This window comes from Heterodontus francisci, chromosome 46 (genome assembly GCF_036365525.1).
Source record: "Heterodontus francisci isolate sHetFra1 chromosome 46, sHetFra1.hap1, whole genome shotgun sequence".
In the NCBI taxonomy this organism is placed as follows: Eukaryota; Metazoa; Chordata; class Chondrichthyes; order Heterodontiformes; family Heterodontidae; genus Heterodontus; species Heterodontus francisci.
The window spans coordinates 14,891,045-14,963,133 of record NC_090416.1 but is presented as its reverse complement, the minus strand read 5'-3'; the positions used below and the strand labels follow the sequence as shown (position 1 = coordinate 14,963,133).

Sequence of the window (72,089 nt, the reverse complement as noted above, 5' to 3'; positions counted from 1 at the left end):
AAGAACAGACTTTAGAATTGGAACTGACTGGACTTTGGAAAAGGAGGAGTCCTTACACGATTAAGAGCAAATGAATTATTTCACTCCATGAATTTCTCTTTTAATTATAATTGGTTTAGGTTTTTTGGCCTGCACAGACACGATGGGCCAAATGGCTTCTTTCTGCACCTTAAACCTGCTATGATTCTAACCACTTAACGTTATCCGAAATTTCAAGAGACTGGAGTAAACAAAGTTCAACGTAGTGCTGTATATAATCCCCATTTTTTAAAATATCCAGCACCATTCAGCTGTTCACACAAGTGAACCTGGATAAATAAAACTAACTAATCGAATACCTCACTGCCAAGCCACAGCTTGAGTACTGTGTACTGATCTGGTCACCACATTACAGGAAAAACGTGATTGCACTGGAAAAGGTGCAGAGGATATTTACGAGGTTGTTGCCAAGACTGGAGAATTTTAGCTATAAGAGAAGATTGGACCGGCTGGGGTTGCTTTCCTTGGAACACAGAAGGCTGTGTGGTGACTTCATTGAGGTGTATAAAATTATGATCTTAGACAGAGTAAATAGGGACAATGTCAGAGGGGTCAAAAGGGGGCATCGATTTAAAATAATTGGTCGAAGGATTAGAGGGGAGATGAGGAAAACTTTTTTCACCCAGAGGGTGGTTAGGGACCTGGAACTCACTACGTGAAAGGGTGGTGGAGGTGGAAACTGTTACCACATTTAAAAAGTACTTGAGTTGCCATTGGTTTGCCATTGTTATCAGATGTTTTGTGTTGGTAATTGTCAATAGAGGACCTGGCAGCATAGACAAGAATATGTGAATTTCTATGGAGAGTGCTGCTGTTTGGTGCCCTCTTGTTTTGAAGGTGAGGTAGTACAAGCCTAAAAGGTCAATTTACTCAGGACTCGATACCCTCCACTGAGCGGTTCCTCGGTGATTTGCAGATCGGATGGTTGCTAAAAGAGTCTGAGAGCAGTGTCCACGTCAGCCATCCCCACTAATACAGAAGGACTCGTGGGTTATTGCTCAGGTGAAATTTAATACCATTGATACAGGGAAGACAGGCAGTTCATTTCAGGGTTCCAGGATATTAACCAATTCATAGGAACAGGATGAAGCCATTCAGCCCCGACAGCCTGTTCCCGCATTCAATAAGATCATACCTGATCTGTGACTTAATCCTATCGACCTGCCTTTGTTCCATATCCCTTAATCCCCTTACCCAATAAAATTCTATCCAGACGAAGAAAAGCAAACTGCTGTGGATGCTGGAAATTTGAAATAAAAACAAGAAATGCTGGAAATACTCAGCAGGTCTGGCAGCATATGTGGCGAGAGAAGCAGAGTTAACGTTTCAGGTCAGTGACCTTTCATAAGAATCTATCCATTTCAGTTTTGACATTTTCAATTGTCATGCCAGTCAGATGATGGAAAAGTGCTGAGTAATATTGGACAATCGTGGATAGGATCCATTCAGACTTATCTATAATAGGGTAAGTAGATATTTGAGGGGTGGAGAATTCGGGGAAAATGGAAGTTTAAGAATGTCAAATACAAAATAAGGCTCAAGGACTGTGCAATAAACAGACCTGCGAACTAGAATTAATTAGATTTTAGAAAAGGAAGAGCTGAACATTAATGAGAGATAATCGATTATTTTACTGTAGGCATTTAACTGCATTAACTACATTAAAACAGCGAATATACCTTGAAAAAAGTACTTCATTGGCTGCAAAGCGCTTTGGGACGTCCTGACCTTATAACGCTAATGTATAAATACATGTCCCACTCTTTTTTCGGAACTAGCCGCGTTCATTCCATCGATTTCGTACTGTTGGTGTTATCAGTTACGGGACTATAGAACGCAACCTGATCGCAAAGTTTGAAAAAAATGAACTCCCCATTTACCCTGTCACGAGAATCTTTCTTGAGTATTTTCTGTATGAATCTTATAACTGTGCATTACTGAAAGCCTAAAGAACAATTTAATCCCTTGATGCCTCATGGATCATTGTTTGATGGTCTCTTGATGCTAATACCGACTCTAGGAGTGTCATCTCTGGGCCCTGATTAGACCAGTAATCTCGAGTTTCCCACATGGTTTCTTGGGGGAGGGGCAGAGAAGAATCAAGATCTTGCCCTTGTAGTTGCGTCCGATAGTCATGGAGTGGCGCTGCCTCTTGTTTCTGACGCTGCACCATCCAAGCCGATCAAAGAGATTTAGTTTTTACACTTTCGTGGGATCTGGGCATCGCTGGCTATGTCAACGTTTATTGCCCATCCCTAATTGCCTTGAGAAGTTGGTGGTGAGCGGCATTCTTGAACAGCTGCAGTCCTTGGGGTGTAGGTACACCCACAGCGCTTTTAGGAAGAGAGTTTCAGGACTTTGACCCAGCGACAGTGAAGGAACGGCCGGTATAGTTCCAAGTCAGGATAATGTGCGACTTCAGGGAAACATGCAGGTGGTGGTGTCCCCATGCGCCTGCTGCCCCTGTCCTTCTCGGTGGTAGCAGTCGCGAGTTTGGAAGGTGCTGTTGAAGGAGCTTTGGTGAGTTGCTGCAGTGCATACTGCTACCACTGTGCGTCAGTGGTGAAGGGAATCAATATTGAAGATGATGAATGGGTGACTATCAAGCAGGCTGCTTTGTACTGGATGGTGTCGAGCCTCCTGAGTGTTTTTGGAACCTCACTCATCCAGGCAAGCAAAGAGTATTCCATCACATTCCTGATTTGTACCTTGTAGATGGTGGACAAGCTTTGAGGAGTCAGAAGGTGGGTTACTCACCACAGAATTCTCAGTCCCTGACCTGCTCTTGTCGCCCTAGTATTTATGTGGCTGTTTTTGGTCAATGGTAAACCGCAGGAAGAAGATGGTGAGGGACTTAGAGATGGTATTGCCGTTGAATATCAAGGGAAGATGGTTAGATCATCTCTTGCTGGAGGTGGGCATTGCCTGGCACTCGTGTGGCACGAATGTTACTTGCCACTTATCGGCCCAAGCCTGAGTGCTGTCCATTTCCTGCTGCATATGGACACGGATTGGCTCAGTATCTGAGGAGTTGCGAATGATACTGAACATCGTACAATCATCAGCAAACATCGCCACTTCTGACCTTATGATGTAGGGAAGGTCATTGATAAAGCAGCTGAAGATGGTTGGGCCTAGGACAGTACCCTGAGGAACTCCTGCAGTGATGTACTGGAGGTGATATGATTGCCCTCCAACAACCACAAGCATCTTCCTTTGTGCTAGGTATGACTCCAACCAGCAGAGAATTTCCTCCTTGATTCCCATTGACTTCAGTTTTACTCAGGGCTCCTTGATGCCGCACTCGATCAAATGCTGCCTTGATATCCAAGGCAATCACTCTCACCTCATCATGTCAGTAAAGAGTGAAACAGAGTTAAAGTTTTATTTCGATGATCTTCCATCAGAGCTGCTCAAAGGTCAGCGCCATGAAAGTCTGGCCAACCTCTCATAAGTTTCAGCTCACCGAAAACTCTGCTGCCCCTTGTCCTAACTCACACCAAGTCCCATTCACCCATCCCCTGCGTGCACTCGATGTCCTTCATTGACTCCCAGTCCGGCAATGCCTCCATTTTAAAATTCTCATCCTAGTTTTCCACTCCCTCCATGGTACTCACCCTCTCCCTATATCTGTAACCTCCTACAGCCCCTGCAACCCTTTGGGATCACTGCTGTCCCCATTTCTGGCCTCTTCCACATCCACCGATTCCAATCGCTCCACCACTGACGTCCGTACTTTCTGCTGCCTGGGCCCTGTGCTCCAGAATTCCCTCCCAAACCCCTCCGCCTCTCTCTCTCTCTCCCCTCCTTTAAAACGCTCCTAAAATCCTACCATGATTTTGGTTGCCTCTCCTATTATATCTTATAACCAGTTCCGATGAAGGGTCACTGACCCGAAACGTTAACTCTGTTTCTCTTTCCACAGATGCTGCCAGACCTGCTGAGTGGTTCCAGCATTTCTTGTTTTATTTCAGATTTCCAGCATCCGCAGTATTTTGCTTCTATTATATCTTTATGTGGCTTTGCGTCGAATTTGGTCTGAATAACTCTCCGATGAAGTGCCTTGCAGCTTTACTAAATTAAAAACGCTACATAAATGCAAGTTGTTACTCTTTCCACTGATGCTGCCTGGCCTGATGGGAATTTCCAGCATTGATATCAGATTTCCAGCACCTGCAGTATTTTGTTTTCTGTTGAAGTGGCTGTGTGTAAACTTCTGAAATCACCGTAGGAATCTTTTTTCAATGTACTTGTATTATTTTGGGTGAACCTTCGGGCTAATCAAGTTGAGTAAGGGGGCGTGAACTCTGTGAAATGTGACACAGGGTGGAGCTCTTTTCGCTTTAAAAGAGAAGGGATGATCTGATAGAGGTCCTTAAAATTATGAAAGGTGTGATAGGGTAGACGTAGAGAAGATTTTCCCACTTGTCAGGGAGACCAGAACCAGAGACCATAAATAAAAAATGGCCACGTATAAATCCTATCAGGAATTCAGGACAAGCCTCTTTGCCCAGAGAGTGGTGAGAATGTGGAAATCGCTGGTGGTTGAAGGGAATAGCAGAGATGTATTTAAACGGAAGCTGGATAAACATATGAGGGAGAAAGGAATAGAAGGATATGCTGATAGGGTGAGTTGAAGAGCAATGGGAAGCGGCTCTGCTGGAGCCGGAGCACTCACACGAACCAGATAGGCCGAATGGCCTGATTCTGTGGTGTAAATTCGATGTAATTCTGTGCAATTTTAAGACTAGTGCCTCCCATTGTCCAGATACAACCCCCTTGAGCTCAGGTTAAATGCAGAGACTCTGCCCCCTGCTGTCTTTGGAGGCTGTTGAACTGGCATTGATTGCCTCTGAATCTATGCAGTTTGGGTTACATTAAAACACATTCACACGGGACCAAATAAGTGAGAGAGACTTTTAGCGTTGTTACATCGGCGAACCCTTCAACTCTCATTCAACACCTCACGATTGTGGATTCCCCAGTTCAAACATGGGCCTCACTGGCACTCTTGCGTAGTGACTTCGAATCAGAAAGCACCAGTGGTTCCGGATAACCCTTTGTTACTGGGTCCAGCTAGTTCCAAACACCAACTGCTGGCAGGTTCCTCTCTCGTTCTCTCTCTCGCTCAGCATCACCCCAGTTGCTTCCAAAACACCATCTCCGGTGGGGATTGGATGTAACTGTGGCTGCTAAGGTTTTTCTGTGCCATTCTCACCAGCTGGTGCCACCCGTTCTAAAGGTACATCAATGTTCACAGACATGAAAGTATTTTTGCTGGTGCAGGGTGCCCTGCACTGCTTCAACAGTCTATCCTCAAATGATGACTCCTCTCTGAGGTCTCAAGTGGCTCCGATGTGCACAGTGGCGCCTCATCCGCTACTGGTCCTGCAGGAGAGACGAAACGGTGTTAACAACCTCCATATTCACCCACATCATCCTGCCTGTCCAGCATCCAAAGCTTCATGTCATTATCAAGGGCCACCACAGAGACATCACTGCAAACACGAGTGAAAGGTTCGGCACCATGACCATCGCTGTTCTCACTCTGTCTGAGCTCCACACCCACCTCACCCTCTGCGACAGGCCGACCTGCTGCCACCCATCCAATCTGAATCGCTTCCTCCTCCATCTACATTTTAAAGTACTCTGAGGCTTATTGCACATAGTGGTCCTTGGTGACTCCCTGTGCATTGGGTTGGTCACCTTGCTTCACATCTCATGACCGCCATATGAGACATGCATGGCTGCCACCTTGCCATCGTTCATGCCACTTACCTTGCCAGGCCTTATTGGGTCATTGAAGCGCCCATATTTTCCTGACCACCCGCAGCTGCTGACTTCCTGGCCACTTCTAGCCAGACATTCTTTATGAGTCTTTCTCGCCTCCTCCTCCACTGGGAAGAGAACCTCTCTCCGTTCCCTCACCACCTGCAGGAACACCTCCCAGGAAGCGTCACTGAAATGTGGAGCAACACTTCCTCTCACTGCAGCCATTCCAGAACAAGTTCCCTTCTGGTAGACCCCTTCCTCTGCCTTCTCTGTGTGCATCCAATATGAAGGCTGCAGACTGACCTTTGCAAATGGCACCGTTAATCTCGCTGTTGGGACTAGCTCCCACAACCCATCAGTCATTGGTCGGCTCCCCAGCCCAGCGTGCGCGAATTGCTCATGTAGCGGAAGATCGCCACAAAAGGCCCACCACCCATCGCGCAGCCACATGACCCACAAATGACCCTGGTGTTGGGACTCCCTTTCATCTGTTAAAATCCAGATCATTGTGTTTCTGAATGACCGACAAAAATGTTTGATGAAGGCCGTGCTTTGGATGTTATCGGATCATAGAATTGTTACGGCACAGAAGGAGGTCATTCGGCCCATGTCCGTGTTCAGTTTGTGTCAGGGATACCCAGCTAGTCCCACTCCCCTTTCCTCAGAGACCTGTAAAATGTTCTCTTCATATAATTATCGAATTAATTAATTAAGTACGAAATTTATGCATATATCTTATATATTTGACAAAATAGCTCATAACAGATTTATTCAGCAAATAGAAAGACATGGTATTAAAGACACGCTGGTAACCTGGGCACAAAATTGGCTAAAGGATAGGAGGCAGAGAGCAGTGATGAACAGATGTTTTTCTTACTGGAGGGAAGTATGCAGTGGGGTCCTCCAGGACATCGAATTAGGAATATATATATGACTTTGCGAGATAGAGTACAATTTCGATGTTTACGAATAATACAAAACATGGTAATGTATTAAGTAGTCAGCATAATGGTAGCAGACACAGGATGAGATATATAGACTGGTGAAATAGGCAAATCAATGCAAATGCTATTTAATTCGGGTAAGTGTCTATGTACTACAACGTGTCAACACTGGGATTCATGTTATTCTGGGACAGAATAAGTGTGTGCAACTCTATTCCACAAGGTGTATGTTATGTTGAAACACTTATGTACAGATACCGTCTGTACAATTTTTCTGTGGATTCGATTTACTCACAAGAACAACGTTTGCTAAACTTCTCCCAGGTATCAACCAAGGTATTCACGGCTTCCCAGGAATGACCAGGTGTCGGTTGGTTCAGTAGAGGATGTTCTGTCTTTATTTGTCATGTTTGTTGACAATTCTGTTCGGAGAGTTTTCAGTTCAGCAGCTAACGAATATAACAACCTCTTCTGCTCACTTCTGATTCAGACAATTGTGGGTTCGAGACCCACTCCAGAGGCTTGAGCACAAAATACAGACATACACTCCCAGTTCAGCACTGAAGGAGTGCTGCACTATTAAATGTCTCGGCTTTCGGATGAGACGTTAACCTAAGCCCTCTCAGAAGCAAAATAACTCAGCCACTATTTTGAAGAAGAGCAGTGTTGCCCTGCTCAATATTAATTTCTCAACCAACATCACTAAAGCAGATTATCTGGTAATTAGCACACTGTTGTTTGTGGGAGCTTGCTGTGCGCAATCTGGCTGCAGGGTCTCCTACATTACAAGCGTGACTACACTTCGCAAGTAATTCATGGACTGTAAAGCATTTTGAGACATTCTGAGAGCTGGACTGGTACTGGAACCCACAACCTTCTAACTCAAGAGGCAACTGAGCCATTTCTGACACCTGGATGTGCAGTGTTTTTAAATCCTATTGCAGTCTATCTCACCACTGTAGTCGGGGAAAGAACTGGGTTCCCCATGCATTCATTTTAGAAATATAAAGGACCGCAACAAAATCTTTCAAGAATTAAGCACATTTAATGACCGGTTAATCAATCAGTCCGGTATAATTAATTAGTCCAAGGTCAAACTGAGTCGCTCTTAAGGGAATGCACGGTCAAGCGAATGGTGGCCCCGGGTTTCAGGAGACACCGAACGGAATCTAGAGATAGAGCTCCCCTAGCGGTCAACAGCAATATCTACTCAAATCTAGTTCTCTGAGTGAGTTGCAGGTCAACTCGCAGCTGAGATCTTTGGACATGTATTTATTATATGTCAGTATCGCCCCTCAGGGCAGTTCCAGTATTCAGTTTGATCTGTATCTTAACTCCATTTAAAATCAGTGATTCTGTAACCTTTAACCCCTTAGGCAACCATAATCTATCAATATCAATTTGCAAATTTCCAATTGAGCCCCGGCCTCAACAGCTTTTTGGTGGAGAGAGTTTCAGATTTACGCTCCCCTTTGCGTGAATAAGTGCTTCCTGACATCACCCCTGAACGGCCTGGCTGTAATTTTAAGGTTCTGCACCCTTGTTCTGGACTCCCCCCGACATATGGAAATACTTGCTCTCTCTCTGCCCTATTGAATCTTTTAATCGTGTTAACCACCTTAGTTTAAGATAGTATAGGTGTTTGTTGAGAGTCTCCGTTGCTTTACATTCCAAGTTAAATTACTGTTTCCGCCGGCAGTGGATCCTTTGTAAATCTAATTGAAAACATTTGAGTTCTCGTCTCTCACCCGCCTTCATATTGCTAACCGTTTCAATGCAGCAAAATCCAAGCCTGTGTCAAGAGTCTGGTCACGTGGGCTGTCCTGAGCCTGGATAGGATGTTAGGACAGGTAAATAGATAAATGTTTAAATCGTGTTTATATCAGTTTACTGGTTCACCATAAAGCACGATTTGTACTATTTATAGCCAACAGTCGACAAATATAAATCATAAAATACCTCAAGTCAAAATTCAATATAGCTTCCTTTTCAAATCAAAATATCGACTCAGGCAACAGGACTGTCTGATCGGTATATAGGTCCAACCAATCCAGACGTTTCATCCAATGTCATGTGCCAGTGTAAGTGATTCCAGGGTAAAGGGAAGAATTCCGGTTTATGGACCCAGGATATTGTTGACAGAGAATAGAAACCGGGTCTATGGCTCCCCCAGCGGCAGTGCAGGAGAGTTCGTGTGTCTGGAGCATTATTGGAAACCTTGTTCGGTGGTAAGAGGGGTCAAGCTCGCTGCTTCGTGCTGTAGACAGGTAGGGACAGAATCCCGTTATGGCACAAAGACACAGGTATAGAGACATACACAGACACACACATACACACACCACACACATAAACCAAAACACAAGTAAACCTGCATAGAAGGACAACAGCAGAAAGCACAGGGGAACACCATCACCTGCAAGTTCCCCTTCAAATCAAACACCATCCTGACTTGCAAATCTTGCAAAAATATAACGGCCGTTCCTTTACTGTTGCTCAGTCAAAATACTGGAACTGCCTTCCTAACTGCACTGTGGGTGTACCCGCACCGCAATTAGGAATGGGTAATAATAGCTGGTCTTATCAGGTACGCCCACATCACAAGAATAAGTAAAGGCTACTCACACAGAGACACACACACGCACACAGATAAGCACACAAAAGCACACACACACGCACACACAAATACAGATACACACCCAGACGTGCACATATATGAACACAAACATACGCACACATAAACATATGCATAAATTTTGAACAACGACTTATGATGGAAACCACTTAGAAACGAACTTGGAATTCTCTTCACATTTATCCAGGAATGTCGTCTCATTTCTGCATTTCCTTAATGATTCTTGAGGCTAAAGTATTAAAAGCAGGAACCCCACTGGGGGAATCGTGACTACCAGTAAACATTTTTTTTAAACAGCAAGATATGGCTATCTCTAATAAAATCACTAACAGCTGGGATTACTTTGTGGATCAGTGTCTGCTGAGGACATTACTTCCCAAACCTTAACTTGTCCTATTATTAGATACCAGTGCAGCTGATGGATTCGCCATGTTTTCCGTTGCAGAGATAATGAGGATTGGATACAAATTAAGATGATGATTATAGACTCCCACTGATCTCAACGGGACGAAACATTCTTTTCAAGCTGAAACTGCATGCTGACAAAAATATGAATCCTTTGTTGCTTACCATAAATATTGAGAAGGGAATTGTGGAGTGGTCTTACAATCAATCTTAAAACACTGTGCAAAATATTAAAACATCTATACCACTGGAATGTGTGTTGGTGTTTAACTGGGTTTGACACAGTGTTAAATACAGTGAGAATGGTAATGATTATTAAATTGTCCCAGATAACCAATAATTCTCACCTGACCTGCAGCTTTTCTGAATCCAAATGGAAATGAGGATCAAAAATAGAACCAGGATCACTGCGATGGTATTGGCGACAGAAAGGGTGAGAATGCACCATTCTACAAACACTTAGCAATTTCTGCTCGATCAAACCTCTCTTTTGGGGGGAAACTTGGCGGGAAACTTGATCCAGTTAGAAAATCGGAGCATTAAACTCGTGCTGTAAATTCATTGTAATTCTCTGGAAGATTCCTGTGAAACCCATGCCAACGCTTGACATCTTCAGATGAATGACGCCGATTGGAAACTGGGAGGAAAGTGCAAGTTACATTAATCCATATTTAAAGCGCCTGGCAGAATTAATTACTGGTAGAACTGGTTCTGAATTGAGCAGACAATGTTGTAACTTACTGACCGTTTGAAATGTTGATGCAGAAATGTTTGACCTTAAATGACAAAGAAACGAGTCAAGTATCTTGTAAGAGATGGTGCTGGCAGTAAAGAGGTGCATTGCCTGTGACCGCAGCGCTTGCTGTGAACTTCACAAAGACCCATTCTGCTTGGGCAGCGTTCGACGAGATGTGCAAAGTGCAGCGAGTGGTGGAAATCGCTGGCCCAATTTCTTACTAACTTGCACTTGAACTGGAAAATAATGTCCGAGGTGGAAGCTCTTTGTGGTTTTCCTGTTTTTACAGGTCTGGCGCTCCTGTACACAACTACCTTCAAAGGTCAAACAGCGAGACTCAATGTTAAACCGCACACAGAAGAGAGTTTACTACCCAGGTTCAGAGAGCAGACGGGTGTACAGTAACCTCATCCTGTTCCATGTGACACCGCGTCCTGTTTAGCTGCAATGCCCGGTGTTTGGATAGGAATAACTGATACTAAGTAGCATTCACTAAAGATCCATTCCATCCATCGCTGGCACTCTGGGGCTGCAGTGTGTACTGTCGATATACAGGCAACTCTGCAACAATTCGCCCAGGCTTCCACTACCTGGCAGGTGAAGGGCAGCGGTGCATAGCAATACTGCTACCTGCAAGTTCATCTCCAAGTGACATGCCATCCTGCTTTGGAAATCTTAGAAATATATCGACGGTTCGTTCACTGACGCTGGGTCAAAATCCTGGAACTCCCTCCTTAACAGCAATGTGGGTGTACCAGCACAACATGGACTACAACTGTTCAAGAAGGCAGCTCACCAGCACCTTCTCAAGGGCAATTAAGGATGGGCAATAAATGTTGGCCTCGTCAGCGACACCCTCATTTCAAGAATGAATAAAATAAACTACTACAGTCTTGCGTTCATTAAAGGATAATGAGAGGAACATGTTTATTTCAAATTCTTATTCCCTCTTGGAGAAACGCTTTCAAATTAAATCTTCAGGACGACACAATTCAAATAGAGGAATAAAATGGTCCCATTCCGGTTCAAAGGAAAACGGAGGAGTGACTAAGCATCACTTTGTGCAAAACTCCTTATGGAATAAGGATTTGGCAGCAGCTCGGGCATTCCCAGATTTATATGTGATACAGAAATGCCTACAGTAAAACAATTCATTATCTCTCATTAATGTTCAGCTCTTCCTTTCCTACAATCCAGTTAATTCTAGTTCTCGTGTCTGCTTCTTGCACAGTCCTTGAGCCTTATCTTGTGTTTGGCAGTGTTAAACTTTCATGAGTCCTGAATTCTCCAACTCTCAAATATCTACTCACCCATAGATATATAGATATAGATAAATCTTAATGGATCCTCTCCACTTTAGTCCAACATTACTCAATACTTTCCATCATGTGATCGTGTGAGACGAGTGCACATACTCTTTACAGAAATCCGCACATTGACTTAAACACATCTGGACCATGATTTCAAGCCACTACTGTTTGCTTGGCAACCTGCTACTTACTAACTTTCCTCACACACCAAACTCTCAAGCACCGATTCAGTATTTCTTTTATCCCTGTATTTCATTCTGAATTTTGATTTCGGCGATGTCTGTCATTACCCCACTCAGATTGCGATTCTAGAATCCCTGCTACTCTATTGCGCAGTTTGCAGGTGATTTACCCATTAGCTTCCTCTCGGTGTCAGAGTCTCTCTTGGCCCTCGGAAGGGGTCTACATGCCCTTCTATTTTCAATTCTGATTAGGATAAATTTTATAGCCGAAATATTACCCTTTCTTTACCTTGGCTGACCTGTTACGTATTTATTGTACTTCATCTATCTCCGTCTCAATCCCTCTGTATCACTATCTGACTTTTCAGCTATCTGGCTTTCTTGCTCACTGACATTAGACCTGTTTGCGCTCTCAGGTGAAGGTAAAAGACCCCAGAGCCACTATTGTATGAAGAGCCGGAGGAGTTCAATATTGATCATTCAAACAACATCACTAAAACAAGTTATCTGGGTCATTATCCTGGAACAAAATCCTGGGTTAATATTCTGGAACTCCCTCCCAACAGCACTGTGGGTGTCGCTACAATTTATGAACAGTAGTGATTGAAGAAGGCAGCTCACCACCACCTTCTCAAAGGCAATTAGGAATGGGAAATAAATGCTGATCTTGCCAGCTGGGTTCGCATTTTATGAAAGAATGAAAAAACAAAATGATCACATTGTTATCTATTGGATCTTGCTGTGCGCAAATTGGCAGCCGTATTGACTACATTACGACCGTGACTAAGCCTTTAAAAGTATGACTTCATTGGTTGCAAAGTGCTTTGGGAGGTCCTGAGGTTATAATGATGCTGTATAAATACATGTCCCCTTTTTTTTCGGAACAATCTGCGTTCATTCCATCGCCTTCATGCTGTTGGTGTTATCGAGTCTGGAGAACATAACCTGAAAACAAAGTTGGAAAAAACTGAACTCCCCATTTCTCCTATCGCGTTAACCTTTTTGAGTATTATCGGTATGAATCTTGTAACGGTGCATTACTGAAAGACTAGAGAACAATGTAATCCCTTGATGTCTAATGGATCGTTGTTTGACGGTCTCATGCTGGTAAAAGGCTTATATGGTCAGTGCTATTACCTACTCTAGGAGGGCCTTCTCTCGGCCCTAATAAAACCCAGCAATCTCTAGTTTCCCACATGGAGTCTTGGGGAGGGGCAGAGAACAGTCAATTTCTTGCTCTTACAGTTGCGTCCGATAGCCACGGGGTGGCGCTGCTTCTTGTTTCTGACGCTGCACATTCCAAGGCGATCAATGAGATTTAGTTATTTTTTTATTCTTTCATGGGATGTGGGTGTTGCTGGCAAGGTCAGCATTTCTTGCCCATCCCTGGTTGCCCTTGAGAAGCAGGTGGTGAGCTGGCTTCTTAAACCGCTGCGGTCCATCTGGTGCGCCCACAGTGCTGTGAGATGGAGTTTTAGGATTTTGATCCAGCCACAGTGAAGAAATTGCCAATATATTTCTAAGTCAGGATGGTACGTGACTTTGACTGGAACGTGCAGGTGTTCCCATATGTCTGTTTCCCTTGTCCTTCTAGGTGGTTGAAGTTGTGGGTTTTTAAGGTTCTGTTGAAGGAGTCTTGGTGACTTGCAGCAGTGTATCTTGTAGATGGCACACACTGCTACCACTGTGCGTCAGTGGTGAAGGGAATGAATATTGAAAGTGGTGGATGGGATGTCCATTAAGCAGGCTGCTTTGTCCTTGATGGTGTCAAGCTGCTTGAGTGTTGTTGGGACTGCACTCATCCAGGTAAGTAGAGAGTATTCCATCACACTCATGACTTGTGCCTTGTAGATGGTGGGCAGGCTTTTGGGAGTCAGGAGGTGGGTTACCTGCCACAGAATCCCCAGTCTCTAATCTGTACTTGTACCCCAGTATTTATGTGGCTGGTTCAGTTTCTGGTAAATGGTAAGCCCCAGGATGTTGATTGTGGGGGATCCAGCAATGGTAATGCAGTTGAATATCAAGGGGAGATGGTTGGATTATATCTTGTTGATGGTGGTCAATGTCTGGCATTTGTGTGGCGCGTATGTTACTTGTTACTTTATGGGGAGGTGGTGGCGTACTGGTATTATCACTGGACTAGTAACCCAGAGACCCAGGTATTGTTCTGGGGACATGGGTTCGAATCCCACCACAGCAGAAGGTGGAATTTGAATTCAATTAATAAATCTGGAATTTAAAGCTAGTCTAATGATGGCCATGAAACCATTGTCGATTGTTGTAAAAACCCATCTGGTTCACTAATGTCCTTTAGGGAAGGAAAATCTGCTGTCCTTACCTGGTCTGGCCTACATGTGACTCCAGATCCACAGCAATGTGGTTGACTCTTACATGCCCTCGAAATGGCTTAGCAAGACACTCAGTTCAAGTGCAATTAGGGATGGGCATTAAATGCTGGCCTGGCCTGCGATGCCCACATCCCATGAAAGAATAAAACAAAAACTCAGCAGCCCAAGCCTGAATGTTGTCCATGTCTTGATGCATTTGGACACGGACTACTTCAGTATCTGAGGAGTTACGAACGGTGCTGAACATCGTACAATGATCGGTGAATATCCGCTACTTCTGACCTTATGATGGAGGGAAGGTCATTGATAAAGCAGTGGAAGATGGGCCTAGGGCACTACCCTGAGGAACTTCTGCAGTGATAGCCTGGGACAGAGATGATTAGCCTCCAACAACCGCAACCATCTTCCTTTGTGCTCGGTATGACTCCAGCTGGCGCAGTACTTTCTCCTTGATTCCCATTGACTTCAGTTTGGCATGGTCTCCTTGATGCCACGGTCGGTCAAGTGCTGTCTTGATATCCAGGGCAATCACTCTCACCTCACGATGTCAGGCAGCCTCTGTAAATAGTAAAACAGAGTTAACGTTTCAATTCGATGACCTTTCATCAGAGCTGCTGAAAGGTCAGCGACATGAAAATCTGACCAACCTCCCATATTCAGCTCATCCAAAACTCTTCTGCCCCATGTCCTAACTCACGCCAAGCCCCATTCACCCATCACCGCTGTACGCACGTTGTCCTGCATTGGCTCCCAGTCCAGTGAGTCCTCCATTTTAAAATTCTCATCCTTGTTTTCCACTCCCTCCATGGTCCTCACCCCCTCCCTATCTCTGTTATCTCTTACAGCCCCTACAACCCTTTGGAATCTCCGTTCACCTCCAATACTGGCCCCTTACGCATCCCCCGATTCCCATAGATCCACCATTGGCGGCCGTGCCTTCAGCTGCCTGGGCCCTAAGTTCAGGAATTCCCTCCCTAAACCTCTCTGTCTCTCTCTTATACTTTAAAACCCTACCAAACTTTTGGTCACCTGCTCTAATATATCTTTATGTGGTTCGGTGTCTGAATGACGCTCCTCTGATGCACCTTGCAAGATTTTACTCAGTTAAAGGCGCTATCTAAATGCAAATTGTTTCTCTTGCCACTGGTGCTGCCTGGCCTGCTGAGCATTTCCAGCATCTTGCCTTGATATCAGATTTCCAGCACCTGCAATATTTTGCTTTATGTAGAGGTGTCTGTGTGTAAACTCCTGAAAAGCACGGTTGGAATCTTTTTTCAATGTACTTGTATTATTTTGGTGAACATTTGGGCTACTCAAGTTGAGTAGCGTGAGCTCTGTGACATGTGACATAGGCTGGAGCTCTGTTCCCGACAAAAAGGAAGAATGAGGGATGATCTGATAGAGGTCCTTAAAATTATGAAGAGTTTGATAGGGTAGATGTAGAGAAGATTTTCCCACTTGCAGTGTAGACCAGAACTATGCACCATGAATATAAAATAGTCATTCATACATCCAATCGGGAATTCAGGCAAAACTTCATTCCCACCTCACCCTCTGCGACAGGCTGACCTGCTGCCACCCATCCAGCTTCCTTCTCCATCTGCATTATTAGAGTTCACTGCAGCTCATTGCACACTCTGGTTCTTGGTGACTCCCTGTGCTTGGGTCGGTCATCTTGCCTCACATCTCATGGCCGCCATATAAGACATGAAGGGCTGCCACTTTGTCATCATGCATTCCGATGACGTTGCAAGACCTCACTGGTCATTGAGCGCTGTAGCGCTGCACCCATATTTGCCTGACCACCCTGCAGCTGCTGACTTCCTCAGCTACGTCCAGCCAGACCATCTTTATGAGGCTTTCTCGCCTCCTCCTACTGTCCACTGGGAACAGAACCTCTCTCAGTTCCCTTGCCGCCAGCAGGAGCACCTGTAGGGAGACGTCACTGAAATTTTCAGCAACTCTTCCTCTGATTGCAGCCATTCCACCACAAGTTCCATTCCGCTAGACCCCTTCCTCTGCCTTCTCGGTGCGCAGCCAGTATGAAGGCTGCCAACTGGCCTTCACAAATAGCACCGTTAACCTTCCTGATGGGACTAGCTCCCTCAACCCATTGGTTATGGCCGTGTCCCCCGCCGATCGCTAATTGATCGCATAGCGGAAGATTGCACTGCAGTCCCGCCACCCACTCGCGCGACCCAGTGATTCGCAAATGACCCTGGTGTTGGGATTTCATGTCATTCGATTAAAACCAGCACATTGTGTTTCTGGATGAACTACAAAAATCTTTGATGAAGGCCGTATTTTGGATGTTATACAATCCTAGAATGGTTACAGCACAGAAGGACGTCATTCAGCACATCATGGCCATGCTTGTTCTGTGCAAGAGACACTCAGATCCTTCCACTTCCTTTCCTTAGAGTCCTGCAACATTTTCTGTTCATATAACGATCCAATTCCTTCAATATATATGAAGTTTATGCATATATTTAAAGATACAGCACTGAAACAGGCCCTTCGTCCCACCGAGTCTGTACCGACCAACAACCACCCATTTATACTAACCCTACAGTAATCCCATATGCCCTACCACCTACCTACACTAGGGGCAATTTATAACAGCCAATTTACCTATTACCTGCAAGTCTTTGGCATGTGGGAGGAAACCGGAGCACCCTGAGAAAACCCACGCAGACACAGGGAGAACTTGCAAACTCCACACAGACAGTACCCAGAATTGAACCCGGGTCCCTGGAGCTGTGAGGCTGCGGTGCTAACCACTGCGCCACTGTGCCGCTGTTATAATATATTTGACAAACTACCTCGTAACAGAATTATTCAGCAAATAGAAGCACATGGAATTAAAGGCACGCTGGTAACCTGGGCACGAAATTGGTTAAGGGATAGGAGGCAGAGAGTAGTGATGAACAGATGTTTTTTTCTGACTGGAGGGAGGTATGCAGTGGGGGCATACCCGGGGGCATCATATTAGGAATATATATGTGACTTTGCACGAGAGAGTGCAATTTCGATGTTGACGAATGACACCAAACTTGACAATGCAATAAATTGTGAGCATAATAGTAGCAGACTCAGGGTAACATATACAGACTGGAGAAATCGGCAAACATATTCAAAACGCAATTTAATTTGGGTAAGTGTCTATGTACTATAATGTGTCAGCACTGGAATTTATTTTATTCTGGAACAGAATAAGTGTGTACAACGCTATTCCTCAAGGTGTATGTTAGGTTGAAACACACGTGTACAGACACTGTTTGTACAATTTCACTGTAGCTTGGATTTAATTCCCAGGTACCATCCAAGATGATCACGTCTTCCCAAGAATGACCAGGTGTCGGTTGGTTCAGTAAAGGATTTTCGGTCCTTATTTGCCCTTGTGGTTGTCAAATCTGTTCGCTGAGTGTTCAGTTCAGGATTCAAAGAATATAATAACCTCCTCTGCTCACCTCTGAGCCTGATGATTGTCGGTTCGACACCCACTCCTGAGCCTCAGCACAAAATACAAAGTGACACTCCCACTAAAGTACTGAGAGGGTGCCGTACTGTCGGAGGTGTCGTCTTTCGGATAAGACGTCAATCCGAGCCTTTTCAGATGTAAAATAACTCAGGCACTCATTTAAAGAAGAGCAGGGTTACCCTGCTCAATGTAATTCCTCAACCAATGTCACTGAAGCAGATTATCTGGCAATTAGCACATTGCTGTTTGTGGGAGCTTGCTGTGCGCAATCAGGCTGCAGGTGTCCTAAATTACAAGAGTGACTGCACATCCAAAGTACTTCATGAGACATCCTGAGATCTGGACTGGGACTGGAACCCACAACCTTCTGACTCAAGAGGCAACTGAACCACTGCTGACATCTGGATATGCAGTGTTTTTAGATCCTATTGCAGTTTAACTCACTACTTTACTCTGGGAAAGAACACGTTCCCAATCATTTATTTTAGAAATATAACTGGCGACACCAATGTCTCTCAACATTTAAGTGCATTTAATATCCGGTTAGTCAATTAGTCGTGCTTAATTAATTCGTCTAAGCTAAAATGATCGGTCAATCTTCGTCACTCTTGAGGGAATGCATAACAAAGCGAATGGGTTTAATAGAAACTGTACGGAAACTGGAGATAGAGCGCCCCAAGCGGCCAACACCAATATCTACTCAAATCAAGAACAACTTTGAGTGAGCAGGCGGTCAAATCGCAGTTGAGATCTTTGAACATGTATTTATCATATCCCAGTATCGCCCTTCAGGGCAGTTCCGGTATTAAGTGTGATCAGGGCTGATCTGTATCTTAACTCCATTTAACTTCCGTGATTATGTAACTCTTGATTACCTTATCCATAATCTATCCATATCAATTTGGAAATTTCCAATTGACCCCCAGCCTCAACAGTTTTTTTGGGGGAGAGAGTTTCAGATTTCCACTCCCCTTTGTGTGAAGAAGTGCTTCCTGACATCACCCCTGAACGGCCTGGCTCCAATTTTAAGATTGTACTTCCTTGTTCTGGACTCCCCCCAACATCAGGAAATAGCTTCTCTCTATCTTCCCTATCTAAAATCTTTTAATCATATCAACGTCCTTAGTTTAAGATATTTTAGGAGGGTGTTGAGTGTCTCCATTGCTTTACTTTGCAAGTTAAATTACTGTCTGCAACAACAGTGGATTCCTCTGTAAATCTGTTGGAAAACATTTGAGTTCTCGTCTCTCTCCAACCTTCATATTGCTGACAGTTTCAATGCAGCAAAACCCAAGCCTGTGGAAATAGTCTGGTCACGTGGGCTGTGCAGAGCCTGGAAAATATATTAAGACAGGGAAATATTTTAATTCGTGTTTATATCAGTTTATTGATTCGCCACAAAGCATTAATCTTACTGTTTACAGACACAGGATACGAATATAAATCATAAAATACCTCAAATCAAAACACAATATAGATTCCTTTTCAAATCAAAATATCGACACAGGCAACAGGACTGTTTGATTGGTATATACGTCCAACCAATCCAGACGTTTCGTCCAACATCATGTGCCAGCGCAAGTGTATCCAGGGTCAAAGGAAAGAATTCCGAATAATGAACCCATGATATTGGTTGCAGAGAACAAAAACCGGCTCTATGGCTCCCCTAGCAGCAGGCAAAGATTGCTCGTGTGTCTGGTGCATTATTGGAAAAGCCATTTCATAACAAGAGATGTGAAGGTAGCGGCTGAAGTGGACAGATAGGGACAGCTTCTCGTTATGGTACACAGACACAGGCACACACACACACAAAACAAACATAATCACGTAAAACACGCCTAGAACGACAAGAGCAGAAGATTCAGGGGAACACCACAACCTGCAAGTTCCCCTCAAAGTCACATACCATCGCGACTTGGAAATCTTGCAAGTATATCGGCCGTTCCTTCACTGTGGCTGGTTCAAAATCCTGCAACTCCCTCCCGAACAGCCCGGCGGGTGTGTCAGCTCCACATGGACTGCAACGGTTCAAGGAGGCGGCTCACAACCACCACCTTCTCGAGGGCAATTAGGGATGGGCAATGAATGCGTTCTTACCAGCGACGCCCAAATCCCAAGAATAAATAGTGGGTACACACACTCACAAACACACACATATATGGGCACATTTTTGAACACAAAAATGCATGCACATAAACAGATACTTAAATTTTGAACAATGACTTATGATGGAAACCATTTTGGAACGTACTTGGAATTCTCATCACAAGTATCCAGGAATGTCATCACATTTCTGCATTTCGTCAATAATTCTTGACGCTAAAGTGTAAAAAGCAGGATCACCACTGGGGGAATCGCGACTACCAGTAAAGATTTAAACAAAACTGCAAGATATGGATATCTCTAATAAAAAAACACTAACTGCTGGGATTACAATGTGGATCAGTGTCAGTTGAAGACATTATTCCCTAAACCTTAACTTACCCTATTAGTAGATACCAGGGCGGCTGATGGATTCGCCATGTTTTCTGTGGCAGAGATAATAGGATTGGATACAAATTAAGATGATGATTGTAGATTGCATTGCTCTCTGATAATGGGAAGAACCATTTCTTTCCAACTGAAACTGCATTCGGACAAAAATATAAATCCTTTGTCGCCTGCCATAAATATTGAGATGGGAATTGTGGAGTGGCCTTAGAGTGGTCTTAAAAGAACGTGGAAATATTAAAACATCGACACCATTGGAATGTGTGTTGGGGTTTAACTGGGTTTGACACAGTGTTAACTACACTGAGACTGGTAATCATGATTATACTGTCCAGCATTAACAATAGTTCTCACCTGACCTGTGCTTTTCTGAATCCAAATGGCAATAAGGATCAAGAGTAGATCCAGGATCACTGTGATGGTTATGGCGACAGGAAAGGTCAGAATGCACCATCCTACTAGCACCGAGCAACTGCTGCTCGATCAAACCATTCTTTTCTGGGATTCTCTAACGGGAAATTTGAACCAGTTAGAAAATCGTAGCTTCAAACACGTGCTGTAAATCTCTGGAAGACTCCTGTGGAACCCATGTCAAGGCTTGGCATCTTCAGAAGAATGATACCGGATGGAAACTGGGGGAAAATTGCAAGTTACATTAATCTGTATTTTAAGCGCCTGGCAGAATAAATTACTGGTGAAACAGGTTCTGAATTGAGCAGCCAATATTTTAACTTACTGAACAACTGAAAAGTTATTGCAGAAATATTTGACCTTAAATGTCAAAGAAGGGACGTTGAAACAGAGAGGCAAAGAGGCGCATTGCCTGTGACCGCAGCGCTTGCTGTGAACCACACAAAGACCCATTCTGCTTGGGCAGCCTTCGAGTGGATGTGCAAAGTACAGCAAGGGGTGGAAATCGCTGGCCCAATTTCTTACTAACTTGCACTTGAGCTGGAAAATAATGTCTGAGGTGGACGCTCTCTGTGGTTTTCCTGTTTTTACAGGACTGGCGCTCATGCACACAACTGCCTGCAAAGGTCAAACAGCAAGACTCAGTGTTAAACCGCACACAGAAGAGAGTTTACCACCCAGGTTCAGAGAGCAGACTAATGCACAATAACCTTATTTACAGTGTCCTCTTCCATGTGACACCGCGTTCTGTTTAGCTACAATGCCCGGTGTTTGGATAGGAATAACTGAACCTCAGTATCATTCACAAAAGATCAATTACCTCCATCACCGGCACTGGGACTGCAGTGTGTACTGCCTACATACAGGCAACACTGTAAAAGCCAGGCCCAGGATTCTACCACCTAGAAGGACAAAGGCAGCGGGTGGATAGCAACACCACCACCTTATCAATTAGGGATGGGCAATAAATGCTGGCCTTGCCAGCGACGTTCACATCCCGAGAACTAATAAAAATAAACTAACAGACTCTTGCTTTCATCAAAAGATCAAAAAAAATTTATTTCGATCAAATTCTTCTTTCCTCGTGAAGAACCGCTTTCATATTAAATCTTCAGGAAGACGCAATGCAAATCAGAGGAATAAAATGGTCCCATTCCGGTTAAAAGGAAAACTGCAGAGTGACTCAGCATCAAACACCGCTGGATGGTGTGACGCGATTTTGTCCGGGCTACTTTGTAGTGAACTGCCTCATCCAACCGTGGAATGTGGAGTGTGTCCTCGGCTCAGGGTCTAAATACAAGCCTGGTAAAGATAGGCCTCAGATGCTGGCCTGTTGTTGTTGCTGATCAAACGCCTGGTCCATTCACTCGCTTTAAATAATTCTAAAGGAAACCCCCTTTGATGTAATTGCTGGTGATCCTTACTGGAAAAATTGCAAACAAAGCCCTGGAGTTCACTTCTGGAGGAATATCATTGAAAAACAGAGAAGTGATGTCTTATATAGAACCTTGCTTGGACCACACGTGGACTTACTGAGCACTATTCTGATTCGCATATTATACATAAGGATATTGAGGTACAGGAGAAGGAACAGACAAGATTTACTAGAATAAAGCCAGCACTGAGAGGTTCCAATTATCAGGAAAGATTGAGAAGGCTGGAGCTCTTTTCTTTCGAAAAGCGAAGACTCAGGGGTGACTTGAGAGAGGTATTGAAAATTATGAAAGGGTTCGATAGGTTATACGTAGAGAATATATTTCCACTTGTTGAGGGAGGGGTTGGGGGCGGGGGGAGGTCGGGATGGGTGTGGGGGAGACCAGAACTAGAGGCAATCAATTTGAGATAGTCACGAATAAATCTAATCAGGAATTCCGGAGAAACTTCTTCACCAGAGAGTAGTGAGAATGTGGAACTCGCTACCAGAGGGAGTGGGTGAGGTGAGTAGTGGAGATACATTTAAGGGGAAGCTGCATAAACATATGAGGGAGAAAGGAATAGAAGGAAATGCTGAAAGGTGGATATGAAGAGGGGTTCGGAGGAGAAACACCGCACGGAAAAGATGGGCCGAGTGGCATCGTTATGTGCCTTAAAATACTATGTGATTCTTATAAATATAAGTTGTTGTTGTTATATTGCAACATCAAATGACCTGTATGTTTATTGCAAAGATGTCATAACTGTCCAGTGAATTTTCCAGTGAACAGTTACAAACACAAATGCATTGTGTAACATTGCAATCAATGTTTGAAACTGCCTTTTCCGAGTCCTTCAATCAAACCTTAAGGAAATAGAATTATCCAAGGAATGCCGAACATTGAGTTCACGTGAGGCCACCCTAGCGTTTTGCGCCTTAGATTCAGTCAATGGAAACCTGGTCAATGAGACTGAGCAGAAATGAGGGCGGTGCACGGAAAGTTTAAATGGTCGGACTGAATTTAAAAGTGATTCAGTCATGCAGGTTCTGGATGTCTGCAGTGAATGAACGTGTTTGACCCATTAGAACTCAGCGTTAAATCTCCACGTGTCTTGTCTTATTGGTAGTAACAGACCAGTAACTAAAAATCAACATTAAACCGCACACAGCTTCATCCATCATTTTCCAGTCCCGGTGAAAACATGTTGTTTCAAGGATGTTGTACAACCTCTTTACAGAATAAATTATATTGGATTACATTCTGTACTCCTGGCTTTCACCTCTCAAACCAGCGACCTCTTCCACCTAGAAGATCAAGGGAACACCACCTCCTGCAAGTTCCCCTCCAAGTCACACATTATCGTGACTTGGAAATATATCGCCGTTCCTTCACTGTGACTGGGTTAAAATCCTGGAACTCCCTTCCTAACAGCACTGCGGATGTACCTTCATCACAGAGACTCCAGTGGTTCTGGAAGGCAGGTCACAAGCACCATCTCAAGGGGCAACTAGTGATGAGCAATAAATGCAGCACCGCCTGCCTCCCGACAATGAAATAAGCATTAACTGCGAAAATACTATTCAGCAGAATGATTATGGTGAAATTCACACCAATCGCTTTCCACCCCACTGTCTGAAGTACAATCTCATAAATCTCTTTATAGCCATTCTCCCATTTTGATCGCAGTGACGCGCAGGCGCTGACCACAGTGGGTCAAATGTCTGAGATGTGAGATCTACCAGGACACCGCACCCAAAATGGTGTCATACTTTCCATAGCTCGTCACACTTTCTACCGCATCTGAAGAGGCGCAACTCACTGTGACTGGGCTCAGGTCAATCGGCGCCCACTCCGCCTGCACAGACAAACTGCTGAGAGAGATCACGGGGAGAACTCACCCCGGCTCCGGCCTCAGGATGTTCAGAGAAGCTTTTTCTCTGATGCTCATTTTCCAAGTGCTCCGGGTTTACGGTGAGTGAGAATTCATAAGTGGAATCAGCCAGAGTCAGTGTTCACTAAGGTGAGAATGTGACCGAGTTATCCGGTAAAGGGATTGGGCCTGACAATATTAGTTTACTTTCCGCTCCTCTTATAAAGTGAAGAAAAGTAAAAATGGTGATTAAATAGAGTCAACAAGATCTAAAAGCAATAATGAGGTGTTCTTAAATTAAAGGCGATGTGTTTCAAAGCGGCTTCTTTCCATCTCTCAATAATCATCTGTAATGTTACAATAATCTCTGTAGTTGCAGATTCCGAGCCCTTTCTGTCTCAGAGTCCCTTCACAGTGACAGCTGAAGTTGGCCAGACGGTGGAACTAACCTGTAACCAAACTTACGAAGTGGAATTGGTGACTAGCTATTTCTGGTGCAAACAACTTGTGGGTGAAGCCCCGAAGCTAATCGAACTCTGTGATGGGACTGATTGTAAGTTTGTTTCTAAAAAAGGGAAAAACGAGCATGAATTGTTACTGGAAATTCGCAATGTCCAGGTGAATGACTCCGGGTCCTACTACTGCGCTGATATAGATGGCTATGCACCGCTCCAGAATGGACCCACACTGCTGGTTGGAGGTAAGAGAGTGAGCAAATTGAATCCAGATCATGCACAGCATTTTCATTTGGTGTAAGCTAATCGTTAACTGTGTACCAATCTGTGTCCAGACAGTTCCACTGACAAGACGGCGCTGCTGGTATTTGTCCCGCCGGGTGAGCTGCATTTGAGGGAAACCGTCCCCTTAGTGTGTTTGGTCAGTGGCGTTTCCTCCAAGCAGGTTGTTATTTTCTGGAACATTTCCGGCCAGCTCACCGAGGGACGGTGCGATTCCAGTACAATCCAGCCGGACGAGACCTACAGCATCAGAAGTCACGTAATGGTGTCGGGGGAAAGCTGGAGAAGCGGCGGTGTCTGTACTTGTATTGCTGAACTGGGGTCTCCGGGAAAATCCTGGACAAAGAGCGTGTCCATCTCCAAGGCAGTGTCAGGTGAGTTGGTAATTTGTACAATGAAGGCTTGTATTCAGCTTTAGCGTCAGTTGGAGGAGTTCACTCGCTTCTAAGCGCCTGCAATCTGTAAATCAAACATCTGCACGGGATAAACATTCATATAGAAATATAGCAGGACAAATAGTGTGTTCAGTCTGTTCAAATATGTTGAAAGAATTTAAGGTTATTCTCTGTCCCAGATGGAGATCTGTTCTTGGAAATACTTTCTCGGCTGAGTTTAGATTTGTGTGTGTCATCTTGGAATGATTGAATGACATAGAGCAGAAAGATCCCATTCGGCCCATCGAGCCTGTGCCGGTCCTTTGAAAGAGCTATCCAATCAGTCCCACCCTTTCCCCATAGCCCTGCAAAATTATCCCTTCCAGTAATAATTCGGTTCCCTTTTGAAAGTTATTATTGAATCTGCTTCCACCGCCCTTTCAGGAAGTGGATCATGGAGCGGATTTGAGTTAAATTCTACACTGAACCTGTTTTACGAGCAGAAAGCAGTGAAGCGATGAAATTGTTGGTAAACTGAATGCGTCTGCTGGGGTGAGATGATCTCTCATTTCCACCCGTTTCCTTTATCATTTCCCGGAACCTCCCTTATCAATCCTCAGTTTCCACGTAAAATCGATTGTAATTTAATTTTACTCTGTGATATCAGCAATTGGATATAACTTTAACCTCAGGATATGAGACTTGCCTGAAATCGGCTTCTTAAGAACTGTTCAAGTTTAACACTCTGGGTGCATGGACAGAAATCTTTGAAGCTGACAGGACAAGTTGAAATACCTGTTAAATGACATATTGGATCCTTGGCTTTATTAAGAGAGGAATTGAGTACAAGAGAAAGTTATACTTTATATATCACTGGTCAGGCCCCAGCTGGAAGGTTGTGTTCAATTCTGGGCGTCACACTTCATCAAGGAGTTCAAAGTCATAAGTACAGAGGATATTTACGAGAATCTGGAGAGACTGGAGAAACTGGGATTGTTCTACTTACAGCAGAGAAGGTTAAGAAGAGATTCAATTGAGGTGTTCAAAATCATGAAGGGTTATGATAAGAGTAAATAAGGAGAAACTGTTTCCACTGGCAAGAGATTCGGCAGACAGATTTAAGATAATTGGCAAAAGAACCAGAGGAGGAGAAGATGAGAATTTTTCTTTTAAGCAGCGAGTTGTTGGGATCTGGAATGCACTGCCTGAAGGGGTGATGGAAGCAGATCCAGTAACAACTTTCAAAAGTGAACTTGATAAATACTTGAAAGAATAGCATTCATAGGACTGTGGGGGAAGAACTGGGGGCTTATTGGAACTTATTGGATAGATCTTTCAAACGGCCAGCACAAGCACAATGGGCCGAATTGCCTCCTCCTGTGCTGTATGATTCTATCACTCAGTTTTGAAATAAAACATTGGCTTGATATTTTGAAATAGTAGTGCATTATAATTATGGGATAATGTTGATCGTGTTGTCTGCCAATTGATCTCAACTACCAAACATTGTGCAATTGATCCCATTCAATGCTTTCACTCGCCGAATATCAATAGCATTGGCTGTTTTTTTTTTTCATTTCACACCGCGAGATTGTAACTGGGTCAAGTTTCCCATCAGAGAATCCCAGAAAAGAATGCCTTTTAACCGAGCAGCAGTTTATGAGTGTTTTGTCTCTGTAGGGTCGTGCAAGCTGATCCTTCCCGCCGCCATAACCGGCGCCCTGGTCCTGGTTCTACTCTTGATCCTCATTTCCATTTGGATTCATAAAAGAGGCAGATCAGGTGAGGAATTAATGTCTATTCGGCATATTTTAATAATTGTTTGTTCAATGTGATTCCCTTCTCGCAATTTGAAATGCTAATTGCAGTTTATTGTTTTAGAAGAACGAGTCAGGAGGCCTCACAATGAAAAGTGAGTAACTGAACCATTTGTAAAATTCATCATTAATAGTGTCACTGTATTTAACACTGTGTCAAACCCAGTTAAACCCCAACACCCATTCCACTGGTATATGTTTATATATGTTGCATTATTTTAAGATTGAATCTAAGACCACTTCACTATTCTCTTCTCAATATTTATGGCACGTGACCCAGGAATTGCAGGAAGTAACACTTGCTTGATATTTTTGTCCGCTTACAGATTTAGCTTGAGAGAGAGAACGCAAAGAGGGGGGCAGAATGAGAGACGATGGGGTAAGTTGGATTGAAATGTTTATGTGGATTGAATATCAAAGGCGGGAAAACTAAAGGATCAAACAAGTGCATTTCCCACCTTCAAAATGTTCTCAATCGTGCTCCTCGCTGTTGGTCGCACAGAAAAGGCTAATTATTGATTATTAAAACTGGTAGTGATGGATCATATGGACAATAGAAGCCGAACATCAGCGTAAATCGTTTGAGTCCATCCGTTGGCGTTTTGGCGGCCATTGGCGTATTGGGGGATCATGGACGTAATGGGGGAAATTAAAGTATTGGTAACCATTGATGTATTATGAACAATTGCTGTATTGGGGGACCATTGGTGTACTGGGGACGATTGGTGTAATAGGGACCATTTGTGCATTGGGGGATCATTGGCATATAGGGGGAAAATTGAAGTAATGGATACCATTGGGGTATTGGAGAGCCATTGGTGTATTCGGGACCATTGGTGTATTGGGGAACATTGAATTAATGGAGAACATTGGTGATAATTGGTGTATTGGGGGAACATTGAAGTGATGGGGACCATTGAAGTATAGGGCACCATTGGAGCGTTGGTGAATCATTGGTGCACTGTGTATCTGTAATTAATTATGGATTATCCGGACTGGGATAATATTTCACTTCATATCTTAATCATTAATACACAGATGACAACCGACAAACTGAGGCGAAACGGACACATCAGGTAAGCTCAGTGAAACTGTTGTAATAATATACAGGAAGTTGATTTTTTAGGATAGGATCCACATGTCTCATGCTGGATATTTAACATGGTTAGCAGAGCAGGTAACAGTCTAGAGCATCTTCATTTGTTTCGAATTCCAATCGTCCCTCCAACTAGAAACAGATCATATCGCACAGCCCTCTCCCCATCGGCAATAGAAGGGCTGGTTAATCATCACGCCTCCGTCACACTTTACTATGGATTTCTAGCAGTTTCTGTTCCTATTTCTAGCCAGCTTCCTGCTATTTTTATTCTGTTTATCTCTACAGTGAGATTAGTCTCCCCTCCCCCACCTTCCATCTTCCTCCCTCCCCCCACCCCACCCCCCCCCCCCACCCCCCCCCCACCGAAGCGGGAAATGTTCCAGCATTATCCGCTGGAATTACTATGAAGATTTAGAATAAGACCACGCCCACGGTGGATTCACAGGTACATCGGGATAGTTTGACTAGCCGTGAACTATCTTTGAATGTTAATGTATAATATATTTTCCAGTCTCAGGATGGACCAACCTACGCCTCCTTGGAGTTTGCTGCATTGGAAAAGAGATCAAAAAAGAAGGCGGGTCGCAGATGAGAGCCCGAATGGTTTCTATCCGGTGAATTATGGAGGAGACAGAATTTTCAAAAGAACCCAGAGCCTTGCGGAAATAAGAATGGAGCCAAGAAAACTCCCATCGAATACATAAACTGTCTCCGTGCACTGGCCAGGGTTTACAAAGACTGTCCAGCTGTTTTTGCTAAATGTAAAATAACTTGTTTTGATAGTTGTTGAGGATATTTTACTGTGTTAGTGTAATTCAAGTGTAAAAAACATGAAGCAATGTATCAGGGGTTTTGCTGTTTGTGTTTTCTCTGAGGCTTTTCTGCTGATCCTGTAGCTCCAGTCACTGACAGGATTTTGTTTTTTGCCATCGATTGTATGTAAATAAAATAAATTATTCTTCGACTGTAACAATGCACCAGATGTTTGCATTGATCAATAATTTGCTGATAATTAAATGTCATCTGGATAAAACTTCAATTCCTATTGAACTGTCAGTATCAGTCCTGGATTGAAATACTGTTAGTGGCGAGTTTCCCTGTCTGAGATGGGATAGGCTTATTCATTTACAGAACAAAAACACAACAGGAGGAAAACACGGTCAGAGCTGCAGGAAATTGTACTTGCTTCCATTTTACCTGTGGATGGTGTGTTTTGCTTTGTGTGTAATTTCATAACTACATGTCAGAAACATATGCTGAGTGTAGTGTTTTTGAGAAGAGTAGGTAATTTTGAACCTCGGATTCCCAAAGCTTTCCATCACTGGGGCTTCCATCGCCTCATGACTGGGTCTGTTGTGGACTCATTAATAGAGATTTATTGCCATGTCAACCCCATTACGGTCGTATTATGTGACTAACAGGATGTGAGAAGGCGCTCCAAATGGAGTTTGGCCTTTTTCCATCTCTGACTGGTATGTATCTGATCCCAGCTTTCCACAGCTTTGCGATAAGATATTCAGTCAGACAGGGTATTACACCATGTGTGGTTATCGTGCTTTACCCATCAGAGTCAGATCAGTCTAAGTTTTCCCGTTCTGATTACTCTAGAATCAGCAGATACAACACGATGAGATTCAGAAGCAGTAAAAACATTTCCAGGCAAAGACTCTATCAACATCCATCTCCCAGAAACTGTCCAATAAATCTCATGAGGACTTGAATGAACTCTTACCAATCGAGTTCTTTTTAATGTGAAGTTAGATTGTATTTTATGGTTATATAAAGCAGAAGTAATTTCACGAGGACAATATTGGTGCAAAAGGGGTTAAAATATGAGCACATGTTGCAAGGACTAGGCTTCTATTCAATCGAGTACAGGAGGTTAATGGGTGATCTGATTGAGGGGTTTAAGATGATTAGCTGATTTGACAGGGTAGATGGAGAGAAATTAATTCCCCTGGTGGGGGGGAATACAGAACAGAGGAGTAGAACCTTAAAATTAGAGCCAGGCCATTCAGGGGTGATGTCAGGGAGCACGTCTTCACACAATGGGGAGTGGAAATTTGGAACCCTCTACTCTAAAAATGATTTTCAGGCTGTGTGCATTCCCTCTTGTTCGGAAAGTGTATTTAAGGGATGTGCAAACATGGAAGATGAATGGAGTAATGAGTCTCGTAACAAACTCACAGATTGATTAATCATCAGACCGACCATCTCAAGCCCAACTTCGTAATGTTTCTGAAATTGAAGGTGTATCGGAAATATATCACATCATTTCAGTAAAACATTGTTTGAATTTTACTCCTACATTTAACTTGTGTTTTTTTTTATGTGAGGAGTGAATTGTGTTATTAATGCAAATAATTCACATCACCAGCAAATCGTTTTAAGGTGTGATCTGCTTGGCAAAGTTAAAAATTATTTACAGTACATAAAGCAGGCCCTTCGGCCCAACTTCTCCGAGCTCGTGTTTCTGCGCACGAGCCTCATCCCACTCCTCTCTTCATCTCACCCTATCAACATATCCTTCTATTCATTTCTCCCTCGTGTTTATCCAGCTTCCCCTTAAATGTATCTCTGCTATTCACCTCAACCACTCCCTGTGGTCGCGAGTTCCACATTCTCACCACTCTCTGGGTAAAGACGTTTCTGCCGAATTCCCCATTGGATTTATTACTGACGATTATATTAATGGCCTCTATTTCCATTCCCGCCAGAGGAAACATCTTCTTTACGTCTACACTACCAAGTCCTTTCATAATTCTTAAAAACCTCTATCAGGTCACTCTCAGCCTTCCATTTTCTATGGAAAAGACCCCCAGTCTGTTGAATCTTTCCTGACAGTAATAACCTCGCAGTTCTGCTCTTATTCTCGTCTGCATATCTCCCACTTTGAAACCGCATGAATTTGTTGTATAAATGTGTAGTGCAAATTGTCCGAAGAGCGACAGTAATCACATCTGGGCTGAACGATTAAACAGCTGGAATCCCAAACGCACTGCTCGGGAATCAAACCTGTTTTATTGCGTACTCAACTTGGACACTCGTGCATTGCAAATATTATTTGAATTACATCCTACTCACGTGCTAGACAAAGATGCACAATGAACTAAATAAAACGCTAACACAAGCAACTAGAAATATGTCGAGATTAAGCCAAAAGCTCAAATTTCCGTTTTCCAAAGTGCGCTGCTTCTGTCAGCCGTTCAGCCTCCCCAGTAGGTGATGCAGCGGTCCTGTATTGCTCAGTCTCTCATCTGACTGGTTGTTAATTATTGAGTAACTGCAATAAGCCGGTAACAGAACTTGAGATCGCACTTCCAGGCTGCAACCGAAATGAGGGCAAAACAGAGGAAACTTTCTACAACAAGTCATATCCGGGAAGCAGACTGTGAGCGCTCGGTTTCCTGTCCAATCAGAGTGTGGGATCCGCATGAAACGCCAGGCGAGCATAAAGAGTCTATGAGAGAAAACAGAACACATTACCATAAGCCACACTATCATCAGAGGTACAGGAGGCGGCCATTCAGCCCCTCGAGTTTATTCCACCAATCATTTAGATCATGCCTGATCTGTATCTTAACTCCATCTACTCACCTTATTCAAGTAACCCTTAATCCCCTTACTCAACAGAACTCTATCAATCTCAGTTTTGACATTTTCAATTGACCATCAGGCTGAACAGCATTTTGGAGAAGAGTTCCAGATTTCCACTCCCCTTAATGTGAAGAAGTGCTACCTGACATCACCCCTGAACGGCCTGGCTCTAATTTAAGGTTCTGTGCCATTGGCATACGAAGTTTCCAGACTCATCTGCCAGTGACTACGAATGTCAAACCTTGGATTGAAACTCATTGAAAGGTATCTACACATGCGAAGCAACAGTTCCATTCATATTTACCTCCTTTTCTTGTGCATGTGGTCTGGAACCCGGCAATTTCTCATCACTGCTGCCTGATAGAGAGAGAAACTTAAACTGGGTCTAAATGTCCACATTTTACATTGAAACAGTCCGCTCTTGTTCTTATTTCCACGTTCAGCCTCAGGGTTCCTGCATTCCGCGCCCCTATGCAGCTCCGCTGGAGAGACAGACAGAATTCCCATCTTGATTACATTCATGCTCTTCCAACACATTCCTGTTGTGTCAAAGCAATCAGCAGCGATGGTGGGTCTGAACAGGCAAACACTGTGGCATATAGAATCCTTTAGGTTTTGATAAAGTTTGAAGAAGCATTGCACAGAGTACAGTTGGTATATCAAACAATAAAGAGGTGTGATCCATTGGCATTTTGTAAACATTGTAAATTGCAATCTTTCTCCCTCCGGATAGGATGCGTGGGGAAGTGTTTACTCCTCTGGAATTATGCACAATGTGCATTAACTGATGTTTTCCCAGTTACATTCAGAATAATGAATTCCATTGGAATTCATTGTAATGAGAGGGTCACTCCTTTTAACCTCTAGACATGTAATATGTTCAGCAAGGGGCTGTGTATTCAGGTTCTATATATACCTATAGTGAATGGACATTACATTAGCACCAGGCCATTAAGTGGTGATGTCCGGAAGCATTTCTTCCCACAAAAGGGAATGGAAATATGGAACCCTCTGCTCCGAAAAGGCTGTTCAGGCCGGGAGGGGTCCATTGAAAATTTCAGAACAGAAATAGGCACTTTTTGTGGGGTAAAGAAAAACCCATCTGGTTCACCAATGTCCTTTAGGGAAGGAAATCTGCTGTCCTTACTTGGTCTGGCCTACATGTGACTTCAGACCCACAGCAATGTGGTTAACTCTTACATGCCCTCCGAAATAGCCTAGCAAGCCATTCCGTTGTACCTAACCGCTACGAAGTCAATGAAAAGGAATGAAACCGAATGGACCACCTGGCATCGACATAGGCACCGGAAACGACAACGGCAAACCCAGCCCTGTCGACCCTGTTAAGTCCTCCTTCCTAACATCTGGGGGCTTGTGCCAAAGTTGGGAGAGCTGTCCCACAGACTAGTCAAGCAACAGCCTGACATAGTCATACTCACGGAATCATACCTTACAGGCAATGTCCCAGACACTGCCATCACTATCCCTGGGTATGTCCTGTCCCACCGGCAAGACAGAACCAGCAGAGGTAGTGGGAAATTGGTCTACAGTAGGGAGGAAATTGCTCTGGGAGTCCTCAACATCGACTCTGGACCCCATGAAGTCTCATGGCATCAGGTCAAACATGGACAAGGTAACCTCCTACTGATTACCACCTACTGCCCTCCCTCAGCTGATGAGTCAGGACTCCTCCATGTTGAACACCATTTGGAGGAAGCACTGAGGGTGGCAAGGGCACAAAATGATCTCTGGATGGGGGACTTCAAAGTCCATCACCAAGAGTGGCTCGGTAGCACCACTACTGACCGAGCTGCCGAGTACTAAAGGACATAGCTGCGAGTCTGGGTCTGCGGCATGTGGTGGGGGAACCAACACGAGGGAAAAACATACTTGACCTCGTCCTCACCAATATGCCTGCCGCAAATGCTTCTTTCCATGACTGTATTGGTAGGAGTGACCACCGCACAGTCCTTGTGGAGACGAAGTCCCGCCTTCACATTGAGGATACCGTCCATCGTGTTGTGTGGCACTATCATCGTGCTAAATGGGATAGATTTCAAACAGATCTAGCAATGCAAAACTGCGCATCCATGAGGCGCTGTGGGCCATCAGCAGCAGCAGAATTGTACTTAACCACAATCTGTAACCTCATGGCCTGGCATATCCCCCACTCTACCATTACCATCAAGCCAGGAGACCAACCCTGGTTCAATGAAGAGTGCAGGAGGGCATGCCAGGACCAGCACCAGGCACACCTCAAAATGAGGTGTCAGCCTGGTGAAACTACAACCCAGGACTACTTGCATGTTAAACTGCATAAGCAGCATGCGATAGACAGAGCTCAGCGATCCCATAACCAACGGATTAGATCTAAATTCTGCAGTCCTACCACAGCCATTCGTGAATGGTGGTGGACATTGAAACAAATAACTGGAGGAGGTGGCTCCACAAATATCCCCATCCTCAAAGATGGGGGAGCACAGCTAATCAGTACAAAATATAAGGCAGAAGCATTTGAAACAATCTTCGGCCAGAAGTGCCAAGTTGATGATCCAAATCGGCCCCCTCCTGAAGTCCCCAGCATTAAAGATGCCAGACTTCAGCCAATTCGATTCACTCCACGTGATATCAAGAAATGACTGAAGGCACTGGGTACTGCAAAGGCTATGGATCCTGACAATATTCCAGCAGTAGTACTGAAGACCTGTGCTCCAGAACTTGCCGCACCCCTAGCCAAGCTGTTCCAGTATAGCTACAACACTGGCATCTACCCAGCAATGTGGAAACTTACCCAGGTATGTCCTGTACACAAAAAGCAGGGCAACTCCAACCCAGACAATTACCGTCCCATCAGTCGACACTCAATCATCAGTAAAGTGATGGAAGGTGTCATTAACAGTGCCATCAAGCAGCACTTGCTTAGCAATAACCTGCTCAGTGACGCTCAGTTTGGGTTCCACCAGGGCCACTCAGCTCCTGACAGCCTCGGTTCAAACATAGACAAAAGAGCTGAACTCAAGAGGTGAGGTGAGAGTGACTGCCCTTGACATCAAGGCAGCATTTGACCGAGTATGGCATCAAGGAGCTCTAGCAAAACTGGAGTTAATGGGAATGAAGGGGAAAACTCTCTGCTGGTTGGAGTCATACCTAGTGCAAAGAAAGCTGGCTGTGGTTGTTGTAGGTCAATCATCTGAGCTCCAGGACATCACTGCAGGAGTTCCTCAGGGTAGTGTCCTCTGCCCAACCATCTTCAGCTGCTTCATCAATGACCTTCTTTCAATCATAAGGTCAGAGTGGGGATGTTCGCTGATGAATGCACAATGTTCAGCACCATTCGCAACTCCTCAAATACTGAAGCAGTCCGTGTAGAAATGCAGCAAGACCTGGACAATATCCAGGCTTGGACTGATAAGTGGCAAGTAACATTTGCGCCACACAAGTGCCAGACAATGACCACCTCCAACAAGAGAGAATCTAACCATCTCCCTTTAACATTCAATGGCATTACCATCGCTGAATCCCCCACTATCAAAATTCTAGGGGTTACCATTGACCAGAAACTGAACTGGAGTAGCCATTTTAATACCGTGGCTACAAGAGCCAGTCAGAGGCTAGGAATCCTGTGGCGAGTAATTCACCTCCTGACTCGCCAAATCCTGTCCACTGTCTACAAGGCACAAGTCAGGAGTGTGATGGAATACTCTCCACTTGCCTGGATGGGTGCAGCTCCAACAACATCCAGAAGCTCGTCATCATCCAGAACAAAGCAGCCCGCTTGATTGGCACCCCATCCACAACATTCACTCCCTCCACCACCGACGCACAGTGGCAGCAGCGTGTACCATCTACAAGATACACTGAAGCAACGCACCAAGGCTCCGTCGACAGCACCTTCCAAACCCGCGACCTCTACCACCTCTAAGGACAAGAACTGCAGATGCATGGGAACATCACCACCTGCAAGTTCCCCTCCAAGTGACACACCATCCTCACTTGGAACTATATCGCCGTTCCTTCACTGTCACTGGGTCAAAATCCTGGAACTCCCTCCCTAACAGCACTGTGGGTGTACCTACCTCACATGGACTGCAGCGGTTCAAGAAGGCAGCTCACCACCACCTTCTCAAGGGCAATTAGGGATGGACAATAAATGCTGGCATAGCCAGTGACGCCCACATCCCATGAATGAAATAAAAAAATTAAGGGATAGGGAACCAAGGCAAGGAGATGGAGTTAAGAGACAGATCAACCATGATCTCATTGACTGGTGGAACAAATCCAAGAGTTTGACCCTGAATATATCACCCCATCTCAGTGAACCATTGTTTACCTCACACATTTGCCAGATTTTCTCATGTGAAAAGCGGATTGTGTTAACGTTTGTGAATTCTTCGCATCACTAGCAAACTGTTTTCAGTCACAGCTGATGGATTCTGATTTAAGAAATATTAGACACTGACATTTACTTGGACGTGTACTAGAAGGGAACTAATTTTCAGAGTCAAGGTCAGATCTCTAGTATGTGAGACTAAATTGCATTGCTCTTTCTAAATGCCGGCATATGTGCTGTGTCTGTAGTTCAATGATTCTAATAGGAGGTGAAACCCATCACAATTTTGCTGCCTAAATCACTAAACTGCAATATCAAAGAGAAGGTTGATTTAAAATATTGTGTTTGAAGAGTAAATGTAACAGTCTTCACTCCCAGGACACAATCACAGAAAGCTCGGCTTCACTAGCACTGCAGCTTGAACATTAATGCAGCTTAAATCCCGAGTCAGTGTCTGAACTCTCCTGTCGGTCCTGCTGGCCACTTTTAGCCCGCACACATGTGCTCTCTAAATGTATTTGAAAATAATTCTGGGAGATATCCTGAGCGCATCTAGACTGAACTGTCAAACAACTGGAATCACAAACCTATCATTGGATTTCAATTCTCTTTTATTGTAATTGTAACTCGGACACTGATACATTGTCAAGATTGTTTGAATTATATCCCGCTCACATGCTGTATAAAGATGCACAATACAATTAAAAATCACCAATCCAAGAAAGCGGAAACACGTAGAGACTGAACTGAAACTGCAACCGATATATCATCGTTAGAATAGCGGATATTCAGAGGTAATTCACAGATTCCGTTTTGGGTTCAGTCGGAAAGTTGTGCCCAAATTTGGCTGAATTGCACTTGTTCGACTTAAAGACTCTCGGGCCAAACAGTGGAAACTTTCTGCAGCACGTCATATCCGGGAAGCAGAGCGTGACCGCTCGCTTCCTTTTGCCATCAGAATGTGGGATTCTCGTTAAACGCCAAGCGAGCGTAAAGTGTCTGTGAGAGAAAACAGAAACCATTACCGTAACCCAGACAATCATCATAGGAACAGGAGGAGGCCATTCAGCCCCTCCAGTCTGTTTCGCCATTCAATTAGATCATTGTTGATCTGTATCCAAACTGCATCGACCCGCATTGGTTCTGTAACCCTTAATTCCCTTACCCAACAAAAATCTATCACTCACGGTTTTGACATTTTCCATTTGACCCCAATATCGACGGCTTTTTGGCGGAGACAGTTCCAGATTCCCACTCCCCTTTGTGTGAAGAAGTGCTTCCTGACATCAACCCTGAACATCCTGGCTCTAAATTTTAGGTACTGCCCCCCTTGTATGCGAAGATTGTAGACTCATATGACAATAACTATGAATATTAAAACTTGGATTAAAAATCAGTGGAATGTAATAGTAACAATTTCATTCATATTTACCTCCTTTTCTTGTGCACGTGGTCTGGAATCCGGCAGTTCCTCATCACTGTTCATGGTGCCTGATAGAAAGAGAAACTTAAGCTGTCCACATTTCACACTAAACCAGTTTGCCAACATATAAAGACCAAATAATGAAGTAATAAATGGATGGATTGAGAGCGCCGCGGAGTTGCAGCACCTCCCGACAATCGGTACCTGACTGCCGCTTCCTGCAGCTTCTTCCCGCGGTGAACACAACCATCCCGAGAAGGAGAAACGCCGCCGCCGACAAACTCCCGCAAATCGGTAAATCGCAGGAGGTGTCTAGTGGTGAGTTTGCAAAAAAAAAGTCATTAAATAAGTTTGTGAAAAATTGTTAAACAAGTGAAGAAATTTGGCAAAACTGAATGTGTAATTTAAACGCAAATCAGAAATAGGTTTTGCATCTTCCACCATCCGTAAATGGACCAGATATTTATAGCAGTCTGTTTAACCAGGAGACAGATGGAGCGATAGAGACAGAGCGATCGAAATACATACATAGAGAGAGATCGAGTTATATAGATCAGTAAATAGAGATGGATAGGTTGATAGATCTAGATATATAGTGGGAGAGTTAGATAGAAAGATAGATACAGAGTTAGATACATGCATGGATGCAAAGATAGATACAGAAATAGAGATTCCAGAGAGTCCGATGGACGATAGATATTGAGACAGATAGAGAGATAGATAGAGCAAAGGTACAGAGACAGATAGAGAGTCAGAGTAGAGAGATGGATACAGACATAGATGGATAGAGCAGGAATCTTATACCACACTTTTTAACCAGAACAGAAATGGATGCATAGATAGATAGACAGATAGATAGATAAATAAGGTATCATATACCACACAGTTTAACTAAGACAGACCCAAATTTGCCGGATGGTAAGTGGATAGACAGACAGGCAGATTAGTTGATAATTATATACAGACATGCGGCAAGAAAGCGGCGGACTGGAAATATAATCACGTCTTCCAACTTTATGCACTGACCAATCCGAGACTGATCTCCAACCATGAAAGTATGGCCCAGCTGAACATTATAACTTAAGAAAGGGGAACAGGAGTAGGCCATTCGGCCCCTCGAGGCTGTTCCATCATTCAATAAGATCATGGTTAATCTTCTGCCTCAACTACATTATCCCGTCGAATCCCCACATTCCTTAATTTCCTTAGTGCCCAATAATCTACGAATCTCTGTCATGAATATACTCAATGTCTGAGCACCCACAGCTCTCTGGGGTAGAGAAGACAGATGGACAAACATACAGAAAGATAAACACTGAATATTGAGAGATATGCGATAGGTCGATGATGAGATCATTATGTATGGACACGTAGAAAGACAGAGGTTCGTAGTGTACAAAGTTTTACAGTTATAAAATCAGCCTCACATCAGCATTAAATACATTAGTAAAGGGTCACTGTTAAGAGTTACCTCTCTGAGATGAGACACTTTCACTGATAAGATTCTCTGTAGAGTTGATTTGAACAGTGCAAGTACAGACAACACCGCTGCTCCAAGTTTCCGCCGGGACACTGATGTGACTCCTGATACTGTATGTCCCGTCTGGATCTATTGTCCCGGAATCGGTCTGTCCCTCGGCAACCTGTCCGGAAACATTCCAGTGGATGGGAAGGGAATGGGGAGACAGGCCTCTTACCAAACACATCAACGGGACCCTTTCCATGGAGGAAATTTCAGCCGGCGGCGGAGTTAAGAGAAATACGGCCGGGGGACCCTCTAAAGTGGGTAAATAAAACCGAACCCAGATTAACAGTTTTAAAAAACACATTTTAATTGATTTGTCAATGTCTAACTGAATGAAATATTCGTGAAGATTTACCTGCAACCACCAGCTTGGAGCCATTTCCAAATATTCGGGCCATGTTCTGTGAATTGCGGGTTGCACAGTAATACATCCCAGAATCATTTCTCTGTACATTTGAAATCACCAGAGCATAATTAGCCGAATTATCATCAACCTCACCGGAAAACCTTCCATCTGGAGGGTAGTGTTTGCTCACTTTGTAAACGAGCTGCATGTCCCTCCTGTGCTGCTGTCTGTACCAGAAGATATAGCCAGCTCCTGCCCTCTCGGGGTGGCAATTCAGTTTAACACGGCTTCCCACGGAGTCTATTTGCATCGGCGGAGACTGGGGCAAGACTGTCTGACAGACAACAACTGAACAGGAGACAAAACATATTCACATCATGTTATCGACCCCCGAACACAAGCTTTGGCCAAGATAAATAAAAGTCTAAAAATTGCATCGAAAAGCGCATGGACAGCACATGAGGGAAAATCGGGGGGCCCCGCGCGCAATGAAAGTCCTGGGTAACTAAATGCTCACCGTGCTGGTTGCGCTGCTTTTACCCTCACTATCCAAAGGCGCAGACCGAGTCCATTCACTGCCAAATCTAGTTTTCTCACTGGGGAGGAACATGGAAACTGCCTGAAGTTGAGACTTAAAGAGCCTGTTTCAAAGTCACATTTTCCAGCTATGATTTTCCTCATCTACCAGGAGGAAATTCAGTTTCAGATTAATTTCATTCACGGGTGTTAGTGATCCAATTCCATGTTCCTGTATTGTCATTGACTGGAGAACATAGTTTTCAATTTAGCTGAATAAAATCTTTTTTTAATTAAAATTGTGCAATTACAACTTATCCAATCCCACAGTGCAGGAAGAGGCGATTCTGCCCATCATGCCTGTGTCCATCCTGCTCTTTCCCCTATCGCCCTGCAAAATTTTCCCCTTCAAGTATTTATCAAATTCCCTTTTGAAAGTTACTATTGAATCTGCTTCCACCGCCCTTTCAGGCAGCGCGTTCCAGATCACAACAACTCGCTGTGTTAAAAAAAAATCTCCTCATCTTCCCCTCTGGCTATTTTACCAATTATCTTCAATTTGTGTCCTGTGGTTACCGACCCTGCTGCATCAAAACCTTCTTATTTCCTCTGTCCAAACCTTTCTCCACTCTGACAGAACGTGTCAGGATATCTCACCCTGGATGAGATGGGACAATGCGCAGACACCGAGGAAGCTCATTGTCCGTGACCCAGATGCTGATCTCTGAGCTATCAGTCAGTAACTCACTGATAACTTGCTGTCGTTAGATCAGTGCTCCAGTAGCTGTGAAATGAAGAGCGGGTGGATTGCGTAATCTGGCATCTGTGTTTTGTAATAAATGCACGACTGGGCTGGCAAATAGTGCCGAGGTCGACAGCTCTCTGTGGTTTTCCTGTTTTTTCAAGATCGAGGGCTGACACGTACACATACAGTATCTGTTTTACAAAAAGACCCACGTTTCTACACAGATTCGTTAGACCACACTTGTAGTTACAGTGCACAGTCCTGGCATCCACATTATAGAAAGGATATAGAGGCACTAGAGAAGGTGCAATAAAGATTAACAAAGATGATACTAGAACTGAAAGGTTGTAAATATCAGGAAAAGTGAACTGGCCCTTTCTCCAGAAAGTGCCATACAATTAACAGCATAGAAACAGCTATTCAGCTCATCTGGACCATGCTGGTGATGATGCTCCAGACGAGCAGCCTCCCACCCCTCTTCATCTCACCCCACCAGCATATCCACTATTCTTTTCTCTCTCATGTGTTTATCCAGCTTCCCCTTAAATACATTTCTGCTATTCACCTTCGCCATTTCCTGTGGTAGCCAGTTCCACATTCTCACCACTCTCTAGGTAAAGAAATTTCTCCTGAATTCCCCATTGTATTTATCAGTGACTGTATTATATTTATAGCCCCTAGTTCCTGTCTGCACAAGTGGAAACATATTCCCTACTGTTAGACAACAGTGTATAGCATCCATTAAGACTGATCTGTAACAGGGGTGAGCACAGGTTTCAGGAATGGAGAACCCAGAGCCAATGAAGAAGGGTTAAGAATGTAAATCAGAAACATATAAGGCTCAAGGACAGAGCAAGAAACAGACTTGACAGGAACTAGGGGCTATAAGTATAATACTGTCACTGATAAATCCAATGGGGAATTCAGGAGAACATGAAATGACTAGATTTTGGAAAAGGTGCAGCCCTAACATTAATGTGCGCAAATGAATTATTTCACAGTATGCATTTCTGTTTTAATTATAATTGATGTATGTGTAACCAATAAACAGGGAACCGAAAGTTCAAGAGACTGGCATAAGCCAAATGCAACTTAATGCTGTATATAATCCCCATTCTTTAATTTCAGGAACCATTCAGGTATTCACTGTTCACAAAAGTGAATCTGGATAAATAAAATTAACTGACAGAATACCTCACTGCCAAATCTAAACTACAGCTTGAGTACTGTGTACTGTTCTGGTTACTACATTACAGGTAAGACGTGATTGCACTGGAAAGGGTGCAAAGGAGATTTACGAGGACGTTGCCAGGAGTGGAGAATTTTAGCTGAGAGGGAATATTGGACAGGCTTCGAACAGAGGAGGCTGAGGGCTGTCTTAATTAAAGTGTATAAAATTATGAGCCGAGACAGTGTAAATAGGGACGACCCATTTACCTTAGAAGGGGGGTCAAAAAACAGGGAGCATAGATTTTAGGTAATTGACGGCAGGATCAGAAGGGAGATGAGGAAATGTTTTTTTTCTCCCAGAAGGGTGATAGGGACCTGGAACTCACTGCTGAAGGGTGGTAGAGGCAGAAACTCTCACCACATTTAAAAGTACTTGAATTGCCATTGGTTTGCTATTGTTATCATGGTTTTTGTGCTGGTAACTGTCCATAGAGGAACTGGCAGCTTAGACCGGAAATGTGAATTTCTCGAGAGAGTGCTACTGTTTGGTGCACTCTTGTGTTGAAGGTGAGGTAGCACTAGCCTAAAAGGCTAATTTTCGCTGCAGTCTATTCCCTCCAGTCGTGGTTCCTCAGTAATTTGCAGGTCGGATGGTTTCTTAAAGAGTCTGAGAACAGTGTCCCTATCAGCCATCCCCAGTAATGCAAAAGAACTAGTGGGTTATTGCTCAGGTGAAATCTGATACAATCGAAACAGCGGAGACATGCTCTTCATTGCAGGATTCCCGGGCATTTACCATTTCATAAGAACAGGCGGAGGCCATTCTGCTCCTCGGGCCTGTTCCCACATTCAATTAGATAATGCCTGATCTGTGTCCTAATACTATTGACCTGCCGTGGTTTATTATCCCTTAATCACCTTACCCAATAAAAATCTATCCACCTCAGTTTTGAAAATTTCAATTGACCAACTTTTGTAGAGAAAGAGTTCCAGAGTTCCACTACCTTATGTGTAAATAAGTGCTTCCAGACATCATCCCTGAACGGCCTGGCTCTAATTTTAATGTTGTGCCGCTTGGTCTGGACTCCCCCACCAGAGGAAATAGTTTGACTCTGTCTACCCTATCAGTTCCTTTCAGCACCTTAAGCACTTTAAATAGACCACCCCTCAACACTGCCCCTGGAGTCTCTAAAGTCTGTGGAGAGGGACGGAGCCACAGTTGCCCCTGTTTAGCACTCGGGCTACCCTCACCACAAGAGGGCAGAGTACCATGTCAAGCAGGAAGTGACAACTTGGTTTAGTTCTGTCTGCAGTGCCTGCAGAATCTGGGAGCAGATGGAAGAGGAGGGAGAATATTTAAAGGAAGCTGCCAAGGTGAGACTATGCTCACACATTCTTGTAAAGCATAATTCCAAATAAGGCTAAGCAATGAGACTGGGATCATTAACACTTTACGAGTACATCATCGACAAAGCATTTGCAAACATGACCTATCTACTGAAAAAGAGAACTCATATCGGGGTACCGAGAAATGACTGTACCATGCATTTAGTCATGATGCTCTACGAAGAATTTCTTTGCACATAGCTCTTTATGGAATAAGGATTTCACAGCAGCTCGGGCAGTTTCACATTTATAAGTGATACAGAAATGCCTACAGTAAAAAAATTCATTATCTCTCATTAATGTTCATCTCTTCCTTTTCTAAAATCCAGTTAATTCTGGTTCCCGTCTGCCTCTTGCACAGTCCTTGAGCCTTATCTTGTGTTTGACAGTCTTAAACTTTCATGGGCCCTCAATTCTCCAACCCTCAAATATCTACCCATTCATAGATAGATACAGGTCAACCTTAATGGATCCTCTCCACTTTTGCCCAACATTACTCAATACTTTCCGTCATGTAATAGCTTGAGACGAGAGCACATACTTTTTACAGGAAACCGCACATTGATTTAAACACATCCGGACCAAGATTGCAAGCCACTACGGTTGCTTGGCAACCTTTTACTTACTAACCTTTCCCCCACACCAAGATCTCAGACAGCCATTCAATATTTCTTGCATCCCTATGTTTCATTCTGAGTTTTGAGTTTGGTGGTGTCTCTCCTTGCCCCACTCAGATTGCCCTTCTAGAATCCCTGCTACTCTATTGCATAGTTTGCAGTTCATTTAAACCTTGAGCTTCCACTTGGTGTCAGAGTCTCTCTTGGCCCTAGGAAGGGGTTACTTATCTTTCTATACTCAATGTTGATTAAAATAAAGTTTATATCTGAAATATTACCATTTCTTTACCATGGCTAACCTGTTACGTATTTATTGCACTTCATCTATCTCCTTCTCAGTCTCTCTAGCTGCCTCTCCCTCTGTATCACTATCTTACTTTTCAGCTATTTGGCTCTCTTGTTCTCTGACATTAGACCTGTCTGCCCTCTCGGGTGAAGGTAAAGATCGAATGGTAACTATTGTACGAAGAGCAGGGGGAGTTCAATATTGATCATTCAAACAACATCACTAAAACAGGTTATCTGGCTCATTATCCTGGAACAAAACCCTGGGTCAATATTCTGGATCTCGCTCGCCAACAGCACTGTGGCTGTAGCTGCAACTCATGGACTGCAGTGATTGAAGAAGGCAGCTCACCATCACCTTCTCAAAGGCAACTTGGAGGGTGGGGGGGGGGGAAATAAATGCTGATCTTGCCAGCGGGGCTCACATTCCATGAACGAATAAAAAAAATCACTTTGCTGTTTGTGGGATCTTGCTGTGCGCAAATTGGCAGCCGCATTGACTAACTTACAACAGTGACTGGACCTTTTAAAAAAATACTTCATTGAATACAAAGTGCTTTGGGACTCCTGAGGTTCTAATGCTGCTGTATAAATACATGTCCCTCTTTGTTTTTTCAGAACAAGCTGCATTCATTCCATCGACCTTGTGCTGTTGGTGCTATCAGTCACGGGTATAGTAAACTTAACCTGAAAACAAAGCTTGAAAAAACTGAACTCCCCACTTCCCCTGTCATGTTAACCTTGTTTGAGTATTTTCTATATGAATCTTATAACGGTGCATGACTGAAAGACTAGAGAACACATTAATGTCTTGATGCCCCGTGGATCACTGGTTGATGGTCTCTTGTTTTAATAGGCTTTTATGGTCGATGCTAATATCTAGTCTACCAGGGTCTTCTCTCGGCCCTCATAAAACCCAGCAATCTCCAGCTTCACACATGGTGTCTTAGAGAGGGGCAGAAAAGAATCAAGTTCTTGCAATTACAGTTGCGTCCGATTGCCGTGAGGTGGCGCTGCTTCTTGTTTCTGACGCTGCAGCTTCCAAGGCGATCATAGAGATTTCATTTTTTTATTCTTTCATGGGATGTGAGCATTTATGAAGCAGCTGAAGGTGGGTTTAGGACATTACCCTGAGGAACTCCTGCAGTGATAGCTTGGGGCTGAGATGATTGGCCTCCAACAACCACAACCATCTTCCTTGATGCTAGATATGACTCCAACTAGCGGTGAATTTTCTCTTTGATTCCCATTGACTTCTGTTTGGCTTGGGCTCCAGAATGCCACACTCGGTCAAATGCTGCTTGATATCCAGGGCAATCACTATCACCTCATCATATCAAGCAGCATCTGTAAACAGTGAAACAGAGTTAACGTTTCAGCTTGATGACCTTTCATCAGAGCTGCTGAAAGTTCCGCGAACTGAAAGTATGACCAACCTCCCATAAATTTCAGCTCATCCAAACTCTGTTGCCACGTGTCCTAACTCCTACCAAGTCCCATTCATCCATCATCTCCATGCACTAGCTGTCCTGCATTGGCTCCCAGTTCAGAGATGAAGGCTGCAGACTGGCCTCTAGAAATGGCATCTTTAATCCCCCTGCTCTCGCAACACTACGGGTCGACTCCCCCATCGACCATGTGCTAGTTGATCGCATAGCGGAAGATCACCACAGAAATCCAGCCAACCACCCGTGCGGTCACGTGACCCGCAAATAAACCTGGTGCTGGGACTCCAAATCATTTGGTAAAACCCAAACTATTGTGTTTCTGAATGAACTACAAAAATCTTTTCTGTAGGCCGTGCTTTGGATGTTATAGGATCATAGAATGGCGACAGCACTGAAGGAGGTCATTCAGCCCATCGTGTCCGTGCTGTTTCTGTGTAAGAGCTACTCAGTTAGTCCCACTCCCCTTTTATCAGAGCCCTGTAACATTTTCTTTTCAGATAACTATCCAATTCATTCATTATATATGAAATTTATGCATATGTATTATATATTTGACAAAGTACCTCATAACAGATTTATTCAGCAACTAGAAGCAAATGGCATTAAAGGCACGCTGGTAACCTGGGCACGAAATTGGCCAAGGGATAGGAGGCAGTGAGTAGTGATGAACAGATTTTTTTTCTGACTGGAGGGAAGTTTGCAGTGGGGTCCTCTAGGGCAGCGGATTAGGAACATATATATGACTTTGCTAGAAGGAGTACTTGTTGGCAAATGATACAAAACTTGGCAATACAACAAATAGTGAGCATAATGATAGCAGACCCACGATGAGATATACAGACTGGTGAAATTGGCAAACCAATGCCAGATGCAATTTAATGCTGGTAAGTGTCTATGTATTATAATGTGTTAGCACTGGAATTCATTTTATTCTGGAACATAATAAGTGTGTGCAAACCTATTCCGCAAGGTGTATGTTATGTTGAAACACACATGTGCAGATACCGTCTGTACAATTTTACTGTGGATTGGATTTAATTCCCGGGTATTATCCAAGGCATTCACGCCTTCCCAGGAGTGGCCAAGTGCCGGTTGGTTCAGTAGAGGATTTTCTGTCCATATTTGCCCTTGTGGTTGACAATTCTACTTGGAGAGTATTCAGTTCAGCAGTTAGAGAATATAACAAGATCCTCTGCTCACCTCTGATTCGGAAGATTGTTCATTAGAGCCCCACTCCATAGGCTTGAGCACAAAATGCAGACTGACACTCCCAGCGCAGTACTGAGGGAATGCGGCACTGTCGGATGTGTCGGGTTTTGGATGAGACATTGATCTGCGCCCTCACAGACGTAAGGTAACTCATGCCCTCTTTTGAATAGAAGCAGGGTTGCCCTGTTCAATGTTAATTCATCAACCAACATCATTAAAGCAGATTGTGATTTGTTTGCACTTTTTGCAGTAAAGGTCACAAGCAATTGCATCAAAGGAGGTTTGCTTTAGTTCATCCATCACCTCTCTGCACTCAGTGTCCTGAATTATGCTCCGCTGAACCGCCTTGCGAGGTTTTACTACGTTTAAATGCAAGTTTTTTCTCTCTCCACTGATGCTGCCTGACCTGCTGAGCCATTCTCACTAGCTGGTGCCACCCATTCTAAACGTACATCAATGTCCACAGACATGAGAGTATCTATGCTAGTGCAGGGTGCACTGCACTGATCCAACATTTCCTCCTCAGGTGGCGACACCTCTCCTGAGGTCTCAGGTGACTCCAGTGCCCTCGGTGGCGCCTCATCCGCTACTGGTCCTGCAGAAGAGCAGAGAGTGGTGTTACCAACATCCATATCCACCCACGTGCTCCTGCTTGACCAGAATCCAAAGCTTCACGTGCTTATCAAGGGCCACAGAGACATCACTGCAAGCACTAGTGATAAGGTTTGGCACCATGACCATCGCTGTTCTCACTCTGTCTGGGCTCCACACCCACCTCACTCTCTGTGACAGGCTGACCTGCTGCCACCCACCCAATCTCCATCGGTTCCTCCTCCATCTATATTATGAGACTACACTGCGGCTCATTGCACACAGTGGTCCTTAATGACTCCCTGTGCTTGAGTTATTCATCTTTCCTCACATCTCATGGCCGCCATATAAGACAGGCAGGGCTGACACCTTGCCAGCATTCATGCCACTTACCTTGCCAGACCTCACTGGGTCATTGAAGCGTTTCCAGCAAATATGCACCCATATTTGCCTGACGACCCCGCAGCTGCTGACTTCCTGGCCCCTTCCAGCCAGACCTTCTTTATGAGGCTTTCTCGCCTCCTCCTCCACTGGGAAGAGAACCTCCCTCCGTTCCCTCACCACCTGCAGGAACACCTTCAGGGAGGCGTCACTGAAATGTGGAACAACACTTCCTCTCACTGCAGCCATTCCAGAACAAGTTCCCTTCTGGTAGACCCCTTCCCCTGCCTTCTCTGTGTGCATCGAATATTAAGGCTGCATACTGGCCTTTACAAATGGCACCATTAACCTCCCTGCTGGGACTAGCTCTGGCAACCCATCAGTTATTGGCCGGCTCCCCCGCCGACCGGGTGCGAATTTCTCGCATAGCGGAAGATCGCCACAGATGTCCTGCCTCCCACACTCGCAGCCACGTGGCCAGCAAATGACTCTGGTGTTGGGACTCCCTTTCATTTGTTAAAATGTGTGTTTCTGAATGAACTACAAAATGTTTGATGAAGGCCCTGCTTTGGATGTTACTGGCTCATCGAATGGTTACAGCACAGAAGGAGGTCATTCAGCCCATCGTGTCCGGGCTCGGTTTGTGTCAGAGATACCCAGCTAGTCCCACTCCCCTTTCCTCAGAGACCTGTAAAATGTTCACATCATATAATTATCGAATTAATTAATTAGGTACCAAATTTAAGCATGTATATTATGCATTCGACAAAGGACCTCATAACAGATTTATTCAGCAAATAGAAGCACGTGGTATTAAATGTACGCTGGTAACCTGGACACGAAATTTGCTAAGGGATAGGAGGCAGAGAGTAGTGATGAACAGATGTTTTTATGACTGGAGGGAAGTATGCAGTGGGGTCCTCCAGGGCATCGGATTAGGAATATATATATATGTCTTTGCGAGAGGGAGTACAATTTCGATGTTTACGAATGATACAACACATGGTAATGTAACAAATAGTGAGAATATTAGTAGCAGTCACAGGATGAGATATGTAGACTAGTGAAATAGGCAAATCAATGCCAAATGCAATTTAATGCGTGTAAGTGTCTATGTACTATAATGTGCAGCACTAGAATTCATTTCATTCTGGAACAGCATACGTATGTGCAACTCGAAACCGCAAGGTGTATGTTATGTTGAAACACACATGTACAGATACTGTCTGCACTGTTTTACTGTGGATTGGATTTAATTCACAAGAACAACGTTTGATAAACTTCTCCCAGCGTTCATCCAAGGTGTTCACGTCTTCCCAGGGATGGCCAGATGTCGGTTGGTTCAGTGGAGGATTTTCTGTCCTTATTTGGCCTCGTGGTTGACAATTCTGTTCGGAGAGTGTTCAGTTCAGCAGTTAGAGAATATAACAACCTCCTTTGTTCACCTCTGAGTCAGAAGCTTGTGGGTTCGGGCCGCAACCCGAAGGATTGAGCACAAAATACAGACAACACTCCCAGTGCAGTACTGAGGGAATGCGGCACTGTCGGAGGTGTCGGCTTTAGGATGAAACGTTAATCTGAGCCCCATCAGCCGTAAAATATCGCCGGCGCTCTTTTGAAGAAGAACAGGGTTGCCCTGCTCAACGTTTGTCCATCAACCAAAATCACGAAAGCAGATTATCTGGTAATTAGCCCATTGCTGCTTGTGGGAGCTTGCTGCGCGCAATCTGACTGCAGGGTCTCCGACATTACAAGCGTGGCTACACTTCCCAAGTAATTCATGGGATGTAAAGCAATTTGTGACGTTCTGAGATCTGGACTGGGCCTGGAACCCACAATCTTCTGACTCAAGTGACAACTGAGCCACTGCTAACACCTAAATGCGCAGTATTTTTAAATCCTATTGCAGTGTACCTCACTACTCACTAGGATAGCTGCCTGCAAATTATTAGTATTTACTAGCTATACTAGTGCTGTTTGCAGGGAGTGGAGGCTGTAAGTTAAGTGTGGATATTTTTGCTAGCTGGGGGCGGTGGAAGGTGCTCTTTGATCCTTTTTCTTTCTCAGCCTCAAAGGTACAGGGGATAAAAGCGGATCGTAAATAGCTGGTAGGTTATTTTAGCCAGCAAGTTTTCATTACAAAGTTAAATAATGGCAGAGTAGCTTGGCCAAGCAGAATGTGCCTCCTGTGCAATGTGGGGGGAAGTCGTGGACATGCCATATGACCTTGGCGAACACGTCTGCGGAAAGTGTCTCCGGTGGCAGAAGGTTGAGCTTCGGGTTTCTGAGCTCGAGCGGCAGCTGCAGTCACTGTGGCAATCCGTGAGGTGGAAGTCTACGTGGATGGTACGTTTCAGGAGGTATTCAAGGTGGTGCCTAGGCAAACACAGTCGGGGGGGCGGGGGTGGGGGGGAGGGTGCGTGACTGGGTGACTGCCGGACGAACAAGGAAGTCAGGGCAAATAGTGCAGAAGTCCCCAGAGGACATCCCACTTTCTAACCAGTATTCAGTTCTGGGTACTGATGGGAAAGAGGGTTCCTCTGGAAAATGCACCGAGAGTCATAACCAGAATATCATGGGTGACTCAACTGTGCTAGGAAGTAAAAAAAAAGGAAAAGAGGGCAATAGTGATAAGGGATTCTGTGGTTAGAGGAACAGATAGGCGTTTCTGTGCTCGGAGGCATGATTCCAGGATGGTATGTTGCCTCCCAGGTGCAAGGGTCATGCAAGCTGAGGAAGCACATCCGGAGGTCGTGGTCCACGTTAGTACCAATGACATAGGTAGAAAGAGGGATGACGTCCTGCAAAAAGAATTTGGGGAGCTAGGCAGCAGATTAAAAACTAGGACCTCAAAGATTGTAATCTCTGGGTTTCTTCCAGTGCCACATGCTCGTCAGTATATGAATAGGGGGTTAGAGAAGATGAATGTATGGTTGAAGAGATTGTGCAGGAGGGAGGGCTTTAGTTTCCCGGATCACTGGGCCTGTTTCTGGAGAAGGTGGGAACTGTATAAGATGGACGGGTTGCACCTGAACCACAACGGGACCAGCATCCTTGCTCGGAGGTTTGCTGGTGCTGTTGGGATGCGGGGGGCGGGGGGTTAAACTAATTTGGCAGGGGGATGGGATGCAGAATGGAAGCACAGTAAGGGATGATGTACATTCAAATATAGAAGAGAAGCGAAGTCAGTCTGGAGGGCAGAGTCAATGTAGACCTGTTACAGCTCAAACAAATAATGCTAGTCTGGATTGTATCTATTTTATTGCAAGAAGTCTTACTAGTAAAGTAGATGAATTGAGGACGTTGATTAACACATGGGATTATGATGTTATTGCTATCACTGAGACATGGTTGAGCGAAGGGCAGGACTGGCAGTTTAATATCCCAGGGTATAGAATCTTCAGATGTGATAGGGGAGGGGGTAAAAGAGGAGGTGGCATTGCAGTGTTGATTAAGGAGTCAATTACTGCAGTAAGGAGGGATGCTATTTTAGAAGGTTACTCTAATGAGGCCATATGGGTAGAACTTAAAAACAAAAAGGGGGCAATCTCTTGGCTGGGAGTGTACTGCAGGCCTCCAAACAGTCAGGGAGAGCTAGAGGAGAGGTATGTAGGCAAATTTCAGAGAAGTGCATACATAACAGGGTAATAATAGTTAGAGATTTCAACTTCCTATATATTAGAGGGGATATTATTAGTGCAAAAAACTTAAAGGGGGCAGAATTTTTGAAGTGCATGCTGGAGAGCTTTTTGAGTCAGGACGTAGGGAGTCCTACAAGAGGAGAAGCGGTACCGGATTAATCCTAGGCAATGAAGCCGGACAAGTGGCTGAAGTGGCAGTGGGGAAGCATTTTGGGGAAAGTGACCATAATTCTGTAAGATTAAAGGTAGTTATGAAAAAGGACATAGAGGGACTGGAAGTAAAAGTAGTGAATTGGGGGAAGGCAGATTTCAATATGATAAAACAGGATCTGGCCAAAGTGAACAGGGAGCCACTTCTTATAGGAAAGTTTACATCAGACCAGTGGTAGTCATTCAGAAAGGAAATAGTGAGTGTTCAGGTCCAACATGTTCCCGTAAAGGTGAAGGTCGGACCGACAAATCAAGGGAACCCAGGATGTCAAGGGATATAGAGGATTGGATAAAGAAAAAAGGAGGCTTATGGCAGATTCAGAGCGCTGAAAACAGCGGAGGCCCTAGAGTAGTATAGAAAGTGTAGGGGTGTACTTAAAAAAGTCATTAAGACAGCGAAGAGGGGACATGAAAAAACACTGGCAGCCAAGACAAAGGAAAATCAAAAGTATGTTAAGGGAAAGAGGATGATTAGGGGAAAAGTGGGGCCCATTACCGATTAAAGAGGCAATCTGTGGGTGGAGCTGCAGGACATAGGTGAGTTTTTGAATGATTACTTTTCATCTGTGTTCACTATGGAAAGGGATAATGTAAGTGTAGTGATCAGGGAGGGAGATTGTGATATACTTGATCAAATCAGCATTGAAAAGGAGCAATATTAGCTACACTAGCGGGCTTAAAGGTGGATAAATCCCCAGGCCCAGATTATATGTGTCCTAGGCTGCTATGTGAGGCAAACGAGGAGATAGCAGGGGCTCTGACACAAATTTCAAATCCTCTCTGGACATAGGAGAGGTACCAGAGCAGGTAATTATAGACCTGTGAGTCGAACGTCAGTGGTAGGGAAACTATTGGAAAAATTCTGAGAGACAGGATTAATCTCCACTTGGAGAGGCAGGAATTAATCAAGGATAGTCAGCATGGCTTTGTCAGGGTAGATCGTGTCTAACAAATTTGACTGAATATTTAGAGGAGGTGTAGATGTGTAGGTGAGTGTAAAGCAGTTGATGTGGTCTACATGGACTTCAGTAAGGCTTTTGATAAAGTCCCACATGGGAGCTTGGTTAAGAAGGTAAGAGCCAATAGGATCCAGGGTAATTTGGCAACTTGGATCCACAATTGGCTCAGTGGCAGGAGGCAGAAGGTAATGGTCGAGGGTTGCTGGAGGACTGTGACCAGAGGGGTACTACAGGGTTCTGTGCTGGGACCCTTACTGTGTGTAGCGTATATTAATGATTTAGACGTGTATATAGTTGGTATGATCAGTAAGTTCGCAGATGACATGAAAATTTGTAGTGTCATAAATGGTGAGGAGGAAAGCCTTAGATTACAGGACGATATAGATGGGTTGGTAAGATGGGCAGAGCAGTGGCAAATGGAGTTTAATCCTGAGAAGTGTGAGATGATGCACTTTGGTAGGACTAACAAGGCAAGGGCATATACAATGGATGGTAGGACCCTAGGGAGTACAGAGGGTCAGAGGAACTTCGGTGTGCTTGTTCATAGTTCACTGAAGTGGGCAACACAGGTTGATAAGGTGGTTAGGAAGACATACAGGATACTTGCCTTTATTAGCCGAGGCATTGAATATAAGAGCAGGGAGGTTATATTGGAGCCGTATAAAACGCTGGTTAGGCCACAGCTGGAGTACTGTGTGCAGTTCTGGTCACCACACTATCGGAAGGATGTGATTGCACTGGAGAGGATGCAGAGGAGATTCACCAGGATGTTGCCTTGGATGGAGTATTTCAGTTTTGAAGAGAGACTGAATAGGCTAGAGTTATTTTCCTTGGAGTGGAGAAGGCTGAGAGGGGACCTGATTAAGGTATACAAAATTATGAGGGGCATTGATAGGATAGAAAGGAAGGAACTTTTTCCCTTAGTGGAGGGGTCAGTAACCAGGGGGCATAGACTTAAGTTAAGGGACAGGAGGTTTAGAGGGGAGTTGAGCAGAAACAAATTCACCCAGAGGGTGGTTGGAATCTGGAACACACTGCCTGAAGTGGAGGTAGAGGCAGGAACCCTCACAACATTTAAGAAGTATTTAGATGAGCACTTGAAACGCCATAGCATAAAAGGCTACGGGCCAAGTGCTGGAAATGGGATTAGATTGTAGGGTGCTTGATGGTCGGCGCAGGCGCGTTGGGCCAACGGGCCTGTTTCTGTGCAGTGAATCTCTATGACTCTATGACTGTACTAGGCTCTGGGAAAGGACACGGTTCCGCAAGCATTCATATTAGAAATATAGCGGGCCAAAACAAAATCGCTCAAGAATTAAGTACATTTAATATCTGGTTAATCAATTAGTGCTGTTTAGTTAATTAGTCTAAGGTAAAAAGATTGCCAAATTTTAAGCGCTGTTGAAGGAATGCACAGTGAAACCAGATGTGGGCCTTGGGTTTAATAGGCACTGAATGGAAACACGAGATAGAGCCCAGGCCTCAACAGCTTTTTGGGGGACAGAGTTCCAGATTTCCTCCCCCCTTTGTGTGAAGAAGTGCTTCCTGACATCACCCCTGAACGGCCAGTCTCGAAATTTAATGTTCTGCCCCTTTGTTCTGGACTCCACCCAACATCAGCAAATTGTTTCTCTCTATCTACGCTGTCAAATCTTTCGATCATCTTAACCACCTTAGTTTAAGATAGTTCAGGTGTGTGTTGAGAGTCTCCGTTGTTTAACATCGCAAGTTGAATTACTGTTTCGCCAGTAAATCTGATGGAAACTGTTTGAGTTCTCGTCTCCCTCCTGCCTTCATATGGCTGACAGTTTCAATGCAAAAAAATCCAAGCCTGTGTAAAGAGTCTGGTCACGTGGGCTGTCCTGAGTCTGGAAAAGATGTCAAGACAGGGAAATATATAGATAGTTAAATCGTGTTTATATCAGTTCACTGGTTCGCCATAAAGCACGAATCTTACTGTTTATAGTCAACAGGAGACGAATATAACTCATAAAATGCTTCAAATCAAAACCCAATATAGATTCCTTTTGAAATCAAAATCTCGACTCAGGCAACAGGACTGTTTGATTGGTATATACGTCCAACCAATCCAGACATTTCATCCAACATCATGTGCCAGCGTAAGTGGTTCCAGGATCAAGCAGAAGAATTCCTGATGATGGACCCAGGATACTGGTGACAGAGAATAGAAACTGGGTCTATGGCTACCCTAGCGGCAATCCAGAAGTGTTCGTGTGTCTGGAGCATTATTGGAAACGTTGTTTGGTGGGAAGAGATATGAAGTTCGCTGCTTAGTGCTGTAGACGTATCGGGACAGCTTCTGGTTATGGCACAGACACAGGTACACAGAGATATGCAACACACACAAACATAAACACATGCAAGCACGCGTAGAAGGACAAGAGCAGCAAACGTAGGTGAACACCACCACCTGCAAGTTCCCCTCCAAGTCACACACCAACCTGCCTTGGAAATCTTCCTTCACTGTGGCTGGGTCAAAACACTGGAACTCCCTCCCTGACAGCACGGTGGGTGTAACCACATGGACTGCAGTAGTTCAAGGAGGTGGCTCAGTACCAACATCTCAAGGGCAATTAGGGATGGGCAATAAGTGCTGGTCTTGCCAGCGACGCCCATATCCCAAGAATAAATAGAGGCTATACACACACACACACAGATACACACACTCACACAGATACACACACAGATGTGCACATGCATGAACACAAACAAGCACACACATAACCACATACCTAAATTTGAATAACGTTTCATCACGGAAACCATTTGGGAACGTACTTGGAATTCTCTTCACAATTATCCAAGAATGTCTTATTTCTGCAGTTCCTTAATAATTCTTGAGGCTAAAGTATTAAAAGCAGGATCCCCACTGGGGAAATTGCGACTATCAGTAAAGATTTTAAAAAACTGCAAAATATGGATATCTCTAATAAAAACATTAACTGCTGGGATTACACTGTGGTTCAGTGCCTGTTGAAGGCATTGTTCCCGAAACCTTAACTTTCCTATTATTAGATACCAGTGTGGCTGATGGATTCGTTCTGTTTCCGTTGCAGAGATAATGAGGATTGGATAAGAATTAAGATGCTGATTATAGACTCCCGCTGCTCTGAGTTACCGGGACGAAACATTCCTTTCATGCTGAAACTTCATGGAGACAAAAATATCAATCCTTTGTCATCTGCCATAAATATTGAATTGGGAATTGTGCTGTGGTCTTAGGATCAATCTTAAAAGAACGTGGAAAATCATAAAATATCTCCACCATTGGAATGTACGTTGGGGTTTAACTGGGTTTGACACAGTGTTAAATACAGTAAGACTGGTAATGATTATTAAAATGTCCCGGATAAACATTAATTCTCACCTGAACTGCAGCTTTTCTGAATCTAAATGGAAATGAGGATCAAGAGTAGAATCAGGATCACCACGATGGTTATGGCGACGGGAAGAGTCAGAATGCACCATCCGACAACACTGAGCAACTGCTGCTCGGTCAAACCACTCTTTTCTGAGATTCTCTGACGGGAAAACTTGATCCAGTTAGAAAAATCGGAGCATCAAACTCGTGTTATAAATTCTCTGTAATTCTCTGGAAGACTCCTGTGGAACCCATGTCAAGGCTTGACATCTTCTGAACGATGATGCCAGATGCTGGAAATTGGGGGGGGGAATTGCAAGTTACTTGAATCTATGCTTTAAGCACCTGGTATAATTAATTACTGGTAGAACTGGTTCTGAATTGAGCGGACAATGTTGTAACTTACTGAACGTCTGAAATGTTATTGCAGAAATGTTTGACCTTAAATGTCAAAGAAGCGAGTCAGCTACCTTGAAACAGAGAGGGTGCTGGCAGCAAAGAGGCGCATTGCCTGTGACCGAGGTGCTTGCTGTGAACCTCACAAAGACCCATTCTGTTGGGCGGCCTTCAACGAGATATGCAAATTTCAGCGAGTGGTGGAAATCGCTGGCCCAATTTCTTAGCAACCTGCGCTTGAGCTGGAAAATAATGTCCGAGGTGGAAGCTGTCTGTGGTTTTCCTGTTTTTACAGGTCCAGCGCTCACGTACACAACTGCCTGCAAAGGTCAAACAGCGAGACTCAATGTTAAACCACACACAGAAGAGAGTTTACCACCCAGGTTCAGAGAGCAGACTAGTGTACAATAACATCATTTACAGTGTCCTTTTCAATGTGACATGGCGCCCTGTTTAGCTGCAATGCCCGGTGTTTGAATAGGAATAACTGATCCTCAGTATTATTCACTAAAGATCCATTACCTCCATCACCAACACTGGGACTGCCGTGCGTACTGTCCAGATACAAGCAACATTGCAACAACTCGCCCAGGTTTCCACCAACTGGAAGGATAAGGGCAGTGGGTGCATTGCTACATTACCACCGACAAGTTCCCCTCCAAGTCACACACCAGTTCGAATTGGAAACGTATCAGCCATTCCTTCACTGCCACTGGGTTAAAACCCTGCAAGTCCCTTCCTAACAGCACTGTGGGTGTACCTACGCCCCAAAAAACTCAGTGGTTCATGAAGGCAGCTCACCAGCACTTTCTCATGGGCAATTAACGATGGACAATGAATGTTGGCCCAGCCGTCGACGATCACATCCCGACAATGAACAATAAACTACTAGACTCTTGCTTTCATCAAGAGATAAGGAGAAGTGTTTGTTTATATCAAATTCATATAAACTTTTCACCCACCGTCCCTCGGTTTCACTCCTCTAAAGGATTTTCTCAATGCAGATTCTCGGAGATTTCCTCTCTCGAGTTTGTGCTGAATTTACCCAGATAATTATTTTCAATTCCGTCGAAAACTGGCTCTTTGGGAAAGCCTCTACCATTTCGCTGGCAAGTGACCAGATGAAAACTTTATTCACGATTCTGCAGTGAGTAACATTTCCCTCATGTACTCGGTGTTTAGAAAAGCTTCATTGTTGTGGCGCCTTTTTAAAAAATGTGAACTGTTATTTCCTCCTGAAGAAACGCTTTCAGATTAAATGTTCAGGAAGGCACAATGCAAATCTGAGGAATAAAATGGTCCCATTCCAGTTAAAAGAAATGCTGGGGAGTGACTAAGCCTCAGCCAGGCTGGATGGTGTGACACGATTCTGTCTGGGTTATTTTACAGTGACCTCACTCATCCAACCACGAAATGTGGAGTGTGATCTCGGTCCAGGGTCTAAATACAAGCCCGGTAAAGATAGGCCTCAGGTGCTGGCCTGTTGTTGCTGCTGATCAAACGCCTGGTTCATTCACTCGCTTTAAATAATTCTAAAGCAAACCCCCTTTGATGTAATTGCATATGATCTTTACTGGAAGAAGTGCAAACAAAGCCCTGGGGTTCACTTCCAGAGGAATATCATTGAAAAGCAGAGAAGTAATGTTCTTATATAGAACCGTGCTTCGACCACACGTTGATTTACTGAGCACAGTTCTGATTCCAATATTATAAATAATGATATTGAGGCACTGGAGAAGGAACACACAAGTTTTACTAGAATGATAGCAGAACTGAGAAGTTACAATTATCAGGAAACATGGAACAGGCTGGAGCACTTTTCTCTAGAAACGAGTAGGATAAGGGTGACCTGACAGAGGTGTTAAAAATAATGAAAGGATTTAGATAGGGTAGACGTCGAGAAGATGCTTCCACGTGTGGGAGGAGACCAGAACTAGGGGCCATCAAACTAAGATAGTCACTCATAAATCCAATCGGGAATTCAGGAGAAACTTCATTATCCAGAGAGTGGTGAGAATGTGGAACTCGCTACCACAGGGAGTGGTTGAGGAGAATAGTAGAGATGTATTTTAAGGGAAACTGGATAAACACGTGAGGGTGAAAGGAATAGAAGAATATGCTGATAATGTGGAAAGGGGGTGGGAGGAGTCTCGTGTGGAGCTGAAACACCAGCACGGAGCAGATGGGCCGAATAATGTGTTTCTGTGCTGTAAAATATTATCCGATCTTTCTAAATATAAGTTGTTGTTGTTCTTGTTTTTACACTGTAACATCAAATGTCTTGAACGTTTATTGCGAACAACTCATAACTGTGCAGTGAAATTTCCAGTGAACAGTTGTAAAGACCGAGATTAAAATACACTGTGCAACATTGCAATCGCTGTTTGAAATTGTCTTTTCCCAGTCGATCAAACAAATCAGTGGTAAATAGAATACAATGTATTCAGAATATTTAGTACAGGTGAACCCCACTGGCGTTTTGTACCATGGATTTAAACTGTGGAAACTCGATCAATGAGACTAAACAGAAAGGAGGGCGATGAACGGAAAGATTAAATGGTCAATCTGAATTTAAAAGAGATTCATTCATTCAGATTCTGGATGACTGCAGTGAACCAATTTGTTTAATCCATTAGAATTCCGCGTTAATTCTCCGCGTGCCTTGTGTTACAGATAATAACAGATCAGTAACTAAAAATCAACATGAACCCGCACACAGCTTCATCCATCATTTCCCAGTCTCGGTGCAAACAGGTTGTTTCAAGGATGTTGTACAACCTCTTTACAGAATAGATTATATTGGATTACATTCTGTACTCCTGGCTATCACCTCCCAAACCTCTTTACACGGAGAGTGGTGGGTGCGTGGAACGCGCTGCCAGCGGTGGTAGTAGAAGCAGATACATTCGGGGCATTTAAGCGACTCTTGGATAGGTACATGGATGATAGTAGAATGAAGGGTAGGTAGTTAGTTTGATCTTAGAGTAGGTTAAAGGTTCGGCACGACATCGTGGGCCGAAGGGCCTGTACTGTGCTGTACTGTTCTATGTTCTATGTTCAAACCCACGACCTCTTCCACCTAGAAGGACATGGGAACACCACCCTCCAAGTTCCCCTCCAAGTCACACACCATCCTGATTTGGAAATATATCGCCATCCATTCACTGTCCCTGGGTCAAAATCCTGGAACACCCTCTGCACCAGCACTGTGAATGTTTCTCGAAGGCAGCTCATCACCACCTTCTCAAGGGATAACTAGTGAAGAGCAATAAATGCCATCGCCGCCTGGCCCCCGAGAATGAATTAAGCATTAACTGCAAAAATAATATTCAGCAGAATGATAAATGCCGAAATTCACACCATTAGCTTTCTGCCTCCAAGTCTGGAGGACAATCTAGTAAAGCTATTTATAGCCATTCTGCCATTTGGCCGTTGTGACGCGCAGGCGCTGACCACAGTGGGTCAAATGCATGATATGTGAGATCCACCAGGACACTGCACCCAAAATGGTGTTATACTTTCCATAGTTGGTCATACTTCCACCGCATCTGAAGAGGCGCAACTCACTGTGACTGGGGTCAAGTCAATCGGCGCCCACTCCGCCTGCACAAACAGACTGTTGAGAGCGAGCACGGGGAGAACTCACCCCGGCTCCGGCCTCAGGATGTTCAGAGAAGATTTTTCTCTGATGCTCATTTTCCAAGTGCTCCGAGTTTACGGTGAGTGAGAATGCATAAGTGGAATCAGCCAGAGTCAGTGTTCACTGAGGTGAAAAAGTGACCGAGTTATCCGATAAAGGGATTGGACCTGATAATATTAGTTACTTTCTGCTCCTCTTATAAAGCGAAGAAAAGGAAAATTGGAGATTAAATAGAGTCAACAAGATGTAAAAGCAAGAATGAGGTTGTTCTTCAATTCTAGGCGATGTGTTTCAAAGCGGTTTCTTTCCATTTCTCAATAATCAGCTGTAATGTTACAATAATCTCTATAGTTGCAGGATCCGGGCCCTTTCTGTCTCAGAGTCCCTTCACAGTGACAGCTGAAGTCGGCAAGACGGTGGAACTAGCCTGTCACCAAATTTGCCAAGTGATATTGGTGACTAGCTATTCCAAGCAACTTGTGGGTGAAGCCCCGAGACTAATCGATACCCCACCCTGCGATTGGACCGATTGTAAGTTTGTTTCTAAAAAAGGCAACAGCAAGCATGAATTGATACTGGAAATTCGCAATGTCCAGGTGAATGACTCCGGGTCCTACTACTGTGCTCATATGCATGGTTATGCGCCGCTTCAGAATGGACCCACGCTACCGGTTGGAGTTAGGAAAGTGAACAAATTGAAACCAGAGAATGCACAGCATTATCATTTGGTGCAAACTAATAGATAACTGGGTCCTATTCTGTGTCCAGAACAAGGCTTGTCGCCGTGATCCTCGTTCTACTCTTCATCCTCATTTCCATTTGGATTCATTAAAGAGGCAGTTCAGGTGAGGAATTCATGTCTATCAGGGATATTTTAATAATTGTTCAATGTGATTCCCTTCTTACAGTTTGAAATGCTAATTACAGTTTACTGTTTCAGAAGAACGAGTCAGAAGAGATCACAATGAAAAGTGAGTAACTGAACCATTTGTAAAATTCATCATGAACAGTCTCACTGTATTTAATACTATCTCAAACCCAGTTAAACCCCAACACCCATTCCAATGGTATATGCTCATATTTTCCGCATTCTTTTAAGATTGATTCAAAGACCACTCCACAACTCACTTCTCAATATTTATGGCACGTGACCCAGAATTTACAAAAAGCAACACTTGTTTGATAGTTTTGCATGCATACAGTTTTAGCTTGAGAGAGAACGCAAAGAAGGGGCGCAATGAGCAACAATCGGGTAAATTGGATTGAAATGTTGGGGTGGATTGAATATCAAAGGCGGGAATGCTAAAGAATAAAATAAATACATTTCCTGCCATCAAAATGTTCTCAATCGTGCTCCTGTCTATTGGTCTCACAAAAAAGGCCAACTATTAAATGAATTAGCCGCTGGAATTATTATAAAGATTTAGAATAAGACCAAGCCAACGGTGGTTTCACAGATAAACCTGGATAGTTTGACCTGTCTTGAACTATCTTTGAATGTTAATGTGTAATATATTTACCAGTCTCAGGGCGGACCACTCTACGCCTCCCTGGAGTTTGCTGCATTGGAAAAGAGATCAAAAAAGATGGGTCGCAGATGAGAAGCCGGATGTTTTCTATCCGGTGAATTATGGAGGAGACAGGATTTTCAAAAGAACCAAGAGCCTTGCGGAAATGGGAATGGTGCCAAGGAAACTTCCATCAAATACCTAAACCTGTCTCTATGCACTGGCCAGGGTTTACAAAGACTGTCCGGCTGTTTTTGTTAAATGTAAAATAATGAGTTTTCAGGATTGTTAAGGATGCTTTACTGTGTTAGTGTAATTCAAGTGTGAAAAACATTTAAGCAAAGAATCAGGGCTTTTCCTGTTTGAGTTTTCTCTGAGGCTTTTCTGCTGATCCTGTAGCTCCAGTCACTGACAGGATTGTGATTTTTGACGAACGCCTGTTTGTAAATAAAATAAATTGTGCACCAGAGTTAATCGATAATTAGCTTATAATTAAATGTCATTACGATAAACGTCAATTCCTGTTGAACAGACAGTATTGGTCCTGGATTGAGATACTGTTAGTGGCGAGATTCCTTGTCTGGGATGTGATAGGCTTATTCATTTACAGCATAAAAACACAGCAGGAGGGCAATACGGGCAGAGCTGCAGGAAACTGTGTTTGCTTCCATTTTACCTGTGGATGGTGTGTTTTGCTTTTTGTGTAATTTCATGACTACATATCAGAGACATATGGTGAGTGTAGTGTGTTTGAGAAGAACAGGTGACTTTGGAGCTAGGGTTGCAAAACTCTCCACCACTGGGGCCTCCCTTGCCTCATGTCTGTTGTGGACTCATTAACAGAGATGCATTGCCATGGCAACCGCATTATCGATGTATAATGTGGCGAGCTGGATGGGAGAAGGTGATCCAAATGGAGTTTGGTCTTTTTCCGTCTCCGGTTGCTATTTTACTAATCCCAGCTTTGCACAGGATTACACCATGTGTGGTTATCGTGCTTTACCCATCATAGTCAGATCAGTCTAAGTCTTCCCGTTCTGATTACTCTAGAATCAGCAGATACAACACGATGAGTTTCAGGAGCAGTAGAAACATTTCCAGGCAAAGGCTCTATCAATATCCATCTCCCAGAAACTGCCCAATAAATCTCTTGAGGATTTGAATGAACTCTTAACAATCGAGTTTTTTTTAAATGTGAGGTTAGATTGTATTGCATGGTTATATAAAGTGGATCTAAATTCATCCGGACGATATTGGGGCAAACGGGGTTAAAATATAAGGACAAGTTGCAAAGACTAGACTTGTATTCAATCGAGAAAAGAATATCAAGGGGTGATCTGATTGAGGGGTTTAAGCTGATTAACTGAGTTGACAGGGTAGATAGAGAGAAACTATTTTCCCTGGTGGGGGGAGTCCAGAACACGGGGGGCAGAACCTTAAAACTAGAGCCAAGCTGTTCAGGGATGATGTCAGGAAGCACTTCTTCACACAAAGGGGAGTGGAAATCTGGAACTCTCTCACCAAAAATGATTTTCAGGCTGGTGTCCATTTCATCTTATGTTGGGAAAGGGTATTAAGGGATTCAGGCTCTACTCGTTTGTTCTGCTTTACAAAGTTAAAAATTATTTACAGTACAGAAAACAAGCCATTCGGCCCAACTACTCCTTCTAACTGCTTCTGCTTCACACGTGCCTCCTCCCACCGCCTCTTCATCTCACCATATCAACATATCCTTCTATTCCTTTCTCCCTCATGTGTTTATCCAGCTTCCCCTTAAATGCATCTTTGCTATTCACCTCAACCACTCCCTGTGGTAGCGAGTTCCACATTCTCACTGCTCTCTGGGGAAAGAATTTTCTCCTGAATTCCCCATTGGATTTATTAGTGACGATTTTATTGATTCCCTCTAGCTCCAGTCTACGTTCACAATATCAAATAATTTTAGAATTTTAAAGACCTCTGTCAGGTCACCCCTCGGCCTTCTCTTTTCTAAGAAAAGAACCCCAGTCTGTTCAATCTTCCGTGACAGTTATAAACTTGCAGGTCTGGTATCATTCTGGTCAGCATTATCCCCCTCTTTGAAACCGCACGAATTTGCTCTATAAAGGTGTAGTGTAAATTGGCCAAAAAGAGACAGCTGGGCTGAACGATTAAACAGCTGCAATCCCAATCGCATTGCTCAGGATTCAAATCTGTTTTATTGCAGTTGTAATTTGGACACTGATGGATTATAAATGTTATTTCAATTACGTCCTGCTCACGTGCTATCCAAAGATGCGCAATTAACAAGCTAAAAATGCTAACACGAGCAAGAAGAAACATGTCGAGATTGAATTGAAAGCTTAAATTTCCATTTTCAGAAGTGCGCTGCTTCTGTCAGCCGTTCAGACTCTCCAGTCGGTGATGTATTGGTCCTGTGTTGCTCAGTCTCTCATCTGACTGATAGTTAATTACTGATTCAATGCATTAAGTCGGTTACAGAACTTGAGATCGCAGCCTCTTACAAGGGTTCACATCTCCAGGTTGTCATCGAAATGAGGGCAAAACAGAGGAAACTTTCTACACACGTCATATCTGGGAAGCAGACTTTGAGCATTCCGTTTCCTGTCTGATCAGAGTGTGGGATCCGCATTCAACGCCAAACGAGCATAAAGAGTCTGTGAGAGAAAGCAGAAACTGTTAACATGATCCACACAAAGAACAAAGAACAGTACAGCACAGGAACAGGCCATTCGGCCCTCCAAGCCTGCGCCGATCTTGATGCCTGCCTAAACTAAAACCTTCTGCACTTCCGGGATCCGTATCCCTCGATTCCGATCCTATTCATGTATTTGTCAAGATGACTCTTAAACGTCTCTATGATACCTGCTTCCACCACCTTCTCCGGCAACAAGTTCCAGGCACTCACCACCTTCTGTGTAAAGAACTTGCCTCGCAAATCCCCTCTAAACTTTGCCCCTCTCACCTATTTCCCCTAGTAACTGACTCTTCCACCCTGGGAAAAAGCTTCTGACTATCCACTCTGTCCATGCCACTTATAACTTTGTAAACCTCTATCATGTCGCCCCTCCACCTCCGTCGTTCAAGTGAAAACAATCCGAGTTTATCCAACCTCTCCTCATAGCTAATGCCCTCCAGACCAGGCAACATCCTGGTAAACCTCTTCAATACCGTCTCCAAAGCCTCCACGTCCTTCTGGTAGTGTGGCGACCAGAATTGCACGCAATATTCTAAGTGTGGCCTAACTAAGGTTCTGTACAGCTGCAGCATGACTTGCCAATTTTTATACTCTATGCCCCGACCGATGAAGGCAAGCATGCCGTATGCCTTCTTGACTACCTTTTCCACCTGCATTGCCACTTTCAGTGACCTGTGGACCTGTATGCCCAGATCTCTCTGCCTGTCAATACTCCTAAGGGTTCTGCCATCTACTGTATACTTCTCACCTGCATTAGACCTTCCAAAATGCATTACCTCACATTTGTCCGGATTAAACTCCAGCTGCCATTTCTCCACCCAAGTCTCCAACCGATCTATAACCTGCTGTATCCTCTGACAATCCTCATCACTGTCCACAACTCCACCAACCTTTGTCATCCGCAAACTTACTAATCAGACCAGCTACATTTTCCTCCAAATCGTTTATATATACTACAAACAGCAAAGGTCCCAGCACTGATCCCTGTGGAACACCACTAGTCACATCCCTCCATTCAGAAAAACACCCTTCCACTGCTACCCTCGGTCTTCTAAGACCGAGCCAGTTCTGCATCCATCTTGCCAGCCCCCCTCTGATCCCGTGTGACTTCACCTTTTGTACCAGTCTGCCATGAGGGACCTTGTCAAAGTCTTTACTGAAGTCCATATAGATAACATTCACTGCCCTTCCTTCACACAATCATCGGGGTACAGAAGGAGCCATTAGATCATGCCTGATCTATATCTTCCTTCCATCTACTCACCTTGATTCTGTAACCCTTAATCCCCTTACCCAACAAAAAACTATCACTGTCAATGTCGACCTTTTCAATTGAGCCCCAGCCTCGACAGCTTTTTGGGAAGAGAGAATTCCAGATTTCCACTCCCCTTTGTGTGAAGAAGTGCTTCCTGACATCACCCCTGATCGGCCTGGCTCGAATTTTAAGACTCCACCCCTTGTTATGCGAAGTTTCTAGACTCATCTGCCAGTAACTATGAATGTCAAACCTTGGATTGAATATCAGTGAAAGGTATCTGCACGCGCGAAGCAACAATTCCATTCATATTTACCTCCTTTTCTTGTGCACGTGGTCTGGAATCCGGCAGTTCCTCATCACTGTTCATGTTGCCTGATAGAAAGAGAAACTTAAACTGAGTCTAAATGTCCACATTTCACACTGAACCAGTCCGCTAACGTGTAAAGAGCAAATAACATAATAATAAATGGATGGTTTGAGAGCGCCGCAGAGTTACAGCGCCTCCCGACAATTGGTACCTGACTGCCGCTTCCTGCAGCTTCTTCCCGCGGTGAACACAACCATCCCGAGAAGGAGAAGGACCGCCGCCGACAAACTCCCATAAATCGGTAAACCGCAGGGGGGGTGTAGTACAGACTCTGAAGAGGAAAATAAAGAGAAAAAAAATTATTGAAAAAGAAATCCTGTAACCCAAGTCTTTTGGCTCTTGCAGAAGATTCAAGGAGACCCCGTCACCGCCTACTCAGGACAGCTAGCCTGCAGCATCAATGCCAGCCTTGACAGGGTCACCCACATCCGCAGAGCCATTTTTATGAAGTTGCTGAAAGTCATTAGAAAAGTGGAACGCACTTACAAAGCTGAGGATAGATAGAGCGAGTGCGATAGAGATAGAGAGTGATAGAGGTATTGATCGATAGAGAGAGGGAGAGCTAGAAAGAGCGATAGATAACTATAGATAGAGAGATACAGAGAGAGAGAAAGGGAAGATAGTTAAATAAAGTGGTGTAGGGCTGGAGCTAGATGGATAGATAGATAGAGATAGATGCAAAGATAGAGATAGCTAGGGAGATAGATGTATCGAGAGATAGATAAATAGATAAATAAAAGCAAAATACTGCGGATGCTGGAAATCTGAAACAAAAACAAGAAATGTTGGAATCACTCAGCAGGCCTGGCAGCATCTGTGGAAAGAGAAGATAAATAGATAGATAGTTATAGATAGAGATTGATACATAGATGCATAAATAGAGATAGATAGAGGAATACACATATATAGAGAGAGATGGATAGAGAGAGAGATTATAGATAGAGAGATAGATAGATAAGTGGATAGATAAAGATGATAGATAGATAGATAGATAGATAGATAGATAGATAGATAGATAGATAGATAGATCGCTGCTTTTAGCGATGTGTGCATCTGTACTCCTAGATCCCTGTCCTCCTTCATCCTATTTAGACTCCTATTTTCCATGCAGTATGTGGCCTCCTCATCCACCCTAGCAAACCTTTGTCCACCAAACCATCCGTCTAAGACAGAATGAAGAACTCATTGGGTAACTATAAACCAGTTAGTCTTTCATCAGTGGCGCAGATAAACGCCATGAAAATAGGGAACATTTCTAAACCAAAGACTTGCAGGTTGATAGGTAAATTGGCCATTAGCAATTGCCCCTAGTGTAGGTGGTAGGGAAATATAGGGACAGGTGGGGATGTGGTAGGAATATGGAATTAGTGTAGGATTAGTATAAATGGGTGTTTGATGGTCGGCACAGACTCGGTGGGCCGAAGGGCCTGTTTCAGTGCTGTATCTCTAAAAAAACTAAAAACTAAACAGTTAAAGGCAGCCTCAGTGAGTTGTGAAAGTGTGGTCATGTTTAACAGATATAATAGAGCTTTGTTGAGGAAGTGACAGAATGGATGAATCACTTCATGCTTCTCTGCTTTAAAATTCATCTGCCACGTGTCCAAACATTCCACCATCTGCCTAATCCCTCTTGAAGTTTTTCAATTTCCTCACAGTTCACAATGCTTCCAAGTTTTGTGTCATCCACAAATTTTGCAATTGTGCCCTGTACACCAAAGTCCAGGTCATTACTACAGATCATGAACAGCAGTGATCCTAATACCGACCCTGGAGAACCCCACTATAAATCTACCTCCAGTCCAAAAAACAACGGTTCATGACTACTCTCTGTTTCCTGCCAATCAACCAATTTTGTGTCCATGCTGCCAATGTCCCTTTTATTCCATGGACTCTAACTTTGCTGACAAGACTGTTATTGGGCACTTTATCAAATGCATTTTGCAAGTCCATGTGAACCACATCAACTGCATTACCCGCATCAACCCTCTCTGTTACCTCATCAAAAAACCCAAGCAAGTTGGTTAAACACGATTTGCCCTTAACAACTCTGTGCTAGCTTTCGTTAATTAATCGACATTTGTCTAAGTGACTATTAATTTTGTCCCAAGTTAACGTTTCTCGACGCTTCCCCACCACCGAGGTTGAACTGACCGGCCTGTGGTTGCTAGGCTTATCCTGATGCCCATCTTTGAACAAGGGCGTAACTTATGCAATTCTACAGTCCTCTGGTGCCACCACTGTATCTAAGGAGAATTGGAAGATTATGGCCAGTGCCTCTGCAATTTCCACCCTTACTTCCATCAATATCCTAGGGTGCATTTTGGGGTAGATGGTGACGTTATGGTAATGTCACTGGACTAGTACTCTAGAGGCCCAGGCTAGTGCCCTGGGCCCACGGGCTGAAATCCCACCACAGCTGCTGGTGGAATTCATATTCAATTAATCAATAAAAAAATCTAGAATTGAAAACTATTACCAGTAATGCTGCAAGAAACTCTCTTCAAATGTCCTAAAACCCATTTGGGTCACTCAGGTCCTGAGGCCGGAAACCTGCCATTCTTACGAGGCCTGCACTATATGTGACCCCAGACCCACAATGATGTGTTTCACTCTGAACTGCCCTCTGAAATGGCCCAACAAACCACTCAGTTCAAGGGCAATTAGGGATGTGCAAGAAATGCTAGCCATGCCAGTGACACCCACATCCCATGGAAGAATTTAAAAAATCCTCATCTGGTCCTGGTGATTTATCAGCTTTACGTTCAGCCAACCTATATAATAATAGCGTTTTATCAATTTTTCAGCCCATCCACTGTCTCAATTACCTTCGTTTTCTCCACGAGTGGGGCAAGTATTCATTTAGCATCTCAACCATGCCCTCTGCCTCCATGCATGAATCACCTTTTTGGTCCGTAATAGGCCCCACTCCTTCTTTCCCACCCTTTTTCTGTTTATATATAGAAGACTTTTGGATTCCACTTTTTAGCTGCCATTCTCTTCTCATGTTCTTTCTTTACTTTCCTTATTTCCTTTCTCACTTCCCCTCTCAACTTTCTACATTCAGCCTGCTTCTCAATTGTATACATTCTTTTCCCGTTTTGTTTTGATGTCTCCCACTGTCGTCATGCAAGGAACTCTGGATTTGTTTGTCCTACCTTCCCCCTCGTGCAAATCTACCTACACTGTACATGAACCGTCTCCTCTTTGAAGGCAGCTTATCGTTCCATTGCAGTTTTTCCTGCCAATTTGCGATTTGGCTCATATCTATTCTCACCACATTGAATTTGCCCTCCTCCATTTAATTCTTTTCACCCTGGATTTCTCCTTGCCCTTTTCCATAGCTAAATTAAACCTTGTGATATTATGATCACGGTCCCCAACTGACAACGAATCCACTTGCCCCACATCATTCCCAGAACCAAGTCCAGAAGTGCCTCCTTCCTGGCTGTACTGGAAACATATTGATATAAACAATTCTCCTGAACACACTGTAAAACTCTTCGCCCTCTCTGCACTTTACATTGTTACTATCCCAGTCTATATTAGGATAAAGTCTGCCATTATAATAACTTTATAGTTTTTGCACCTCTCTGTTATTTCCTTATAAATTTGTTCCTTTATATCTCTCCCACTAGACAGTGGCCTATAGAATACACCCAGGAATGTAATGGCACCTCGATTGTTGAACTCACTGCCACAAGGAGTGGCTGAGGTGAATAGAAGAGATGTATTTCGGGGAATCTGGATAAACACATGAGAGAGAAAGGATTAGAAGGATATGCTGATAGGGTGATATAAAGAAGGGTGGGAGGAAGCTCGTGTAGAGCAGAAACACTGGCATGGAGCAGATGGGCCGAAAGGCCCGTTTCTGTGCTGGAAATTCGATGTAATACAGGTAATGACATGCAGGCATCAAGGGACAAAGTGGGAAACTGGAAATGGAAGTTTTATTTTCCAATTTTAATTTCCGACGAGTCAAAATGCTTTTGTTCCCGCCTTACATGTACGTCCCAACTAGACAGATGGACCTAAAAATTCAGAAAGCTAAACACTGTATTAATGAGACTTTGGGGAGAGAGGAAAATGATGAGATAATTACACATAGACACAGAGAAAAGGAGAGACTTTTAATTTACAAAGCGACATTGCTAACAATTAAGTCTCACATCAGCATTAAATACATTAGTAAAGGGTCACTGTTAATAGTTACCTCTCTGAGATGAGACACTTTCACTGATAGGATTCTCTGTAGAGTTGATTTGAACAGTGCAAGTACAGACAATGCCGCTGCTCCAAGTTTCTGCTGGGACGCTGATGTGACTCCTGGTAATGTATGTCCCTTCCTCGTCTATTGTCCCAGAATCGGTTTTTCCCTCGGTAACCCGTCCGGAAACATTCCAGCGGATGGGAAGGGAATGGGGAGACAGGCCTCTTACAAAACACATCAATGGGACCCTTTCCATGGAGGAAATTTCAGCCGGCGGCGGAGTTAAGAGAATCATCGTCGGGGGACCCTCTAAATTGGGGAAATAAAACGGCACCCAGATTAACAGTTTTAAAAGACACAATTTAATTGTTGTGTAAATGTACAACTTAATGAAATAGATGTGAAGATTTACCTGTAACCACCAGCGTGGAGCCATTTGCAAATATTCGGGCCATGTTCTGGTAATTGCGGGTTGCACAGTAATACATCCCAGAATCATTTCTCTCTACATTTGAAATCACCAGAGCATAATTACCCGAATTATCATCAACCTCACCGGAAAACCTTCCATCTGCCAAGCCGTATTGGCGGACTTTGTAAACGATCTGCATGTCCCTCCAGTGCTGCTGTCTGTACCAGAAGACATAGCCAGTTGCTAAGCTCTTGGTGTGGCAATTCAGTTTAACACGGCTTCCCACAGGGACTGTTTGAATCGGCGGAGACTGGGTCAAGACGGTCTGAGAGACAACAACTGAACAGGAGACAAAACATATTCACGTCAGGTTATGGACCCGTGAACACAACCTTTGGCCAAGATACCAAAAAATTTAAATTTGCGCCGGAGCGGATGTCGGGAAATCGGAGGCCCCACGCACAATGAAAGTCCTGGGTAACTATACGCCCGCCGTGTTGGCTGCGCCCTTTTTAGCCTCACTTTCTAAAGTCACAGACCGAGTCCATTCACCGCCAAATCTAGTTTTCTCACTGGGGAGGAACATGGAAACTGTCTGAAGTTGAGATTTAAAGAGCCTGTTTCAAAGCTACATTTTCCAGCTATGATTTCCCTCATCTCCCAGGAGGAAATTCAGTTTTGGATTAATTTCATTCACCAGTGTTCGATACAATTCCATGTCGCTGTATCGTCATTGACTGGAGAACATAGTTTTCAACTTTTTGAACAGATTACAATTGCGCGCTCAATTACATCTAAACGAATCACAAATGGCAGAAAGAGGCCAATTCGACCCATCACGTCTGTCCCGGCCCTTTGAAAGAGCTATCCAATTAGTCCTCACTCTCCACTGCCCTTTCCCCCAGAGCCCTGCAAATTTCCCGCACACCACCCCCCCCCCCCCCCCCTTCCAACGTTTCGCCTTCCAATATTTCTCCAATTCCCCTTTTGAAAGTTACTGTTGAATCTGCTTCCACCGTTTTTTTCAGGCAGCGCGTTCCAGATCACAACAACCTGCTGTGTTAAAACGATTTCCCACATCGCCAGCTCCGGTTCTTTTACTAATTATTTTAAATTTGTTTCCTCTGGTTACCGACTCTCCTGAATGTGGAAGCAGTTTCTCCTTATCGTATCTAAACCCTTCTTATTTACTCTATCCAAACGCTTCTCCACTCTAACAGAATATGTCAGGATATCTCACCTTGGATGAGATGGGACAAAGCGCAGACACCGAGGAAGCTCATTGTCCGTGACCCAGATGGTGGTCGCTGAGCTACCGGCCAGTAACTCACTGGTAAATTGCTCTAGTTAGATTCGTGCATAGGAGGTGTGAAATTAAGAGCGGATTGCGAAAATTGGCCTCTGTGTTTATTAATAAATGCACGACTGGGCTGGTAAATAGTGCGGAGGTAGACAGCTCTCTGTGGTTTTCCTGTTTTTACAAGGTCGAGTGCTGACACGTACACATATAGTATCTGTTTTACAAAAAGACCCACTTTCCACTCATATTAGTTACAGCACATTTGGAGTTACAGTGCACAGTTCTGGTCTCCACATTATAGAAAGGATATAGAGGCGCAATAAAGATTAACAAAGATGATATCACAACTGAGATGTTATAACTATCAGGAAATGTGAACTGGCCCTTTATCAAGGAAATGACGCGAAATAAACAGTACAGAAGCAGCCATTTGGACCTCGGGTCCATGCTGTGTTTCCACTCCACACGGTTTCCTCCCAC

The 72,089-nt window shown here is 44.0% G+C and overlaps 2 protein-coding genes, 2 long non-coding RNA genes and 1 gene segment (V, D, J or C); 1 reads left to right on the top strand and 4 right to left on the bottom strand.

Annotated features, from left to right (window-relative positions):
- Nucleotides 1–17,515: 17,515 nt before the first annotated feature.
- On the bottom strand, nt 17,516–21,231 carry LOC137356744 (uncharacterized). The gene is made up of 3 exons (XR_010971100.1): nt 21,076–21,231; nt 20,694–20,971; nt 17,516–19,182 (listed from the first exon to the last, which is right to left on the bottom strand). It is a non-coding gene; the product is annotated as an uncharacterized lncRNA (long non-coding RNA).
- Nucleotides 21,232–22,553: 1,322 nt separating this feature from the next.
- Nucleotides 22,554–29,101, top strand: LOC137356738 (immunoglobulin kappa light chain-like). Of its 2 annotated transcripts, none has more exons than XM_068022467.1 (8): nt 22,554–24,136; nt 24,409–24,735; nt 24,826–25,146; nt 26,827–26,928; nt 27,031–27,058; nt 27,290–27,342; nt 28,002–28,039; nt 28,574–29,101. In XM_068022467.1, the coding sequence occupies exons 1-8, from the start codon at nt 24,082–24,084 to the stop codon at nt 28,652–28,654; spliced, it is 1,005 nt and encodes a 334-aa protein (XP_067878568.1). In that variant the 5' UTR covers nt 22,554–24,081; the 3' UTR covers nt 28,655–29,101. The 2 variants fall into 2 exon arrangements, with proteins under 2 accessions (XP_067878568.1, XP_067878567.1); XM_068022466.1 differs by having other exon boundaries at nt 22,555–24,136; nt 27,028–27,058.
- Nucleotides 29,102–36,600: 7,499 nt separating this feature from the next.
- Nucleotides 36,601–40,611, bottom strand: LOC137356750 (immunoglobulin gamma-1 heavy chain-like). The segment is given in 7 exon segments: nt 36,601–36,988; nt 37,422–37,480; nt 37,617–37,724; nt 38,884–39,189; nt 39,293–39,631; nt 39,801–39,879; nt 40,457–40,611. Coding segments are annotated over 5 exon segments (819 nt in total).
- A 13,138-nt stretch (nt 40,612–53,749) lies between these two features.
- LOC137356751 (uncharacterized) lies at nt 53,750–56,349 on the bottom strand. The gene is made up of 2 exons (XR_010971101.1): nt 55,830–56,349; nt 53,750–54,309 (listed from the first exon to the last, which is right to left on the bottom strand). It is a non-coding gene; the product is annotated as an uncharacterized lncRNA (long non-coding RNA).
- Nucleotides 56,350–63,346: 6,997 nt separating this feature from the next.
- Nucleotides 63,347–71,672, bottom strand: LOC137356749 (Ig heavy chain Mem5-like). The gene is made up of 6 exons (XM_068022484.1): nt 71,550–71,672; nt 70,310–70,648; nt 69,901–70,206; nt 65,842–65,961; nt 65,637–65,695; nt 63,347–64,024 (listed from the first exon to the last, which is right to left on the bottom strand). Exons 1-6 carry the CDS (start codon nt 71,590–71,592, stop codon nt 63,980–63,982), a joined length of 912 nt encoding a protein of 303 aa, XP_067878585.1. The 5' UTR covers nt 71,593–71,672; the 3' UTR covers nt 63,347–63,979.
- Nucleotides 71,673–72,089: the final 417 nt, after the last annotated feature.

Excerpts from the sequence above, each read along its gene's own strand:
- LOC137356749 (XM_068022484.1), bottom strand. The coding sequence starts at position 71,592 with ATGAGCTTCCTCGGTGTCTGCGCTTTGTCCCATCTCATCCAAG. Across the intron at positions 65,962-69,900 it reads AAGTGTCTCATCTCAGAGAG|AGTCTGTACTACACCCCCCC; the intron begins GTAACTATTAAC and ends TTTCCTCTTCAG. Across the intron at positions 65,696-65,841 it reads CTGCAGGAAGCGGCAGTCAG|GCAACATGAACAGTGATGAG; the intron begins GTACCAATTGTC and ends TCTTTCTATCAG.
- LOC137356738 (XM_068022466.1), top strand. The coding sequence starts at position 24,082 with ATGTTCAGAGAAGCTTTTTCTCTGATGCTCATTTTCCAAGTGCTCCGG. Across the intron at positions 25,147-26,826 it reads CATCTCCAAGGCAGTGTCAG|GGTCGTGCAAGCTGATCCTT; the intron begins GTGAGTTGGTAA and ends TTGTCTCTGTAG. Across the intron at positions 28,040-28,573 it reads AGGCGAAACGGACACATCAG|TCTCAGGATGGACCAACCTA; the intron begins GTAAGCTCAGTG and ends TATATTTTCCAG.